The sequence below is a fragment of the Triticum urartu genome, chromosome 2 (genome assembly GCF_003073215.2).
Source record: "Triticum urartu cultivar G1812 chromosome 2, Tu2.1, whole genome shotgun sequence".
NCBI classification, from domain to species: Eukaryota; Viridiplantae; Streptophyta; class Magnoliopsida; order Poales; family Poaceae; genus Triticum; species Triticum urartu.
Window position 1 is genome coordinate 633,855,136 of NC_053023.1, and position 70,990 is coordinate 633,926,125.

The 70,990-nt window shown below is 45.8% G+C and overlaps 4 protein-coding genes across 4 annotated transcripts; 2 read left to right on the forward strand and 2 right to left on the reverse strand.

The window, feature by feature from the left end:
• The first annotated feature begins 8,541 nt into the window (after positions 1-8,541).
• LOC125539318 (probable pectin methyltransferase QUA3) lies at positions 8,542-12,698 on the forward strand. The gene is made up of 7 exons (XM_048702746.1): positions 8,542-9,078; positions 9,735-9,938; positions 10,021-10,231; positions 10,304-10,565; positions 10,686-11,057; positions 11,676-11,771; positions 12,200-12,698. Exons 1-7 carry the CDS (start codon positions 8,716-8,718, stop codon positions 12,408-12,410), a joined length of 1,719 nt encoding a protein of 572 aa, XP_048558703.1. The 5' UTR covers positions 8,542-8,715; the 3' UTR covers positions 12,411-12,698.
• Positions 12,699-12,924: 226 nt separating this feature from the next.
• On the reverse strand, positions 12,925-14,747 carry LOC125539319 (RHOMBOID-like protein 2). Its single transcript, XM_048702747.1, has 5 exons — positions 14,270-14,747; positions 13,998-14,161; positions 13,704-13,867; positions 13,366-13,607; positions 12,925-13,264 (listed from the first exon to the last, which is right to left on the reverse strand). Exons 1-5 carry the CDS (start codon positions 14,608-14,610, stop codon positions 13,153-13,155), a joined length of 1,023 nt encoding a protein of 340 aa, XP_048558704.1. The 5' UTR covers positions 14,611-14,747; the 3' UTR covers positions 12,925-13,152.
• Positions 14,748-54,276: 39,529 nt separating this feature from the next.
• Positions 54,277-60,330, forward strand: LOC125533829 (homeobox-leucine zipper protein ROC4-like). The gene is made up of 9 exons (XM_048697168.1): positions 54,277-54,515; positions 54,650-54,843; positions 54,935-55,052; positions 55,172-55,840; positions 55,935-56,036; positions 56,135-56,362; positions 57,633-57,795; positions 57,886-58,256; positions 59,455-60,330. The coding sequence occupies exons 1-9, from the start codon at positions 54,372-54,374 to the stop codon at positions 59,815-59,817; spliced, it is 2,352 nt and encodes a 783-aa protein (XP_048553125.1). The 5' UTR covers positions 54,277-54,371; the 3' UTR covers positions 59,818-60,330.
• A 466-nt stretch (positions 60,331-60,796) lies between these two features.
• Positions 60,797-64,752, reverse strand: LOC125539320 (replication factor C subunit 4). The gene is made up of 7 exons (XM_048702748.1): positions 64,514-64,752; positions 64,314-64,420; positions 64,127-64,228; positions 63,233-63,428; positions 61,625-61,753; positions 61,349-61,543; positions 60,797-61,268 (listed from the first exon to the last, which is right to left on the reverse strand). The coding sequence occupies exons 1-7, from the start codon at positions 64,676-64,678 to the stop codon at positions 61,161-61,163; spliced, it is 1,002 nt and encodes a 333-aa protein (XP_048558705.1). The 5' UTR covers positions 64,679-64,752; the 3' UTR covers positions 60,797-61,160.
• Positions 64,753-70,990: the final 6,238 nt, after the last annotated feature.

The following is a 70,990-nucleotide window of genomic DNA, read 5'->3' on the forward strand; positions in this document are numbered from 1 at the left end:
ATGCAATATGATAAAACCCCATCTTGTTATCCTCGATGGCAACGATACAATACGTGCCTTGCTGCCCCTTCTGTCACTGGGAAAGGACACCGCAAGATCGAACCCAAAGCTAAGCACTTCTCCCATGGCAAGAACAACCAATCTAGTAGGCCAAACCAAACTAATAATTCGAAGAGACTTGCAAAGATAACCAATCATACATAAAAGAATTCAGAGAAGATTCAAATATTATTCATATATAGACTTGATCATAAACCCACAATTCATCGGTCTCAACAAACACACCGCAAAAAGAAGATTACATCGAATAGATCTCCACGAGAGAGGGGGGGGACATTGTATTGAGATCCAAAAATAGAGAATAAGCCATCTAGATACTAACTATGGACCCGTAGGTCTGAAGTAAACTACTCACACTTCATCGGAGGGGCTTGGATGATGATGTAGAAGCCCTCCGTGATCGATGCCCCCTCTGGCGGAGCTCCGGAACAGGCCCCAAGATGGGATCTTGTGGATACAGAAAGTTGTGGCGGTGGAATTAGGTTTTTGGCTCCGTATCTGATCGTTTAGGGGTACATGGATATATATAGGAGGAAGAAGTACGTCGGTGGAGCAACAAGGGGCCCACGAGGGTGGAGGGCGCACCTGGGGGAGGCAGGCGCGCCCCCCTACCTCGTGGCCTCCTGTTAATTGGCTTGACGTAGGGTCCAAGTCTCCTGAGTTGTATTCGGTGAGAAAATCACGTTCGCGAAGGTTTCATTCCGTTTGGACTCCGTTTGATATTCCTTTTCTTCGGAACCCTAAAACAGGCAAAAAACAGCAATTCTGGGCTGGGCCTCCGGTTAATAGGTTAGTCCCAAAAATAATATAAAAGTGGATAATAAAGCTCAATATAGTCCAAAACAGTAGATAATATAGCATGGAGCAAAAAATTATAGATACGTTGGAGACGTATCACACGTATGGGGGGCTTGTTTCAAGCCATAAAGAGACTTACCAAGGAGACAAACATGATCCGGGTGAGAGTGGTCGAGGAAGCCGGATGGTTGGGCACAGTAGACAGTCTCCTTGAGCTCTCCATAAAGAAATGCGTTCTTGACATCGAGAGTATGGATCAGCCAAGAGCATGAGGTGGCAATGCTGAGGACTACACGGATCGTGGCCGCTTTCACCACCGGACTGAATGTCTCATCATAGTCCACGCCTTCCTTTTGAGTGAATCCACGAACGACCCACCGAGTTTTGTACCGTGCCAAGGAGCCATCAGGGTTGAATTTGTGACGATATATCCACTTGCGAGTGACCACATTAACACCTACAGGTTTGGGAACCAAAGACCAAGTCGAATTCTTGATTAAAGCAGTAAATTCATCTTGCATTGCATGTAGCCAATTTGGGTCTTTGAGCGCCGAGTGATAGGTAGCTGGGATGGGTGAGATAATGGACTCCGTGTTGGTAGTGAGAAAAGGTCGCTTGGGCTGGCAAAAACCCGATTTGGCACGGGTGCGCATTTTATGCGCGTTAACAGGAGGCTGAATCGATATTGCATGGGAAGGGCGACGTGGCGGAGTCTGGTAGGTGGAGGCGGAGTCGCTGGGACCGGGTGGGGGCACGGGATCCAGAGTAGATTCGGTCAGGGGGCAACGGACGAGGTGGATGCGTGATCCGAGGCAGATTGACTGGGCCCGCGGGAAAACGAATCGAAGGGAGTGCGTGGTGATCCCGCGGGTGGGGACGGCCCGGAAGACGAGGATGATTCGGGCGGGCTGGCGGAGCGTGTGGGAGTGGAACGCGTGGAGCGGGACGACTGGTGGGCCGATGGGTGGGGTGACGGGATTGGCGGAGCGCAGGTGGGTGCAGATGCGCACGAGCGGGTGGACCCAGGTGGTGCGTCGGGATCGGGACGGTGCAGCTGCAGCTGGATACGGTTGGTGGGATCGTTTGTGGCAAGAGGCTGGGTGGGCGACGGTGTGGGAGACACATACGGAAAATTTGATTCATCAAAAACGATGTGGCGAGAGACTGTGACGCGGCGTGAATCTAAGTCGTAGCAGCGGTAGCCTTTGTGCTCAAGTGGGTACCCTAGGAAAACGCACCTGGTAGATCGAGGGGCTAGTTTGTGAGGAGAGGTGGCGTATAAATTTGGGAAGCAGAGACACCCAAATACCCGAAGGTGATCGTAAGAGGGATGAACGCCGTGTAGACGAAAGTAAGGCATATGGCCATGAACGGCACGTGAGGGTCGACGATTGAGAAGGTATGTAGCTGTGTGGAAAGTCTCAACCCAAAATGGTGGAGTAAGTTTGGCTTGAAAAAGGGGTGTACGCACAACGTCATTTGTGGTGCGGATGAGGCGTTCGGCCTTGCCGTTTTGAGGGGAGGTGTGAGGACACGAAAAACGGTAGGAGATGCGGTGGGTGGACAAGAAGGAGCGTAGGGTTGAGTTTATGAACTAACCACCATTGTCACATTGGATGGATTTGATGACAACGTTGTATTGGGTGCGCGCATGAGCAAAGAAACGTTGTAAAGTGGTGGACGTGTCCGATTTGCGTCGTAAGGGAAAAGACCAAGAGAAGTGAGAGTAATCGTCGAGGACAACCAAATAATATTCATAGCCGGAAAAACTCACAACCGGCGAGGTCCATAAATCACAGTGAATAAGCTCAAATGGCGCATAAGTGCGGCTAGTAGAGGAGGAGAAGGGTAGTCTAGGTTGGTGCCCTAGTTCACATGCAGTACAAGGGCCATTTGTATGGCTTATTACATGGGAAGGGAAAAGTACTAGAAATGGAGTGGAAAGATTGATTGCTTGGGTGGCCGAGGCGACGGTGCCACACATCGCCGTCAGAGGTTGTAGCGGAGAGAGCAGTGCACCGCGTCGTGTTGTTGCCGAAGAATGGGTAGAGGTCGCCGGAGCTAGCGGAGATCAGGATTACCCTCCGTATGCGAAGATCCTTCACAAGAAAGCCAAATGGGTAAAATTCGATGGAACAAAATTATCTTTGGTAAACTGGCGAACGGAGATGAGGCTAGTGGTGACGGAGGAAGAGAAAAGAACGTTGCATAGTTGGAAATTGTGGGGAGGGAGCGAGGTGGAACCGGTGGCATGAATAGGGAGATGATGGCCATTGCCTACTACAATGCTAGAGAATTTACGTTGTAAAGAAGAATGCGAATGGTTGAGGTTACCAGGGTTGCCGGTGACGTGGTTGGAGGCGCCACTATCGAGGTACCACTCGTTGGAGGGGGCAGTGTTGTTGAAGCCCTGGTTATTGTAGGCGGCATGAAGGAGAGCCATGTGATCCCATGATGGCTGCTGGTACGGAGAGGGCGGTGCGTATGGCGAGTACTGCAACGGGTACGCCTGAGTATGAGACCCCAGACGAGGACCGAGGACACCGGATGCGTTCGTCAGCCAGGGCACGATGGAGGGATGGCCATGTCGTATGGAGCGAAGAACCCCATGTAATAGTTGAACAACGCGGAGGACGAGCCGCCACGACCTTGCTGTCCGTCGCGTCCACGGCCACGGTCGCGTCCGCATCCGCGGTCATCACCGCGAACACCACCGTCACCACGGGGGTTGTAGTCGTTCCCAGGAGCACGATCGTTGCCGCGGTCCTGAGAGAGATCCGCCCGATCGCCCGAGCGGGGAGTGGAGCCCCCGCTGCTGTTGGATCCGGAGGCGCCAGACGGGCCACCGAGCCTGTGAACGGCGAGGACAGTGGCCGGGGCCTCGGCGGTGCGCTGAGCGAGGTTCTCCTCTGCGAGCTTCAGGCGCGAGAAGACGGTTTCGAACGGGGCAAGGGAACCGTGTCCCCCAGCACGACCCGGATGGTGTCAAGACGGCCGTCGATGCCGTGGAGGAACTGCATGGTGAGATCCACCTTGGAGACCGCATGGTCGATGTCGGCGAGACCCGCGGTGAGCAGCTTCATGCGGCGCGCATATTCATCGACAGAGAGATCGCCCTGTTTGAGGTTGCGATATTGGCGATTAAGCATCATGTACTGAGCCGCATGATTGGCGAGGAAGTAATCCCGGATCCGAGTCTAGAGATCGAAAGTGGTGGTGGCGCCGATCACGTGGTCAACGAGCTGATCGGTGAGAGTGGCATACGTGGCGAGGGCGACATGGGTGTCGAGCTCAAGATAATGGCGGTCGGCATTGGGTGGAGGCGGGTGCTCGATCAGGTACTGGACGCCATAACGGATAAGGACCATAAGGAAGAATGATTTCCACTTGTGGTAATTCTGCTCGGCGGGGTTGAGAAGGAATTTGATGTGGTTGGTGATGTCTACGTTGAGGATAGGATGTTTGGCCGGAGGGGCCGGTGGCGGCACAGTGGAGTTAAAGAGGGGGGCGAACTAGGAGGAGGCAGGAGCAGTGGCGCTAGGGTTTGCCGAGAAGGTGCCGAAGATGAGCGGGGGAGAGGTGCATGTACCAGAGGTGGCCGAGGAGGGAGCCGCGGAGGAGAGAAAGGGCGATGAGGTGGAGGAGAGGATCGCCGCGGAGGAGAAAGAAGAGTGCTGCTCCGACATGGCGGCGCACTGGAGACTACGGATACCAAATTAGAGAGTAAACTTGCTCTCTTGATTGATTGATTCCACATACATCAGTGATACAAATATATACCCCATAAAGTGGGCACGCAGGTCCGAGGAAATTGGTTCAGATCCTATAATCTAGGATGCGTTATGCGCACTACATACACTGTGCAAATACATGTTAACAGACTAGACGTATTTCTGTTAGGTTTTTCCTTTTGAATAACAAAAAAAAAAGGTTTTTCCTTTTAAACTTACGTAGTATTCTTTAAAAAAGCTGAACTTATGTATCCATGTTACAATATCTAAATAGCTAGACACGTGAACCAACCTGTGGTTGGATGGTTAGAGGGACTGTGGTATCCCCAGCTCGTCAGGGTTCAAATCCTGGTGCTCGCATTTATTCCTGAATTTATTTCAGAATTTTCGGCGATGCACATTTTCATAAGGGTAGGGTATGCATGTGTGCGTTCATAAGGGTGAGTGTATGCACGTCTATATGAGCGATTGTGTCTGTACTGATGTTCAAAAAAATAGCTAGACCCTGCTACTAAATTTCATGCGTACTTCCACATCACCTTAATTATTTCTAGCCATCCGATTAAATTTGTGTGAGGGAGATGGAGCAACTTCTTGAACAGTCGTTGCTCCGCGGGTACAATGATGGCCCTTAGAGCATCTCCAACAGGCGCGCTAAACGGGCGTCGCGCCGCAAATATACTTAGTTTAGCGCGCGCGTAACCCGGCGGGTGGCTCCAGCGGGCGCGGTATAAGGAGTTGGGCGCGCGGCAGGAATCGCTATCTCGCGCGGTGTATTTGCGGCGCCCGCTTCCGCGCGCAGCACACTCGAGCGCTCGCGCTGCACGCTGTCTTCTCCGCCTCCAATGCCCCGCGAAGAAGTCTTGATCCAAAAAAAAGCCATGATTCGCGCAATGGGTGGCGGTGGCCTCGACCCAATGGATGGCGGTGGCATCGGCGCCATGGGTGGCATGAGTGGCTTCGGAGGTACCGTGGGCGGTGCAATGGGAGGCATGACTGGCTTTGGAGCACCCCCCGACGCTATGGCCACCATGGGAGGCATGAGTTTTCCTTCTCTCATGGGAGGCATGGGTGCACCTCCGGCCGTCATGGGCGGAATGTCTTTCGATGTGCCTCCTCGCACACATTCCCATGAAGATGTCGTTGAATATCTTGCCAACACCTTCGAAGCTTCACGTGATGCAATGCGCGATGAGGAGAGGGAGGAAGATTCATCTTCGGAGGCGGAAGAATCATCTTCCGAAGATCAAGACGAGGACGAAGACGAGGACGAGGAATGATGTGTCTTTCATTTGTGTATTGAACTTGATTTGCCTTTTGAACTTGGTTGGATAAACTTGTGGGTATGATTTTGAACTTGTGGGCATGAACTTTTTTCATCAACTTGTTTGTGTGAAATTTTATATGTCATGTTCATTGCATTTTGAATGTTTCATCAACTTCATTTTGTGTTTAAAATGGCATATGCAATGCACCGGCGAGTACCGGCGAGTCGCGCGCGCTGCATTTTTGCGCGCTGCTGGAGTGGCGCGCACGCTGCATTTTAGCGCGGCTGCTGGAGACAGCGCTGCGCGCCGCGCCAAACCAGGCGATGAGCGCACGATAAATTAGTTTTTTGCGCGCGGCGCGTTCGGCACCTGTTGGAGATGCTCTTAGGAGAGGGAGATGAGCAACTTCTTAAACGGTCGCTGCTCGGCGAGTACAGTGGTTTGCCTTTTAACTAATGATAACCTTTCAAAATTAAAGAAACCTTATCCCCTTACTTGTTGGACATGTCTAATTATTTTTAAAAGCAAATGGGACAAAATACAATTAATTGGGGTAGCGAGGGAAAACTTCTCTCATTTGAACATTTGCAACAGGCGCACGAGAGGAGAAGACGTCTGGTACGAGCACAAGCGCTAGTACCTGTTGTTGCCTCCATCTTATCTATACAAAGCCACTTTGTATAGGCGACTGAAGGAGAAGGACAGAGGAGAACACCGCACATCTCCATCAGAACTTAGGAGAGAGAGATTTTGAAGAGAAGGAGTTCACTTAGATCTATTCAAATAATCTCCGCATGACACCGCCCTTCATTCATCTTCATCGCCACCTTGAAAAGAGCAATTCCAACTCGTGAGCCTAGAGTTTGCAACTCTCATATGACTTTTCTTTATTTAATCTCTCTGTTTGTTAAATATTCCCCTTTTGTCCATGAGTAACCCCTGATAGACATGGGAGGTGGAGGGGAGTTGTGAGAATCATTTGTGCCTATCATCTTCACATCACACTGCTGCAAAGGCCACGTCGCCACACCGCCTGTGCGCTGACGTGCCTTCCCCGTTCCGCCTGACCTCTCCGGCTGCCCTCGACATGCTTCTCAACACCGTGTCATTAACTTGCGGACCTCATCTTCGTTTAACAGAAAATAGTGAAAAATACATGAAGATCTTTTACGGGAACCGAGAAAAATAAGTGTAAAACTTCCTCTAAATTATACTGTCATTCCATAAAAGTCGTTTCACGCGAAGATTTTTACAGAAGCTATTGGAGTTGCTAAGAGCATCTCCAATAGCGATTCAGATTCGCTGACTTGCCGTGGCAAAGGTAGCTAAGCTACAATACCACTACATTTGCCCAATCTCGTCTGTCGGATTAAAAAGCGTCGGCGCAGATCGTATGCTACAATATGGTCAACAGTTATTTGCGTGAACAGTGTTCCAGAACAGAGATTTGGCGAATCTCAGCCTTCAATTCTTGATCCCGCGGCAAAGTCAGCGGGGACTTGCTGTGGCTAAGTCCGCGAATCCGATTCCCTCCAATAGATGATGCAAATTTGGAAATGTAAAACAAGGTGTTGTATAGTTTACATCACCAAGAAATGCATTTTACATCTCTAAAAAAGAGGCAACTCCAACAGATGATGTATATTGGTGATGTAAAAGTCTAACTCCAATAGATGATGCGTATTGAAGATGTAAAAATTGTGTACAACCGGCACAACCACTATACAGCATTTGTACAGCCACTGGACAATTGCATTTCAACACGAAAGGGCAATATTTCTACAACCAGAGGAAAAATATTTTATTTACCTCTGGGACATTTCGTCGAGCACGTTGGAGACAGTGGCCGTGGGCGTGACCGCGTCTTCCTCCATGGCCGGCGGCGGAGGTGGAGGAAGGGTTCCTTGACCGGATGCGGTCACCACGGCCACCGGCATCGGCGAATCAGTTGACGCGGTCGCGACCAGCTTTGCCTTCTTGGCCACCCGACATGGGTTTGTTGTTGGGTTGCGCGCCGCCGACCGCTTATGCCTCCTTCGCGGGGTTTTGGCGGTCGGCTGTTTCTTCGATGGCGGCATAGCTGGCACGACGACCAGCCTGGGTGGGGCAAAGTCGGGGCGGCGGGTTGAGGACGGTGGCATGGCGGCAGAGGAGGGATCGGGGAAGGCGGTCGCGCCAGTAACGTGGGTTAGACCGACGTGGTTGCGGCGGAGGAGGCGGAGGGTCATCGGAGTCAACCATGGCCCAGGCGAAGGGTGGTGCGCAGAAGGGGGGGTGGAACAAAAATGAAGGCACTTGGGTGGTGCGCGTGTGATCGGTTGTTTTACATCACCTAAAGATGGAGGTGCTAAGGTGTTGTATTTTACTCCCCTGTTTTTAAATATAAATTCTTTTAAAGATTTCATTATGAACTACGTACAGAGTAAATGAATAGATCTATATTTTAAAATATGTCTACATACATTCGTATATTAGTATGGAATCTTAAAAAGAGTTATAGTTACTCACGCGGGGGAGGTGATGTAAATTATCATCTGTTGGAGATGGTGTTTGGGCCTCGAAGATGTATAAATTAGTTATTCTTGCATCAGATGCTCTAAGTATGGTGTTTTCGAATAAAACAGAGCTCCAATTAAGCCTAATCTCACCACTCATCTCTCCCCTCACACAGATCTCATCTCACGCCCACTTTTGCTCTTTGTCCCGCGACGGAACCGAGACGAGCACGCCGATACGCAAAGCACAAGCCCAACAACTAAAGCTCGGAATCCAAACCCCCCTCGCCCATGGCCTGATCCCATCGACCGATCGAACTAGCACGCCACACGCCCTCGCGGCCCCCGCCGCGCCACCGCCCGATGGGCCTCCTCAGCTCCCTGCGGCCGCACCGCCGCGGGAGCGGCGGCGGCGGCGCGCAGTGGCAGTGGTCGTTCCTCGACGCCGTCTGGGCGGTGTTCCTCGTGGCCGTGGTCGTCTTCCTCGCGCTCGTCTTCACGCCGCGCCGCGGGGACACCCTCGCTGCCGCGGTGGTGCCGCCCTGTGCCGCCTCGGAGGTGGACCTCCTCCCCTGCGAGGACCCCCGCCGAAGCTCCCGCCTCAGCCGCGAGATGAACTACTACCGCGAGCGCCACTGCCCCGCGCGGGGGGAGGCGCCCGCGTGCCTCGTCCCGCCGCCGCCCGGCTACCGCGTGCCCGTGCCCTGGCCCGAGAGCCTCCACAAGGTTCGTGCTGTTGCCACTGGCCGTTCCGCTCAAAATTAACCCCTGATTAACCGTTGCAATTGCAGGCGTCAGCTAGTGTCTTGGCAGAGTAATGCTTCTGTAGGACTGTTGCTTTGATTTGTTATGTACTAGCTTGCTAGTGTACGACCAGCTTTTGCATCTCATGCTCTGAGTGGTTAATATTTGCATGACTTTCTGAAATCTGAATCTATGCATTTTGGAAATGATGGAGTTATTAGAGTGAAAGTTACTGGATGATGTCTAGAGGTCTTGAATGCCAGACTGGTTCTGAGTTTGGGAAATACCAGTGATTAGGATGATTTTTCACGGATATGATTTTCGGATTAGGAGGTGAAATATGCGCTCACATTTTTAGCTAACAGGTCTGGTGGATAAGATAAGACTAAGCAAGCTACTAGGCACAAGTTTTGATGGCGTCTGAGCTAGCATGACCAAGGACTTAAAAAATTCAAGTCTAGCTCTTGCACCTTCAGCTATGGGTTTGTTACGTTGACCTTACCTGAGGAATGTACATTGGGACTGGAAATAACAAAACAGAGATAGTATATTGGTTTACTTCGTGTGTTGACAGGATGTAGATTACTTCTATTCCTCTTACACCGAGATTTACCGCTTGTTTATTGTTCTCTATGCAGATATGGCATGATAACATGCCTTATGGCAAGATTGCTGAAAGAAAAGGTCATCAAGGGTGGATGAAGCAGGAAGGCTCATACTTCCTTTTTCCTGGTGGCGGAACTATGTTTCCTGATGGTGCCGAACAATATATTGAAAAGCTTACCAAGTATGTTCCACTAAGAAGTGGTCTCCTGAGGACAGGTCTTGATATGGGTTGTGGGGTAATAATTTTTTCTTTAATATGGAGCTTCTATGTTTTGTTTTCCAAGTAAAATGGCTACAACTTTTTTCCATCCTTTGTAGGTTGCTAGCTTTGGTGGGTTTCTGCTCAAAGAGAATATCACGGCACTTTCCTTCGCCCCAAGAGATTCACATAAGTCGCAAATACAATTTGCGCTCGAGAGAGGAATTCCTGCATTTCTTTTGATGTTGGGCACACGCCGTCTTCCATTTCCAGCACAGTCCTTTGATTTCGTCCATTGCTCTCGATGTTTGATACCTTTTACTGCCTACAGTAAGTAATGTTTTCTTCTGCATTCAACATGCACGTCTGCCCTCCCTCTCTCTGACATGTAAAAAATGGCAGATGGCAGTTATTTGATTGAAGTTGACCGTCTACTTAGACCGGGAGGTTATCTGATTATATCCGGACCCCCTGTGCAGTGGAAGAAGCAGGAGAAGGAATGGGGTGAACTTCAAGCAATGGCACAGACTTTGTGTTACAATTTGGTTACTGTAGATGGCAACACGGCCATTTGGAAGAAACCTAATCAGGCGGCATGTCTTCCTAACCAAAATGAATTTGGCCTTGATTTGTGTAGTACTGATGATGATCCAGATGAAGCATGGTAACAATTTTCTGTGTTTTCTTGTGTGTCCTTGCAAATTGTGTTTCTAGCTTTTCAGTACGCCAGAAATGCATTTTGCATATTTCTGTTTGATCGATTATAGGGTTTTACTGTTTGCAGGTACTTCAAGTTGAAGAAATGCATAAGCAAAGTTTCTCTGTCGGAAGAAATAGCCGTTGGTTCCATTGATAAGTGGCCAAATAGGCTGTCTAAACCTTCTGCTAGGGCCTCCTTTATGGATGATGGTGTAAACTTGTTTGAAGCAGATACACTGAAGTGGTTCAAAAGAGTGTCATATTACAAGAGATCACTTGGTGTGAAGCTAGGTACTGCACTCATACGTAATGTCATGGACATGAATGCATTCTTTGGAGGATTGGCGGCTGCTGTAGCGTCTGATCCTGTGTGGGTTATGAATGTTGTTCCTGCTAAAAAACCATTGACACTTGGCGTAATATATGACAGGGGCCTGATTGGAGTTTATCATGATTGGTAAGTATGCAATACTTAATTTGTTTATCTCATACTCCCTCCGCCCTAAAATAAGTGTCTCAACTTTATTATAACTTTGTACTAAAGTTGAGACACTTATTTTGGATGGAGGGAGTACAAATTACGGACAATTTCAGCGCCTTGCATGCTCATGTGCTTCTTTTTCCTTGCTTGTTGTAGTTTTGCGCATACTAGAAAATTCAAATTTATAGGTTGTTCATCCACCTTTTCCAAGCTATCCATATATTTGTCAGCAAGTTCTCATCTGATGCTGGGGAATTGCTCGGGCCTGCTGCCTGCTCTAGCATTCATTCTGATTGATTACTGGGTATTGTTGATATATAATTTTACATTTAAAACTTGATCTCTTCTACTAGATCCCAAAATATATGGCTGCTGAAAAATAACATTATATGACCTCTATGTTTGTGCCTTGTGCAAGATTTGTTCGCTTACCAGTTACCGCACTAACTCTTTAGTCTTATTTGAATATCAAGTTTTATATGATGACCATTTCACCTAGTAAGTTAATGGATCAAGCCATTTACATGAATAGACTAATAATCAATGTTCTTGCTTGTTGTAGTTCTGAAATTGATTGTATAACTTTGGTTCCAGGTGTGAGCCTTTCTCAACATATCCTCGAACCTATGATCTGATTCATGCTGATGGAATCAATTCTTTGATAAGCAACCCAAAGTCCGGAAAGAACAGGTAGACCGACTGAACTTGAGATAGTATCACTAATCTGTTCTGGTTTTTCTGCAATTTTAGAGTTATCTAATTTATTCTTGAAATACTGTGTATAATTTCAGTGCAAACCAAGTAGCACCCAGAAATTATCAGTTCATCTACAGCCACTTTGAAACAGCAATATAAATATACAAGCATAATATGAATGCATGATTAGACAGGCTTTGCTTGTTGAATCTATAGGGATGAAACCACAAGAATTGCTCAAAACTGGTGTTACTTGGTAATTGTATATGTTTAACCCAGATGATAACCGCCATGGTAGAGTCCAAGCAAATACCCTATGCAAGTTTTTAACATTTATTTGATGGGATAAGCACCATCTACTAAATGGACGATACGAACTAAAAGAGCTACCTGATAACTGACCGCATTTCTACTTGTGGCAGATGTGACCTGTTTGATGTCATGTTGGAGATGGACCGCATATTGCGCCCAGAAGGAACTGCTGTCATACGGGACTCCCCAGATGTGATCAACAAGGCTGTACAGGTAGCTCGGTCGATTCGGTGGACTACTCAGGTACACGACAGTGAGCCTGAATCAAGCAGTGCTGAGAAAATACTTGTAGCGACGAAAACATTTTGGAAGCTACCTTAACATCGGGATAGGTTAGTTGTATCCCTGTTTATAACCCTTCCCCTGATTTTGAGTCTTTTGGGGATGGGTTGGAGGGATTAGCACTGATATCAGATTGATGCGGAAATAGCTTTATTTTCTACAACATCGTTGGATCTTTAGTAACCAGTTAGGTACGGCTTGCTGCGAGTCTGTGATTCTTTCTATGTGTTTTGTGGCCCTTACACCTCTTCCATTTGGAATCAAATTCCGGATTGATATTTGTTATAGGATGATTGCCCCTTTGTGAAAAGTGTGTATGGTTTGTTACACTTGTGGTTACTGCATCCATGTTCGATCTTGCAATATAAACCATTCTAGTTGCGTAGAAGATGACTGAAGTCCTAACATAATCGCATGCCAACGATACCATTTCATGTTTGTGCAAGCAGCCTAGCGCATATTGATCGCACCAGTTCATTCAGCGATGCAAAAGACGACGGTTCTTCAAGTATAACCTATTTTACTCTGAACATTGCAAGTGCGACTGGCTATGTAAAACCAAAGAATGAACAAACGCTTTAGGCACAAACAAAGCAGAGTGATTTACAGAGCTTCAATAACATATTCAAGCAGAATTGCTAGTCAACGCCTCTTGGACAACAAAGGAATGCAAAAGGTGCAAGTTCTATACAGCGCAAAAGTATAAAGAAAATGCCAAACTGAAGCAATTATCTGTATGGGCAGCACGTTTGTCTCCACAGCTGTTCTCCTCTTATTTTTATTAGTTGTCACACTTCCAGTGCGACGTCGGGACGCAGGTAAGGTAGTGGCACCAGCTGCAATGGTCGTTGCCGTTCACCCCGCGGAACACCATCAGCAACCCTACAGCAAGCCTGCGTACAAACAAGCATGGCTCCAGATTAACTACCACACATGACGCATATTCATTTTGTAGAATCTGAATGAAGACTTTGTATCTTGCACCGGCGCTTACCCTGCAATGGCTAGGAGGAGGGCGACGACCAGGAGGACGATCTGGCAGGCCGTGTACTTGGACTTTGTCTTGCCGCCGAAGGGCTGCTCCAGCCACCCGAACCGGGGCTGGATCAGCAGCACGAAGCCGAGGAGGAAGCCGGTGAGGAACCCGCCGATGTGCGCGAAGTTGTCGACGTGGGGCAGTATCCCCAGCGCCAGGTTGATGGCGGCGATGATGATCAGGTTCGCCATGGCCGCCAGCTGCAGACGGTGTTTACATTCGGATGTCAGAAGGTGTTCGACATGGACCGAAGCAAAATACAGTAGTGGCAGAGACGAGGGGGGACGCGCGCGTACCCTGTTGGTGTAGATGGTCCAGTTGGTGATGAGCTCCGACAGCATGGCCCCGAGGAGGCCGAAGAGCGCGCCGGAGGCGCCGACGGAGACGCCGTTCCTGATGAAGAGCACCGAGAGCACGCTCCCGCCCAGCCCCGAGAAGAGGTAGACCAGGCCGACCTTCCCTGCACGACGCGACGAGCGCGGCGAAGCCCGGTCAAAACAAGACAAAACAAAGCAACACAGCGTGCGCACGCTGTAAGCAAGACCTCGTCGCCGTTCTAGACGGAGTCGTCGGTCGGGCCGGGCGCTTACAGAATCCGAACTGCTGCTCCAGGCGGACGCCGACGAAGATGAGGCTGATCATGTTGGCGCCGAGGTGGATGAGGCCGGCGTGCAGCCAGGTGCTCGTCTCCAGCCGCCACCCCTGGCCCCCGTGCACCACCTTGTACCGGTCCAGCCCGCCGTACTTCCCCAGCCTGCAGCCATGATCCGCCGCCGATTTTCAGGTCACGAACCAGATGTGAATTACATACAAGAGAATCGAAAGATTTGAGCCGCTGGGGACTGCCGCCGACGATTCTTACGTGGCGGAGGAGGGGCCGAAGAGGGGGTTCTCCTTGAGCGGCTGGAAGGAGAAGCGGCGGAGGAAGCCGCCGCCGAGGCAGTCGGCGCCCCTGCCGTTGCGGGGGCAGTCGTTGTAGTACATGACCACGACGAACATGGCCACGTTGGCCAGCACCACCAGCGGCACCAGCCACGTGTGGTGCTGCCGCTCGCGCTCCGCCTCCTGGCCGTAGTAGAAGGGCGCCACCGGCGGGGCGTGCTGCTGCCCGTCGCCGCCCGCGTAGTACCTCCCCGGCGGCGGCTTGATCCCCGTCGTCGCCGCCCTCGCCGGGCCGGCGGCCTCCACGTCGGGGTTCGACATGGCCTCGGTCGATGAACCCACGCCCGCACCGCCCCGCTTCTTGGCTGCTGGCCTGCTCGGTGCAAACACAATCGTTTGCTGGTTGGCTTCCCGAGGAGACGACGACTGGAGACCCGGTGTTTGTTTGGAGCCTCTGTGGTGGTTTTATCCCGAGGGTTTTTAATCTATGCGTGTTTCTTGTTTTATTATTTCGTTTAAATAAATATGGACAAATATTGGCCGCCTATTATTGCAATCTGGTTGTTGGAGGGGAGGATTAGGAGTTGGCGGGAAGTTTTATATGCAAGAAAGAATGGAGGGTCTGTGGGTTCAAGGAGTCGAGATGATGATGGCGCGATTAGAAGTTGACCCCTTGGCTCACTTGATGCTACGCTCGAGCTGTATTCGGGCTCTCTCCGGCTAAATTATTAGTAGCTTATAATCAGCTTAATAAAGGTGAAATACTTTTACACGCGGGGATCAGCAGATCCTTTGTTTAGAATCAACCAACCAACTGGAAGCTCGCTGGCGACACTGATGTTTGCTACTGACAATTATTGTCCAGAATTCCAGATGCATGGTAGGATTGTCATTTTTGTAGGAGTTTTTTCTATAAACAAGGAAATGGAGTATCGTGTGTAGTATTTGGCATAGGATGTTTCCAGTAGACTCGATAGAAATTGTTGCATAATGGGACCCCACTCGCCGCCTTCTAAACTAATACTACAAGACAACTGCAAGAGCGTCTTCCCACACTCTAGCCCGTTTTACATTATAGAAAAAAGAGTATTAATCAATTAATCATTGTGTGATTCTGACTTGAATCATAGAAAAAAAAGAATCATAAACTATGAAATCGCCTAAGTAAAGTCCGGAGCTCTCCAAAATCGCTTAAAATGGTCCTTGCACTGGTATTAAAAATGGTTATTTATCTTATGTCTTCCATAAAATATGAAGAAAAAACATACAAACATGACTATCTTTTGCCGCCCAAAAAAGGTAATTTATTCATTTATTTGTTTTTCTATGAAACATAGATGATCATGAGATGTTTCTTGTTTTATTTTCCACTCCCTAGCTTTGACATGATTACTTACGGTGGTTCAAATCGTGTAGTTCTAGAAAATGGTTACTGATTGAAAACTAGCAAAATGAAATTATATCTTCTAAAAGAGCAAAAAAAATAACTTTATCTTTTGTACAAATAAGACAAAACAAATCTATTTATCTCTGGCAGTTTTCGCACATGACACGTGTTGTCAGACTATTTGTCCTACTGATGAATCTTGTGAACTACAAACGCTTGATTTTTACAACAATAAAACAAATATTTCTCCACATTATAATCCAACTGTTAGTGTATTGAAGTCAGTGTATAAAATGGACTTACCGTTTTCTTCCCCAATCTACTCGTAACCTAGGAGACAGAGCGGACCGAGGGTCCCCTCGCCCTTCGTCTGTTTCTCCCGTGACGGGAGGGGCGGGGACCCCAAGGCTTTGGTCGGATGGTGATAGGGTTGGCAATAAATTCAGGTTATGGCTTCGATCGACGGTGGCGAGATGATGACGCCTTGTGAGTGTGGAATAATGTCTTTTCACGTTGTCCTTGTTACGATGGTGCTTCTCGCATCGTCGAGAGGCATGTGGAGGATGTTGTGTCCACAAATTTAGTTCTCCGGATATGCCTTTATTCATCTGCGGTTTTATCTCGATGCCGTTGTCCTACGAACAATGTGCCCGTGCGTCTTGGTCCTCCGGCTTCAGTTTCGACCGACGAAGGTTGACCAGCCTTGGCTTTGTCAGGGAGTGTGTGAGATTTGTGTTCCCCGACATCGTTTGGTCGGACCTCGGGTGTTCTACAAGCCGTCAACGGCGGGTTTTTTCTCCGCAATGATGATTTGCTACGCAGATCGTGGCCATAGGAGTCTTTTGGTCTGCATCGATGTCTTCCTGGTTGCGACTTCTACAATTCTTCAGTTTTAACTAGTTTGCTCTGTTGAGATGGAGGCCTGGAGACGATTTGCTCATGGCACATCACTGATGGATGCAGGAAGATGATTTATGTAATGTTGTTTTAATAAGGACATGCGATCCTTAATATATGGCCTTTGGCCTTTTTTTGAAAAATGAAGTCAGTGCATAGAAAGAGGACTCCAAACGGTACAAACAGTAAGACTGTGACCAGTCCAACGATCAACGGCCGGAAGCTGATTTTGTTATCAATTCGCATGGAAATTTTGAACCGGTCGACAGATGTACCCAAACAGCCGCTAGTTTGCAGCTTGCGACGATGTTGACGGCCGCCTGGTTCAGCCAGATTCGAGATACAGTACCTGGGTGCCAAAGCGCGAATTCTTGTTTTGCTTTTGAACTTGGCAAAGCACAATTTGCCTGTAAACAAATACTCCCTTCGTAAGTTAACATAAGAGCGTTTAGAATACTAAAATAGTGATCTAAACATTCTTATATTAGTTTACACATGGAGTACTACTGAAATACCAACGGTATTGCAGACAGAGCCCGCACTTCGCGGCGGTCGAGCCAGGCGCACACGGCCCGTGTGTTCTTGCTCCGGTGCTTTGCTGCTGCTGCTGCGTCTTTTAGAAAAAACAGCACGCCCACACCGCATTCACCGCCGGTCCCTCCGTGCGATCTTCTATGCCCAGCCACAGTTGCCGTGGCGGATAAAATCATGCAGAGGTCAGCAGGGGCAGGTGGCAGGCACGCTTGCAGTTTGATACGATACCCGCCCGCTCAAACGGATCAATCATGCTAACGGAAGAGAGAATACTATACTAGTAGTAGTACGAGTAGTCCAGTAGGAATGTCTCATTGTTTTTTTTTTTTTGAAAAGGAATGTCTCATTGTTTTGCTTGCACGCTGATGATGAGCGTCCATCCCCGCTGAATTGTCTCCGTCGGCCAACGAACCTGCAGGCGAAATGTCCCGTGCGGTGCGTACTGACGTATGCGAGGGAGCGGGCCGTCGGGGCCGGCCGGGGTGCGTGCGTGCTCGGGAAGCGCCGCGCCGTACCCCGCACTCGGCGTTGCGGGTCAGTCGGGCCGGAGACGCCGTACGTGATTGGCACGACCACCACGACACGGGGCGCGCGGGGCAGAGAGAAACGCTGGTACTAGAGCGATCTGCGGGCACGTCGGGGGTACAGGTACAGGTACAGCCGGAGATGTGTACCGGGACCTTTCGCGCGTCGTCTCAACAATTGGCGCCTCAGGACATGTACAATGGTGCTATCTTAAAAGTGCCACCTAGGATAAATGATGAGGTGGAGGAGAAAGAACTCATAAAAAATGGCTTGTCTTCTCTTATTTAAGATAAGACAAGAGATGATCTCTTAGCACAATATGTCTCACCACATTTTTAGGAATTGCTAGTTATTGAAGATAAGGCTAAGAGATGACCATTGTAGACATTTGTCTTTGTCACCTCTAAATTACATGTAAAACTTAAGATAAGACTATCTTATCAACCATTATACATGCCCTCAGAGACATCCCTGTCCCGCCCCCGCGGGAGACGCGTCTGCACGGCTGCGCGCGATTCGCCTCCTCTTTCTTCTCCAGCTGACAGAATCTGGGGTCTGATCTTGCCGATCCAGGTCTGTTCTTCCGGGGAACCAATTTTTTTCCGAGGAAACTAAACTTGGTATTCGTTCATGACTTCCTAATTTTTTTCCTGGCTTCTTTTTTTATTCGAGAAACTCACAATCTATTCATTTTTAATCATGATAGTACAAAGAACAACAAAGGTAATAAAAATCATAGACAATATTTTGATAGCATATGAGTGTTTCCACACAATAAAATAGAAAAAAAAACGGGGAGGGAGGGGCTGTGTGCAATCAAGTTGGACATGCACAAAGCTTATGACCGAGTGGAATGGTCTTTTTTAAAAGCAATTTTGGTGAAGCTGGGCTTCAAGGAAAACTTGGTGAATTTGATTATGCAATATGTGTCCTCGGTGAAGTACAAGATTCGGGTTAATGCAGAGGAGACTGATAACTTCAAACCCACTAGAGGGCTAAGGCAGGGGGATCCCCTCTCATCCTAATTATTCTTGTTATGTACGGAGGGCCTGACTGCCCTTTTAGCAAATGCGGAGGAAAGAGGAAATATCTCCGGCATAAAGGTTAGTAGGGAAGCTCCCTCAGTTTCCAATCTATTATTTGCGAATGATTCATTGATCCTCATGCGAGCAAATGCAATGAATGCAGAGGTCCTTAGAGCGGTTCTGGACTCTTGCTGTGCCATCTCCGGGCAGATGGTGAGTGTCGAAAAATCCAGCATATTTTTTAGTCCCAATATAAAAGTGAAGGACAAAGCGCAAATCTATACAATTCTAAATATTATGACTGAGGCACTTAATGATAAATATTTGGAATTACCTGCCAATGCGGGCATGGACAAAAGTGATTGTTTTCAGTTCTTGATTGGTCGTATTATTATGAAGATTAGTGGATGGAAAGAAAAGTTGTTATCGGCCGGTGGAAAGGAAATTTTGCTTAAGTCTGTTGTTCAAGCTATCCCAACATATGCAATGTTCATAATTAAAATTCTTAAAAAGATTTGCAAAGGAATTATAGACGTGATGTCGCAATTTTGGTGGAGTGATGAGGACAATCAAAAAAGGATACACTGGATGGCATGGTGGAAAATGTGTGTTCCAAAAGAACAAGGAGGAATGGGTTTTCGTGATATACATTGCTTTAACCTGGCTTTATTAGCGAAGCAAGCATGGCGTCCCATGGATAATCCTGAATCATTATGTGCAACAATCCTAAGAGCCAAGTATTTCCCCGAAGGTGATTTGATGAACGCGGTATTAAAGAAGAGCTCTTCCTTTACTTGGCAAAGCATTATGGCGGGAGTGGACTCTCTCGAGAATGGCTATATATGGAGAATGGGAACAAGAGAAAATATTGACATATGGAGAGATGCATGGATCCCAAATTGTGCGGACAGAAAAATTATTACACCAAGAAGGGGGAATCTATTGACGAAAGTTTATGATCTTATTAACCCAGTCACTAATGGCTGGGGTGAAGATTTGGTGAGACAAACTCTGTGGCCAATTGATGCCCGTAGAGTCCTAGTGATCCAGATCCCTATGCATAATATGTCGGACTTTATTGCGTGGAGCTATACAACAAACGGTTTATTCACTGTACGATCAGCTTATGTGGAGGAATGGAATAAGCAACATGGGAGGAAGTTGGAATACTCGAATGGCATGGGTAAGGTCAATCCTATTTAGGTAAAATCTGGAAATTAGCTTGTCCAACGAAGGTTAAATTTCTTGTTTGGCAGACGCTTCACGAGACTCTACCATGTCGTGTTACATTGGCCAACGGACATATAAAAACTCAGCTAATATGCCCAGCATGTTTGGATGGGCCAGAGGACACGAAACATATATTATTTCTGTGCCAGAAGGCAAAAGAAGTGTGGGAATAGTTAGGGTTGTATGAAGTGGTAAAAATGCCTGCGTCGTTGATCGTGCAGGAGAGGCAGTCCTTGAATTCCTACTCCTTATGTCTGATCATGAACTACCCATCTTGGGCTCCCGGAATGCAGGGGAACTTATTGCTATAGCTGCTTGGTATTTATGGTGGAATAGCCGGAAACTAGTCCATGAGGGTAAGTCTCAAGAGGCGTCCCAAACCTCGATGGGGATTCGGGCTATAACATCGAACTATGTAAATGCCCACTCTACTAAAGCAAAGAGAAAGAATGAAGGATGGTGCAGACCTCCTAGGGGTTTCGTTAAATTGAATGTGGATGCTTCTTTTGATCTTGATAAGCTAAGAGGTACAGTAGGTGCTGTTATCAGAGATGACAAAGGAAACTTCATAATAGGTGGTAACTAGAGGATTCAGTACTATGCGGATGCCCTCACAGCAGAGGCGGTAGCATTCAGATTTGGTTTAATGTTGGTACAAAAGACGAGCTGCAATCGTCTAATCATCAATTCTGACAATATGAAGGTCATTGACACAGTGAAGAACGGAGGACTGTCTGCGGGAGCGGCTGCTGCAATTTTTGAGGATTGTTTTTTTATGGCTTGTGATTTTTCTCAAACCAGTTTTGAACATTGTAACAGGGAAGTGAATAAAGTAGCTCATGAGCTTGCTAGATTAGCAAAAGGTTTCATGTCTAATGATTGGATAGAGGAGCCCATGGAAAATCTTGTAACTCTCTTGATAGACGATGTAACAATTATTTCTAATTAATAAAGTTTCAAGTTGTTTTTCAAAAAAAGTAATAAAAATTATAATCTTGTTCGTGGACCACCTAGCGACGACTACAATCACTGGAGCAAGTCGAAGGCGCCCCGCCGTCATCTCCCCTCCTTTACCGGAGTCAGGCAAGTAAATCCAAGCAAACTTTTAATAAATCCAAGCAACCCTTTCGTAAATCGAAATCTTATTGTAGCAGACAGCCGGTAAGTCATCGTGCTAAGATCCCACAAAACCAATGCACCAGAGTAGTAATCATCGCCGATGAATAAAGAAAGTCGTAGATTAGAAAGATCAAATCTGTAAACATCCAAAAGAAGACGATTGAAGACTGGATTCAAATAGATCCACCGAAGACCAGTACCGACCGAATCTCATGGGATCCAACGGAGACACACCTTCACATGCCGACGATACTAGACGCATTATCCGGACAATGATAGAACGTGGGAGCATTCCTACTAAGGCACATCGCCGCCGTCACACAACCCTAACAAAGACGATGAACATAACGAGAACGAGAATGGGGTCCCTCCCGCCGTCAGGGAGGATGGGGGAAGGAGGAGCGAGATCCTGTGCACCTCCACGGCGTAGAGGCTGGGGTGAACTGGCGGTAGCGCCGACGGGAGAAGAAAAACTTTTCTTATGGAGAAGGAAAGAGTGGTGTTTTTCACTCGCTTTCTTTCTTAGGCTGCCACAACCACTGATAAACATATCCCCAGCATCTAAATCGCCACCCTGAGCCGTGATCTCTGCGCTGAGATTTGCAAAGTACGCAGCCTGCAACTGTCTGACGAAAAATGTTAGGCAAGAAAGAGAAACTTCAGTTTAAAGTCAAGCGCGAACTCATCCAGGATGAAAACCATCAAGCCCATACATCGTTGCGAGATTAAAACTCGCCCACATGGGCCAGGCCCGGTAGTGCAGTTTCTTTCCCTTTCTACTCTTTGTTATTCGTTTCATTTTTTCAAAGATCACTCCAACCTTTTTAGGTTACGACAAGTGGCGTGCGCAACTTGGAAGTTTTTTTTTTTTTCATAGATCCGTTTATTCAAAATGTTTTATCTCTTAAACCGTGCGTTCAAATCTCAAACCGCTTTCATCGTTGGATTTCTCGCGTCGAGATCTTCAAAACTAGATCCCATGCTGATAGGTTTTGATGAACTTTTTTTCATAAAAAAACAAGATAAAAAAACCGAACCGGAAGCACGGTTTTTTTCCTTTCTGAAAGAGGCACGCCCGTGCCTCTCATGAAATCACAACCGTGCCTCTCGTGGAAGCAAAACCGTGACTCTTGCGTTTTTTTGATCGAAAAGCTAAGGAAGACTGATGAAAAAGCAAAATGTCAAAACCCCCCAAAAAACCCGTTTAAAAAGCCAAAAACGCGTGCGGAAAAATAAAAAAATCCGAAGAAAGCGCCCAGAGTGGCTGAGTGCGACTGGCTGAGTGCGCATCAAGTGGCGCTGATCGTTGCGAGGCTCCTGAAGGAGGGCTCATTAACTAGTTGCTCTCTCATTTTTCTGTATTCTCGGGTAAAAATCCAACATTTTTTATGAGATACATATGTGCGCATTTTAGTCATGTGAACATTCTTTTCTTAGGTATTGAACATCTTTTCTGAGTTATATGAACACTTGTTTTTATAGAAAAGAACTTTTTATAAAATAGGTTGTTTTTATTACATACAAAAAAATCATTTTTATGTGCACGAACATTTTTCTTGCAACACATGAACAATTTATTCACATCTATTTTTTTTTGGAAAAATACATGAGCATTTTTTCGCAATACATGATCATAACCTTTTCATGTACAACTATATTTTAAAAATGCATGAACAATTTATTCAAAATACACATTAATTGTTATATGTGACATTTATTTATTTTCAACATGAACAAAATTTTATAAATATTTTATATGATATTATTAACAAAAAAGAAATCAACTGTACATGTTTTATGGGCTTCAATGGCGATGCTCACGGACGTCGCTACCTTATTGAGTGTGTCATTTGAGGCGCCATGCTCACTCTTTCGCCCTAGCAAGTCAGCATGGAGCTTATAAGATCACCCAGGGGTCAAGATAGTGGCACTTGTGGTTGTCTAATCATCATCACCAAAAAGACAGTTAAAGGTGGTTGTCTTGTGAGATTTACTGACCAATTTCCTAACAATAACCATAGGGAAATTATCTTCCCAACAACTAGACATGGGAGCTTTTCCAGGGTGGGTGAGAAAGCTTATTAGGCCAAGTATACTTGCCCCCACTAATAAGAATTTATAATATCATTGAATAAGTCAAAGGAATGATTCTAATGCATTTTCTTATTTTTCTCCCCACAATGTCTCAAAAAATTAAAATCTCCCATGAAATATAGGGGACATTCATGTTGCTATAAAAGGAGGTCAGTCCATGCAAAAACTATTCTTTACATTCCTCATGACCTGAGCCATAAACCACAAGTGGGCGCCCTTTTTCTAACATCCCACAAATTAATCTGCACCACATGTTTTTTCAGAGAACGGGATAAAAATTCCAGAGTTTCCTGTTTAATACCACACAGGATGCCATCACCTTTCCCAACAAATGGTGATCAGCTCCAAGAAAATATGTCATAGGGCCTGAATTCCGACAAATGGCTTGAGGCCATAAAATCTAAGATAGGATCTATGTATGAAAATAAAGTACGAAGTTTGGTGGACTTACCCATGACCGGCAGGCCATTGAGAACAAATGTATTTTTAAGAAGAAGACAGACGCTAATGGTAATATCACCATCTATAAAGCTCGACTTGGCGCAACGGGTTTCTGACAAGTTCAAGGGGTTGACTACGTTGAGACTTTCTCACCTGTAGTGATGCTGAAGTCTGTTAGAATTATGTTAGTAATTGCCACATATTTTGATTATGAGATCTAGGTAATGGACATTAAAACAACGTTCCGTAACGATTTCCTTAAGAAGAGTTGTATATAATGCAACCAGAAGGTTTATCGATCCTAAGGGTGCTAATAATGTATGTTGGCTCCAATGATCCATCTATGGACTCGTGCAAGCATCTTGGAGTTGGAATATACACTTTGATAAACTTTTAGTTTTATACAAACTTATGGAGAAGCTTTTATTTACTCCATCGTAATGTCGACGCTTCACACAGGTTTGCACGAGAGAACGATGCAGTGGGCCAGCCCAATTGCTAGTGAAGCATTTTTTTTCTGTACAATATTTTTATCGATTTTGGGAACCTTCTTCAAGGTTCGTGAACTGGGTTTTTTTTGTTGGTTTCTACTTCTTGGTTTTTTCAGTTTTTCCATTTTTTCGTTATTTGTTTAATTTTTTCCTTTTTTGTATTTTCAAATATTTCATAAAAAAGTTCAGACATTCATATTTTATTCAAAATTTCAAATTTTGTTCACTTTAAAAAAAATGTTCATGTTTTGTAAAAAAATTGGAATTTAATATTTTGCTTATATTTTTAAAATTGTATTCATGTTTTTCGAAAAATTATTCACATTTTAAAAAATGTTTAGAAATTTTAAATTTGTTCATGTCTTTCAAAAACTGTTCACGTTTTTTCATAGAAGTTAGAAAAAAATTCACATTTTCAAAAATTGTTCAAGTTTTTCAAAAAAACTGGTGTTTCTAAAAATTGTTCATAATTTCAATATCTTGTTGACATTTTAAGAAAAATGTTCACTTTTTAAAATATGGGAATATTGAAATTTTTTCACACTTTAAAAAAAATGTGCACGCTTCTGCTATAGAATTCTAGAATTTTGTTCATGTTTTTCACAGTTTCTTCACTTTTAAGAAATTGTTCGGTATTTTTATATTTTGTTCGTGTTTTTGAAAAATTGTTCACTTTTTCAAAAACTGTCCAGAATTTCTAAATTTGTTCATGTTTTTGTATATAAATTCACAATTTTGTTCACATGTTTAAAAAGTGTTCAAAAATTAAAAAAGAATGGAATTTCAAATATTTGTTCACGTTTTAGAAAATTGTTCATATTTTCTAAAATTGTTCGTGTTTGTCAAAAAATTCAGAATTTTTAAAAAAGTGTTTAATTATTTTGGAAAAATATTTGGATATATCATTGTAATTGTTTCTTAAAAGTTTGTGGTGCCCGTTAGTCACTAAAAGGCATCATGTGCGGCGGCTAGCTACATGCGTTATATAGCAAGGGGTTTTGAATCCGATCACTGGTACTGTGCGCTTTACAGTACCACCTAATTGGCTGGCCCACTTGCGCTACCCGCATGCGCGAACACCAATCTGCCGCAACAAGCGGCGGATAGGAGCCCTCCCGGCGGTTTTTTCCCTCTCGCTAGGGTTCTCGTCCTCTCGGCGGCGCTCTTGCCGCTGTTGAGATTTTCTCTTCCCTGATCCCGTCTCGTCTAGTCTCTCCCTGCTCGGATCGATCACGGGGCGATCTCTGCATCGCTACCTGATCTTGGCGGGGGAAGGCAGTCTGCGGGAGTACTAGGGTTAGGTCAAGGCCCGACGAGAAAGTTTCTTCGGGAAAGGGGTTAACGATGGTGACAAAACCTTCTGGGTCAGGAGATCAAGAGGATCTGGAGGCGATGATGAAGGAATTGGGTCTCTCGGAGGAGGACCTAGACGACGTGGTTGTAGAAAAAAACTCTACCGCCAAAAGCTACGAGATGGATGGCAATTGCTAGGGTTCACATGGAGAAAACCTATAGTCAATTTTGGTTCTATAAGAACATGAGATCAGCGTGGGATGTGGCGCAGAGGGTTAATATACGCCCACTCGAGGACAACCTCTACACTCTGCAATTCTCGTGCCTTGGAGATTGGGAAAGAGTGATGCTAGAAGGTCCATGGAACTTTCAGGGAGATGTTGTGATCCTGGCAGCGTACGATGGCTTCACTAAACCGTCATCCATCAAACTGGACTTGTTGGAGATCTGGGCACAGATACATGATTTTCCAGACGGCTATGTTTCGCAGATTCCTCCTTTGGCGGCGAAGTTGGGAGAGCTAGTCTATGCCGAGACTGCATCCCATGATTTTGAGGGAAACTTCTTCAGGGTCCGGGTAAAGGTGGATGTCACCAAGCCGCTAAAAACATCATTTCTCTTAAGATCGGTGAGAAGCGACTGATTTTTATGGTCAAATATGAAAGACTGCCCAACTGGTGTGTAGTTTGTGGAAGACTAGGTCATCAATTCAAGGAACATGGGGATGTCATTCACCCTTCTTCAGCGCTGGTTTTCAAAAACTTGAAGGCCATGTGGTTCAGAGGCGTAGGTCCGGGTCCGGGAGAGGCGAAGAGCAAAACCAAGCCAACTGGGCGTAAGGCTCCAACAAAGACCGTGCAGTTTTCTGGAGGCACCGACAGTAATGATGCTGACATGGAGGAGGCGGATGGAAACAGGAAGCGAACCCAAGCGGACCCAATCACAATGGCCAGCTCTCAGGTGACCAACACTGGTACTGGAGGTGGGGTTGGGGTGCTGGCCTTGCCTCCCCCGCGGGTACCGTTTAGTCCGCCGCCAAAACAGGACCCGAAGCGGACTAAGTTTGATCAGACAGTGGAGAAGTTTAATCAGGAAAAGGGCAACAGCATGAGGAACGGCAACACATCAGATGCAACATCGTGGACTCCCGAGTGGAGTACCGCCGGGCACAATAAGTATCCTTAGATGGAACTGACGCGGCGCGGGCAAAGCCGCGACAGTTTGGGAAATCCGCGAGCTAGTGCGGAAATTTGCCCCCACCCTTCTTTGTATTGTTGTAACTCAAATTGATAGAGTTAGGGTGGAAAACCTATCAAGTTCATTTGGTTATGATAAAGCTTTTACTCTAAGCAGTCAGGGCCGTAGTGGGGGGCCTTGGAATATTTTGGAATAATCCAATAAAAATTGAGATTTTGGGGTACTCTATGTATCGTATAGATTGTAAGATTGATGAGCTGGGGACTGATTCTTGGAGAGCCACCTGTTTTTACGGAGAAGCACAAACACACCTACGCCATCAGACGTGGGACACAATGAAGGGCATTGCTAGTTTGAGCGAGCTCCCTTGGGTATGCTTTGGGGATTTCAATGAGGTGCTACGTCCGGAAGAACAAGAAGGTATTGGAGAACGGAGTAATTCGCAAATCCAGGGTTTTCGCGAGGCGGTTGATGTCTGCATGCTGGAGGATTTGGGCTATCAAGGCAACTTTTGGACGTTTGAGAAAAAGGTCACAGGAGGGAGCTTCACTCGGGTCCGGCTGGACCAGGCATTAGCATATGTTGATTGGATCACGAGGTTTCCCTCTGTGTATGTTAAGCACCTAACAACTCCTACATCAGACCATGCTTCGATACTAATCAGTATGATGGAGGAGCAGGTGCGTCCGGCCCCAAAACCTTCGTTCAGATACGAGGTGATGTGGGAAACTCATGACTCGTGGAAGGAAACAATGCAACAATGTTGGGGAGGAGTTACACCGGCTCTGAGTCTTGTAGAACTACAAAAAAAACTCAAGAAGGTGGCATCCAATCTCGGTAAGTGGAACGGAGACACGTTTGACAGTGTTAGGAGGGAGATAAAGAGTTTCACGGCCGAACTTGAACGATTGCGAAGGAAACCAGGTAGAGCAAGTCCGTCATACCTGGAGATCAAGATTAATGATAAAACTGGTGGAGCTTTATCACCGAGAAGAGTTAATGTGGCACCAAAGATCGAGGATTGAGTGGCTGGCATCAGGAGACAAAAACACCAGATTTTTTCATTTGCGTGCAAGTATGAGAAGAAAAAAGAATATGATAAAAGCCTTATCAAACTCGATGGGAGTTCACGTTCAGGATCCGGCGGAATTGAGGGAGATGGTGAAAGGACATGCGGTGCCCCCATGTGTGGTTTGGGTAATTGATGACATTCTCTATGGACTAATGGTTGCATTGGGTTATATTTGAAGGATTTTTCCATAAGCATTTCTTGAAGTCCATGTGTTGGTTTCAAGGAGTTTATGGGTTGACCAAGGTGCTATTAAGGAATTATCCAAAGATTGGTCATGTGAGTGTTGAGCTTATTGCAAGCATGTCTTGAAGAAGAAGATTGTGTGATCATTCATGTTTACCTTCAAGACATCATCCAAACGAAGAGAGTTGGAAAGATTCAAGGTTGATCAATACTAACTCAAGAGTGAATCAAGTTGATCAACTCACAAAGAGTAGAAGATGTACCGAGAGGGATCAACTGATCCCATGGTATGGTAAGCATTGTCCATTGCACTTTGTGTACTAACCCATGGTCTATGTGAGAGTCTATGTGGGGTTAGGTACGTGTCCATGGGCTTGCGTCAAGAGGATGATATCATACAATCCATGGGAAGGATGACATCAAGTGGTGATCGTCATCAAGATTGCCGTGTGCAAGTGCAAGTGTATAATCACGAAGAGATCAAGTGCTTGAAGCTTGCCATCCATTGTGGTGTCAATGGACTTGTGAAGATGTGCCGAAGAGTGGCTCACCCATAGTGGAGTATGGGGGAGCAATCATCTAGTCTCCATTGACCCAACGCAATCAAGAAAGGTGGTCCATCTTGAGGAGGACAAGATCGTCATCATCTAGCTCAAGTGGATCGTGTGCAAGGCAAAGGTTTGCCCTTGATAGGTTTTCTATTTTACCGGTCTCATGCTGGTATTTGGGAGACCGGGATTATAGGATCAATAGCCGTACTATCAAGGGGGGCTCTCAAGTGAGTAGCTTGATCGTATCGTTCGTCGAGATCTCAAACCATTGCATCCTTGCATCATGTTTCTTGGTTCTTGTTTGGTTCTATTTGTGAGTCTTAGAGCTTATGGTCATCTTGATGACAAGCTTGAGTTCATCGAAAACGGAGTTTGCATGCGTCTTCTATGATGTTTTCGGTGTTGGAGGTTTTACCAGTCTTATCCGAGGAAGGGTTCTCACCATTTTCTTTTGGGCCTTTTCTCATTTCCTTCTTATTGGTATTTATATCAAGATTGTGTTAGCCCTTGTTGCTAGCTTTCCAACAAACTTGGTTTCGTTGAATTCGGAGTCCGTTTGCAGAAGTTATGGCTGTTTTTGTAAAGGCTCCAGCGGTACTACCGTGGCTAGAGCGGATGTAATTTTTTACTACTACTCCAGAGCAGTACTACCGCGGCTCCTGAGCGGTAGTACCGCTCCAGAGCAGTACTACCGCGGCTCCTAAGCGGTAGTACCGCTCCGGACCAAAATCTCGTGTTTTGCTCAGTGGAAGTAGGCACGGAAGTATTTTTTTAGTACCGCTCACAAGCAGTAGTACCGCTACCATTTGCGGTAGTACCGTGAGGACGAGCGGTAGTACCACTCCGGCGGTTCTACTGGCCTTTTGCCTCCTCGCTGTTGTTTTTCAAAGGGGTACTTCCGCCTAACGGTAGTACCGCTCTATGCGGGCTGTGAGCATAACAGCTGGATTTTTCCCCACCTATAAAAGGGGGTCTTCTTCCCCAATGAACCTTATCCTTTTTAGCTCGTGTTCTTCCACCATTGTTGACCTTCTTCGAGCTTGCTAACTCTCAATCCCTCCAATGATTCTTGCTAGTTCTTGAGGGAAAAGAGAGAGGAGATCTAGATCCACGTTTCCACCAATCACTTTCCCCTCTAAGTGAGGGGAACCCCTTGCATCTAGATCTTGGATTTCTTCGTGTTCTTCTTTCGTTCTTCCTCTCATTTTCCTCCCTAGAATTAGTTGCTTTGGTGGGATTTGGGAGAGAAGGACTTGGGCACTCCGTGTGCCCTTGCCATTGCATTTGGTGCATCGGTTTGAGTTCTCCACGGTGATACGTGGAAGTGAAGTTTGAGAAGCTTATTACTCTTGGGTGTTTGGTCACCCTAGAGCTTGTTCCTCTTGGGTGCCTTGGCGCCCTAGACGGTTGGTGGTGTTCGGAGCTTAATCATTGTGGTGTAAAGCTCCGGGCCAGCGTCAGGGTCTCCAATTAGGTTGTGGAGATCGCCCGAGCAATTTGACGGGTACCGGTGACCGCCCCCAAGGGTTACCAAAGTGTACGGGTTCGGTGACCGCCCCCAAGGGTTGCCATTTGTACGGGTTCGGTGACCGCCCTCAAGGGTCCCTTAGTGGGATCACGGCATCTTGCATTGTGCGAGGGCGTGAGGAGATTACGGTGGCCCTAGTGGCTTCTTGGGGAGCATTGTGCCTCCACACCGCTCCAAATGGAGATTAGCATCCGCAATGGTGTGAACTTCGGGATACATCGTCGTCTCCGCGTGCCTCGGTTATCTCTTACCCGAGCTCTTTACTTATGCACTTTACCTTGTGATAGCCATATTGGTTCTTGTCATATATCTTGCTATCACCTAGTAGTTTATCTTGCTTAGCATAAGTTGTTGGTGCTCATAGGTGAGCCTAGTTGTTGTAGGTTTTGTGCTTGACAAATTAACCGCTAGGTTTATTCTGCATTTGTTCAAGCCTAAACCGTAATTATTTTAAAAGCGCCTATTCACCCTCCCCCCCTCTAGGCGACATCCACGATCTTTCAATTGGTATCAAAGGCTCGTCTCTCTTTGTTAGGCTTAACCGCCTAGAGAGTAAAGATGTCGACTAGGGGATTAGGATTCTCTCACACTCTTAGTTTCGATGCCACAAATTTTGATGTTTGGGTAATTCGCATGCTTAATCTCTTTAGGGTCATGGACCCAAATTTAGAGCGAATTGTAGATATGGGTTTTTCTCCTCCAAAGGATCCCCAAAGATTATCTTTAGAGGATGAGAAAAACTCTTATCTCAATGCTCAACCTTCTAATGTGCTTTTCGATGCTTTGAGCAATGTAGTTATATTTCAACTCATGCCGTTCCGGAATGCTCATGAGTTGTGGATAAAGCTTCAAGATAAATATGGCGTGTCCAAGTTTTGTGGGGATGATTGTTCTCCCTCCACATCTGGCCGTATAGTCTTCTCAACTTCTTCTACTTCAACTACATGTGGCTTGCCACAAGGTAATGATATGGTGAGTAGTGTTGGTCATTGCAATGATGATAGTATGTTTATTGTGGATGATCCTTCATCGCTATCTTATTGCAATGCTCCTTCTTTGGGCTTTAACACTTCGAGCACTCCAAATGTTTCACATGCTTGTGTTGATAGTCCTTGCATATCATGTAGAAATTGCTTGACTAAATCTCATGATGATATGTTTACTATGTCTTGTTGCCATGATAAAAATGCATATATGTCCTCGAATTGTTGTGCTAACAATGTAGAGGAAACCCAACACCCCATGGAACAAGATGTGGTCTTGAATTGTGCTTCAACGGATCCTACATCATCATCTATTGCATTTTGCCTTATGGCCAAGGCTTCAAAGGTATCTCCCACTTTGAATCCCAATATATCTTGTGATGATGGCAAGAGTGATGATGATGTTGATTATGATGAAGAGAATGATAATGTTGCCTCCTTAAAAACTAAGGGGGAAATGATTTTTAAAGCTCTTCACAAAAATAAACTTGCTCGTTCCAACTTCATGGAAATCATGTCTCTTGCCATTGAAGGCAAGAAATACATTGAGGAGTTGGAATCTCATCTAGAGGAGCATGAGGTCACCATTGAGAAAATGGAAGCTCATGAGCGTGATTATGCAAATGAGATCGCGAAGCTATCTCAAGCTCTTGAACATGAACAAACCACATCCGAATCTCTTGAGGAGACCTTTGCTCTAGAATTATCTAGAATAAAGGAATCTCATGATAGAGCACTCGAGGTGGCCAATGATTTCAAAACTAAAAATGCTAAGCTTGAAGTTGCTCATGCTGGACTCATTGAGGATTTTGAGCACCTCGAAAATGGCTCAAGGGTCATCAAGGGTGAGCTCATCAAACTCACCGAGTCTCATGCTCAACTTAAAGCTTCATATTCAAAAGAGCTTGCCAAGTTGTCTTCTCCTCTTGTTGCTAATGATGCTGCTTGTGCTACTAACTCTATCTCTTGTGAAGCATCCATATTAAAGGAGAATGTTGAGCTAAGGGCTCAACTTGAGTTGCTATCTAGCAATTATGGGATGTTGGAAGAAAATCATGTAAACCTCACAAGCTCTCATGACGATCTTCTAGTATCCCATAATGTGCTAAAGATAGCTCATGAGGCCATGCTTGCTAAGGTAACATCTAGTGAGCCTCATGTGGATACTAGCACTACTTTTGGTCAAAATGCTATATTGCCTTGTGCTAGTCCTCGCGATTCATCCATGCATAACATTGGTACATCTTGTGATGAATTGCTTTCCTTGCCTTGTTGCTCTAACGATGAAGCTTATACTTCCTCTAGTACTTGTGTTGAGACTAACCATGCAGAGAAAATCAAAGAACTCAAGGCCCAAGTCACTTCTTTGAAGAAAGACTTGGAAAAGAGTCATGAAGGAAAATTCACACTCAACAATATCTTGACTGTGCAAAAATCCCCCAATGACAAAGGTGGACTTGGATTCAATTCCAACAAGAAGAAGAAGTCCAAAGTGAACAAAAAGAAGGGCCAAGAACAAGTCAAGAATTCAGCCAAGATTGTTTGCTTCAAGTGCACAGTAGAAGGGCATCATGTTAGATCTTGCCCATTGAAGAAGAAGGCCATTAGTGACAAGCAACAAGGGAAGCGGCCACAAGTTCGATCTCATGCTCAACCACAAGTTGAAGAAAGTCCTCTTCCCAAGAATCCTCAAGCTAATGCTTCTCAAGTTGAGAAATTAAGTGAGAAGAAAGTGAAGAGTAGACGTTGCTACTTATGTCGTGAGAAAGGTCACCTCGCCTCTTCATGCACTAGTGGTAACTTATCCAACCCAATTATTATTGATGATATCTATTCTCTTGGGAAGGATAAGGTTGGCAATGTGTTTGCCAAAGTTGTTGGTACTCAAAGTGGTGTCAAGAAGAGAGCCATTTGGGTAGCCAAGCCTATTGTGACTAACCTCTTAGGACCCAACTTGGTTGGGGACCAACAAGCTCAAACTTGATCAATAGGTATTGTTGGAGGGCACTGGAGACTTGGCTACTTTATGAAGAATTAAGGGGACTTCTGAAGGAAATATGCCCTAGAGGCAATAATAAAGTTATTATTTATTTTCTTATATCATGATAAATGTTTATTTTCATGCTAGAATTGTATTAACCGGAAACATAATACATGTGTGAATACATAGACAAACAAAGTGTCACTAGTATGCCTCTACTTGACTAGCTCGTTGATCAAAGATGGTTATGTTTCCTAGCCATAGACATAGACAAAGAGTTGTCATTTGATTAACGAGATCACATCATTAGGAGAATGATGTGATTGACTTGACCCATTCCGTTATCATAGCACTTGATCGTTTAGTTTGTTGCTATTGCTTTCTTCATGACTTATACATGTTCCTATGACTATGAGATTATGCAACTTCCGTTTACCGGAGGAACACTTTGTGTGCCACCAAACGTCACAACGTAACTAGGTGATTATAAAGGTGCTCTACAGGTGTCTCCAAAGGTACTTGTTGGGTTGGCGTATTTCGAGATTAGGATTTGTCACTCCGATTGTCGGAGAGGTATCTCTGGGCCCTCTCGGTAATGCACATCACTTAAGCCTTGCAAGCATTGCAACTAATGAGTTAGTTGTGGGATGATGTATTACGGAACGAGTAAAGAGACTTGCCGGTAACGAGATTGAACTAGGTATTGAGATACCGACGATCGAATCTCGGGCAAGTAACATACCGATGACAAAGGGAACAACGTATGTAGTTATGCGGTCTGACCGATAAAGATCTTCGTAGAATATGTGGGAGCCAATATGAGCATCCAGGTTCTGCTATTGGTTATTGACCGGAGACGTGTCTCGGTCATGTCTACATAGTTCTCAAACCCGTAGGGTCCGCACGCTTAAAGTTCGATGACGGTTATATTATGAGTTTATGTGTTTTGATGTACCGAAGGAGTTCGGAGTCCCGGATGAGATCGGGGACATGACGAGGAGTCTCGAAATGGTCGAGACGTAAAGATCGATATATTGTATGACTATATTCGGACATCGGAAAGGTTCTGAGTGATTCGAGTATTTTCGGGAGTACCGGGGAGTTACGGGAATTTGTATTGGGCCTTAATGGGCCATACGGGAAAGGAGAGAAATGCCTCAAAGGGTGGCCGCACCCCTCCCCATGGGCTGGTCCGAATTGGACTAGGGAGGGGGGCGCCCCCTTCCTTCCTTCTCCTTTTCCCTTCCCTTCCCTTCTCTCCTACTCCTACTACTTGGAAGGGATCCTAGTTCTACTAGGAAAGGGGGAATCCTACTCCGATTGTCGGAGAGGTATCTCTGGGCCCTTTCGGTAATGCACATCACTATAAGCCTTGCAAGCATTGCAACTAATGAGTTAGTTGCGGGATGATGTATTACGGAACGAGTAAAGAGACTTGCCGGTAACGAGATTGAACTAGGTATTGAGATACCGACGATCGAATCTCGGGCAAGTAACATACCGATGACAAAGGGAACAACGTATGTTGTTATGCGGTCTGACCGATATGGGCATCTAGGTCCCGCTATTGGTTATTGACAAGATAGGTGTCTCGGTCATGTCTACATAGTTCTCGAACCCGTAGGGTCCGCACGCTTAGCGTTCGTTGGCGATATAGTACTATGAGTTATGTATGTTGGTGACCGAATGTTGTTCGGAGTTTTGGATGAGAGCACAGATATGACGAGGAACTCCGGAATGGTCTGGAAGTAAAGATTGATATGTGGATAGTAGTGTTTGATCTCCGGAAGGGTTCCGGAATTCATCGGAAGGGGTTCCGGATGTTTCCTGAAATATTTGGGCACGAGAACACTTTATCTGGGCTAAAGGGGAAAGCCCACGAGGCTTTTGGAAAGTGCAAAAGGAAGTTTTGCGGAGACCAGAGGCTAGACGCCAGGAACCTTGGCGTCTAGGGGGTAGACGCCGGGAACCCTGGCGTCTAGCCCTGGAGTCCGAGAAGGACTCTTGCCTTTCGGGTGAAACCGACTTTGAGGAGGCTTTTACTCCAAGTTTCGACCCCAGGGCTCAACATATAAATAGAGGGGTAGGGCTAGCACCAAAGACACATCAAGAAACACCAAGCCGTGTGCCGGCAACCCCGTCCCCTCTAGTTTATCCTCCATCATAGTTTTCGTAGTGCTTAGGCGAAGCCCTGCGGAGATTGTTCTTCACCAGCACCGTCACCACGCCGTCGTGCTGTCGGAACTCATCTACTACTTCGCCCCTCTTGCTGGATCGAGAAGGCGAGGACGTCACCGAGCCGAACGTGTGCAGAACTCGGAGGTGCCGTGCTTTCGGTACTTGGATCGGTCGGACGTGAAGACGTACGACTACATCAACCGCGTTGATATAACGCTTCCGCGAATGGTCTATGAGGGTACGTAGACAACACTCTCCCCTCTCGTTGCTATGCATCACCATGATCTTGCGTGTGCGTAGGAATTTTTTTGAAATTACTACGTTCCCCAACAACTTCATCATTCTAATTGTCTCAATCCAAGTTATTTGAATTATCAAGTTTCTATCTTATATCCGATGTTTCTCCATGCGGTAACTCGTGCTTAAAGTGTTTACATTGATAGTTACTTACCCCTTTGCATGTTTGGTTTTGTTCCTTGCATGTGTTTGTATATGTTGTGCTTCCAACTTGATTATCTTGTGCAATAAAGTATGTGTGTGTTGGTTTGCACATCATGTACGTGTGTGTCATGCATTGAGCCTTTTGCATCTTGTTCTTTTCTTAGTTGGCTCTTGTGAGAGATTAATGGAATATCCCATTATGGGGGAGTGATGTGCTTTGTGCACCTCACAATCCTATATATGTGTGTACATGAGTAATACCATCTAGTATTGATATTTCAAGATTATCTAGTCGCTATGTGGTATGTCTTCTCATGAGAAATTCAAATTCTATATTGTCCATTAATTATCTCGTGTTGGATCGTTATTTTGCCTCTTGTTTATCTTTAATTGGTATCACATTATGGGGGAGTAATATGCTATGTGTATATTACTAGCCTAGAAAATGTGTACATTTGAGATATTGTCACCTAGAATTGATATTGTAAATTATCTTGTTCCTAGGTGGCATGTTAGCTCTACAAGTTGCAATTTGCTTTTTGTTTGGTGTGAAGATGATGTCGGATATCCTTGTTATCTACCACCAGGAATTATTTCCAATTACTTCTTGTCTTTTGACAATTGGTACTCACTTATGTGTGGTAGAAATTATTGATCATCTTTACATTGGCCTTTACTTTTATTTGCTTTATCTCTTGCCTAGGATTGTGTCAACTCCCATTGTATTCCATACCACTTGTGGATCTTGTTAATTTCTTGACCTTGTCCAGTGTTTTCTAGATATAGTGAAAGTGGTGATCCCACCTCGTGCATTTTGTATTCAAATGCAAATTCTCTATAATGCACTAGTCTTGGGGGAGCTATCCTATTCTCTATAAAACACTCATCTTGTGATCCTTATCAAGTGTGTGTTTGTGGAAGGCAAGCCGTTTCTTTTTGGTGCTTTGTGCCATCAAGAAACTTTGTAGAGGGCTTGGTCTGTTTGGAACCATTCTCTCTTTTGGGAGTTTGGCATCTTTCTTTTTGAGTGTATCAATGGATATCTCATTCCTTGATGTATCTTTTATGGATATCCTCCAAGTAATGATTTATTCATTTGGTATATTTTCTTCGCTTGGTATTTCTTTGTCTTTTGGTCTCGGTTCTTGAAAGTCTTGAGCATGCATATTTACTTCTTGTAGTTTCTTTGGCATGTTTTCTTTCTTTGACCCAATATATAGGGGGAACTCCACCAAGTCTCAAATTGGATGAGATGTGCATGAAATTCATTTTCATATCTATATGCACATATTTATGTGGAGTTTGTCCTATGTGTTGTTGGTTCTCTAACTCTTTGGTCCCAATGAGTTTGGGTACCATTTTGTTTGTGTTTTTGTTCTAGGAACAAGTGGAGATGCATTGGATGCTCGGCTCACTCACAAGGAAGGTGTTGTCACCATGTGCTTATTGGAGTCAAGCTAGGATGATCAATGAACTACTTTGTACCTTCAATTGGTATCTACTACATCCTTCCAATGTTATCTCGGTAACAAGTATCTTCATATACTTCATGCACACATTTCTTGCATCAACCTTGTGTAGGTTGTATCATGGCATGTTATCCATTCTTTCTTGTTATACCTGTTTCCTTTCTCAAAGCATCCCAACAATGATGTCTTGTTGCTAGTTGTGATGTCTTTGATGTTCGTGTGGTTGGAATTCATTTATATACAATAAGACCATATCTAGCCATGTGCTATGCTCTCAAGCAAATATCTTATTGGTATATGTATGACTTCCTTTTGGATATCTTGTTCCTTCATGTTGTAACTATTTCGGGTGTACATCCTTCTTTGTAGATATATATATATATATCATGATTTCGTCTACCTAGAATCTTATACACTTGAGAGAAGTTGCATATCTAGATGATATCCTTTCTTTCACGTCCACCTTGTCTTTCTTATGTTATTTCTTTTGTGGCTCCGTGAAAGCTTTTGCCTTGAGTGCGTGTCTTCTATCGTTGCATCTTGATGCGCTCTTGTGTGGTGAACATTATTTTCCTCATGCTTATCTTTACGAGGTTTTTGCCATCTTAATTGGCATCCCTCGTCTTGATGCGCCTTTCATCTTCTATCTTCACCGCGGGTTGTCACAAGCATAGGTTCTCTATATGCTTATTAGTAAGCTTGTGAACCCATTTGCTTGTTGTGTGTGGGAATGATAGGCCTTGCACTGTGTTGCCTCATTCTTTCAAGACTTTATTGATGCTTAATGCTCATCCGTACATTAGTCTTCTCAAGTGCATTTCCTTGACTCACACACATCATTTTGGTTGAGCCCATTCTTAAGTTGCCTCTTTCACTTATTGCTCAACCATGTGTTTGTTACATGTACTAGGCCTAGTTTCCTATATGCTCACTTGCACTTGTTGTAAGTTTCTATTGATTTTGGGGGAGCTGTGATCCTATTTTGTGCACTTTGTTTCCAAATTCAAATATTCTTATGTGCGCACAAATCATGGGGAGCCTCTCTAGTTTCTTTAGAACACTCCTTTGCTCATATCATAATATCTTTTATTCATGTAGCTCGTAGGATCATTGTCCTAGTTGATTCAATTGGTATCTTTTGATAGCTTGCTTCAATAGATATCTTTTGATTGCTTGATTGCTTGTTTCTCTCTTTGTTATGTCTTTGTGGCATATCTTCCTTTTGCAATCTTTGGGCCTCAATATAGTTTGTCTTCCTCCAAGTATTTACCGTTGGATGTGTGTATTGCATTCCGCTCTCTTGTTGAGAAATACACAATTTATGGAGGAACACAGGCCTTCTAAGCTTTTATCCCATTTTGGCAATCGATGCCAATGGGGGAGAAGTTTCAGAGAGTTTTGTGGAGAAGTTTAGAGAGTTGTCTCTTCTGGCTTTGGTTTGTTCCTAAGCATACGCATCTCCTACACATGCATTATTGGTTGTTGCATTGCATGGTGATGCATAATTCCTTATATAAACTCTCTTGAAAGTGATTGTCATCAATTACCAAAATGGGGGAGATTGAAAGGACATGCAATGCCCCCATGTGTGGTTTTGGTAATTGATGACATTCTCTATGGACTAATGGTTGCATTGAGTTATATTTGAAGGATTTTTCCATAAGCATTTCTTGAAGTCCATGTGTTGGTTTCAAGGAGTTTATGGGTTGACCAAGGTGCTATTAAGGAATTATCCAAAGATTGGTCATGTGAGTGTTGAGCTTATTGCAAGCATGTCTTGAAGAAGAAGATTGTGTGATCATTCATGTTTACCTTCAAGACATCATCCAAACAAAGAGAGTTGGAAAGATTCAAGGTTGATCAAGACTAAGTCAAGAGTGAATCAAGTTGATCAACTCACAAAGAGTAGAAGATGTACCGAGAGGGATCAACTGATCCCATGGTATGGTAAGCATTGTCCATTGCACTTTGTGTACTAACCCATGGTCTATATGAGAGTCTATGTGGGGTTAGGTACGTGTCCATGGGCTTGCGTCAAGAGGATGATATCATACAACCCATGGGAAGGATGACATCAAGTGGTGATCGTCATCAAGATTGCCGTGTGCAAGTTCAAGTGGATAATCACGAAGAGTGTTGGGTAACGTAGTAATTTCAAAATTTTCCTACGCACATGCAAGATCATGGTGATGCATAGCAACGAGAGGGGAGAGTATGATCTACGTACCCTTGTAGATCGCAACGGAAGCGTTGACACAACGTAGAGGAAGTAGTCGTACGTCTTCTTCCCGATCCGACCGATCCAAGCACCGTTACTCCGACACCTCCGAGTTCTTAGCACACGTACAGCTCGATGACGCTCCCCGGGCTCTGATCCAGCAAAGCTTCGGGGATGAGTTCCGTCAGCACGACGGCGTGGTGACGATGAAGATGTTCTACCGACGCAGGGCTTCGCCTAAGCACTGCAACGATATGACCGAGGTGGAATATGGTGGCAGGGGGCACCGCACACGGCTAAGGAACTATCACGTGGATCAACTTGTGTGTTCTAGGGTGCCCCCTGCCTCCGTATATAAAGGATCCAAGGGGGGGGTGCGGCCGGCCTAGAGGAGGGCGCAGGAGGAGTCCTACTCCTACTGGGAGTAGGACTCCCCTCCCGTTTCCTTGTCCAATTAGGAGAGAGGGGGGAGAGAGGGAAAGGGGGGGGCGCCGCCCCTCCCTCCTTGTCCAATTCGGACTAGGGGGAGAGGGAGCGCACGGCCTGCCCTGGCAGCCCCTTCCTCTTCTCCACTTTAGGCCCATGAGGCCCATTAACCCCCCGGGCGGTTCCGGTAACCCACCGGTGCTCCGGTTTTATCCGATACTTCTCCGGAACCCTTCCGGTGTCCGAATATAGTCATCCAATATATCAATCTTTATGTCTCGACCATTTCGAGACTCCTCGTCATGTCCATGATCACATCCGGGACTCCGAACTAACTTCGGTACATCAAAATGCATAAACTCATAATAACTGTCATCGTAACGTTAAGCGTGCGGACCCTACGGTTCGAGAACAATGTAGACATGACTGAGACAAATCTCCGGTCAATAACCAATAGCGGGACCTGGATGCCCATATTGTCTCCTACATGTTCTTCGAAGATCTTTATCGGTCAGACCGCATAACAACATACGTTGTTCCCTTTGTCATCGGTATGTTACTTGCCCGAGATTCGATCGTCGGTATCCAATACCTAGTTCAATCTCGTTACCGGCAAGTCTCTTTACTCGTTCCGTAATACATCATCTCACAACTAACATATTAGTTAATGCTTGCAAGGCTTATGTGATGTGCATTACCGAGAGGGCCCAGAGATACCTCTCCGACAATCGGAGTGACAAATCCTAATCTCGAAATACGCCAACCCAACATGTACCTTTGGAGACACCTGTAATGCTCCTTTATAATCACCCAGTTACGTTGTGACGTTTGGTAGCACACAAAGTGTTCCTCCGGCAAACGGGAGTTGCATAATCTCATAGTCATAGGAACATGTATAAGTCATGAAGAAAGCAATAGCAACATACTAAACGATTGGGTGCTAAGCTAATGGAATGGGTCATGTCAATCAGATCATTCAACTAATGATGTGAATCCCGTTAATCAAATAACAACTCTTTGTTCATGGTTAGGAAACATAACCATCTTTGATTAACGAGCTAGTCAAGTAGAGGCATACTAGTGACACTGTTTTGTCTATGTATTCACACATGTATTATGTTTCCGGTTAATACAATTCTAGCATGAATAATAAACATTTATCATGAAATAAGGAAATAAATAATAACTTTATTATTGCCTCTAGGGCATATTTCCTTCAGTCTCCCACTTGCACTAGAGTCAATAATCTAGATTACACAAGTAATGATTCTAACACCCATGGAGTCTTGGTGCTGATCATGTTTTGCTCGTGAGAGAGGCTTAGTCAACGGGTCTGCAACATTCAGATCCGTATGTATCTTGCAAATCTCTATGTCTCCCTCCTTGACTTGATCGCCGGATGGAATTGAAGCGTCTCTTGATGTGCTTGGTTCTCTTGTGAAATCTGGATTCCTTTGCCAAGGCAATTGCACCAGTATTGTCACAAAAGATTTTCATTGGACCCGATGCACTAGGTATGACACCTAGATCGGATATGAACTCCTTCATCCAGACTCCTTCATTTGCTGCTTCCGAAGCAGCTATGTACTCCGCTTCACATGTAGATCCCGCTACGACGCTTTGTTTAGAACTGCACCAACTGACAGCTCCACCGTTTAATGTAAACACGTATCCGGTTTGCGATTTAGAATCGTCCGGATCAGTGTCAAAGCTTGCATCAACGTAACCTGTTACGATGAGCTCTTTGTCACCTCCATATACGAGAAACATATCCTTAGTCCTTTTCAGGTACTTCAGGATGTTCTTGACCGCTGTCTAGTGATCCATTCCTGGATTACTTTGGTACCTCCCTGCTAAACTTATAGCAAGGCACACATCAGGTCTGGTACACAGCATTGCATACATGATAGAGCCTATGGCTGAAGCATAGGGAACATCTTTCATTTTCTCTCTATCTTCTGCAGTGGTCGGGCATTGAGTCTTACTCAACTTCACACCTTGCAATACAGGCAAGAACCCTTTCTTTGCTTGATCCATTTTGAAATTTTTCAAAACTTTGTCAAGGTATGTGCTTTGTGAAAGTCCAATTAGGCGTCTTGATCTATCTCTATAGATCTTAATGCCTAATATGTAAGCAGCTTCACCGAGGTCTTTCATTGAAAAACTCTTATTCAAGTATCCCTTTATGCTATCCAGAAATTCTATATCATTTCCAATCAGTAATATGTCATCTACATATAATATCAGAAATGCTACAGAGCTCCCACTCACTTTCTTGTAAATACAGGCTTCTCCAAAAGTCTGTATAAAACCAAATGCTTTGATGACACTATCAAAATATTTATTCCAACTCCGAGAGGCTTGCACCAGTCCATAAATGGATCACTGGAGCTTGCACACTTTGTTAGCTCCCTTTGGATCGACAAAACCTTCTGGTTGCATCATACAGCTCTTCTTCTAGAAATCCATTCAGGAATGCAGTTTTGACATCCATCTGCCAAATTTCATAATCATAAAATGCGGCAATTGCTAACATGATTCGGACAGACTTAAGCATCGCTACGGGTGAGAAGGTCTCATCATAGTCAATCCCTTGAACTTGTCGAAAACCTTTTGCGACAAGTCGAGCTTTGTAGACAGTAATATTACCGTCAGCGTCAGTCTTCTTCTTGAAGATCCATTTATTCTCAATTGCTTGCCGATCATCGGGCAAGTCAACCAAAGTCCATACTTTGTTCTCATACATGGATCCCATCTCAGATTTCATGGCTTCAAGCCATTTTGCGGAATCTGGGCTCACCATCGCTTCTTCATAGTTCGTAGATTCATCATGATCTAGTAGCATGACTTCCAGAACAGGATTACCGTACCACTCTGGTGCGGATCTCACTCTGGTTGATCTACGAGGTTCAGTAGTATCTTGATCTAAAGTTTCATGATCATCATCATTAGCTTCCTCACTAATTGGTGTAGGTGTCACTGAAACAGTTTTCTGTGATGTACTACTTTCCAATAAGGGAGTAGCTACAGTTACCTCGTCAAGTTCTACTTTCCTCCCACTCACTTCTTTCGAGAGAAACTCCTTCTCCAGAAAGTTTCCGAATTTAGCAACAAAAGTCCTGCCTTCGGATCTGTGATAGAAGGTGTATCCAATAGTTTCCTTTGAATATCCTATGAAGACACATTTCTCCGATTTGGGTTCGAGCTTATCAGGTTGAAGCTTTTTCACATAAGCATCGCAGCCCCAAACTTTCAGAAACGACAACTTTGGTTTCTTGCCAAACCATAGTTCATAAGGCGTCGTCTCAACGGATTTTGATGGTGCCCTATTTAACGTGAATGCGGCCGTCTCTAGAGCATATCCCCAAAACGATAGCGGTAAATCAGTAAGAGACATCATAGATCGCACCATATCTAGTAAAGTACGATTACGACGTTCGGACACACCATTACGCTGTGGTGTTCCGGGTGGCGTGAGCTGCGAAACTATTCCACATTGTTTCAAATGTACACCAAACTCGTAACTCAAATATTCTCCTCCATGATCAGATCGTAGAAACTTTATTTTCTTGTTACGATGATTTTCCACTTCACTCTGAAATTCTTTGAACTTTTCAAATGTTTTAGACTTATGTTTCATTAAGTAGATATACCCGTATCTGCTTAAATCATCTGTGAAGGTGAGAAAATAACGATATCCGCCACGAGCTTCAATATTCATCGGACCACATACATCTGTATGTATGATTTCCAACAAATCTGTTGCTCTCTCCATAGTACCGGAGAACGGTGTTTTAGTCATCTTGCCCATGAGGCACGGTTCGCAAGTACCAAGCGATTCATAATCAAGTGGTTCCAAAAGCCCATCAGTATGGAGTTTCTTCATGCGCTTTACACCGATATGACCTAAACGGCAGTGCCACAAATAAGTTGCACTATCATTATCAACTCTGCATCTTTTGGCTTCAACATTATGAATATGTGTATCACTACTATCGAGATCCATCAAAAATAGACCACTCTTCAAGGGTGCATGACCATAAAAGATATTACTCATATAAATAGAACAACCATTATTCTCTGATTTAAATGAATAACCGTCTCGCATTAAACAAGATCCAGATATAATGTTCATGCTCAACGCTGGCACCAAATAACAATTATTTAGGTCTAATACTAATCCCGAAGGTAGATGTAGAGGTAGCATGCCGACCGCGATCACATCGACTTTGGAACCGTTTCCCACGCGCATCGTCACCTCGTCCTTAGCCAATCTTCGCTTAATCCGTAGTCCCTGTTTTGAGTTGCAAATATTAGCAACAGAACCAGTATCAAATACCCAGGTGCTACTGCGAGCATTGGTAAGGTACACATCAATAACATGTATATCACATATACCTTTGTTCACCTTGCCATCCTTCTTATCCGCCAAATACTTGGGGCAGTTCCGCTTCCAGTGACCAGTCTGCTTGCAGTAGAAGCACTCAGTTTCAGGCTTAGGTCCAGACTTGGGTTTCTTCTCTTGAGCAGCAACTTGCTTGCCGTTCTTCTTGAAGTTCCCCTTCTTCTTCCCTTTGCCCTTTTTCTTGAAACTAGTGGTTTTATTGACCATCAACACTTGATGCTCCTTCTTGATTTCTACCTCCGCAGCTTTCAGCATTGCGAAGAGCTCGGGAATAGTCTTGTTCATCCCTTGCATATTATAGTTCATCACGAAGCTCTTGTAGCTTGGTGGCAGTGATTGGAGAATTCTGTCAATGACGCAATCATATGGAAGATTAACTCCCAATTGAATCAAGTGATTATTATACCCAGACATTTTGAGTATATGCTCACTGACAGAACTGTTCTCCTCCATCTTGCAGCTATAGAACTTTATTGGAGACTTCATATCTCTCAATCCGGGCATTTGCTTGAAATATTAACTTCAACTCCTGGAACATCTCATATGCTCCATGACGTTCAAAACGTCGTTGAAGTCCCGATTCTAAGCCGTAAAGCATGGCACAATGAACTATCGAGTAGTCATCAGCTTTGCTCTGCCAGACGTTCATAACATCTGGTGTTGCTCCAGCAGCAGGCCTGGCACCCAGCGGTACTTCCAGGACGTAATTCTTCTGTGCAGCAATGAGGATAATCCTCAAGTTACGGACCCAGTCCGTGTAATTGCTACCATCATCTTTCAACTTTGCTTTCTCAAGAAACACATTAAAATTCAACGGAACAACAGCACGAGCCATCTATCTACAATCAACATAAACAAGCAAGATACTATCAGGGACTAAGTTCATGATAAATTTAAGTTCAATTAATCATATTACTTAAGAACTCCCACTTAGATAGACATCCCTCTAATCCTCTAAGTGATCACGTGATCCAAATCAACTAAACCATGTCCGATCATCACATGAGATGGAGTAGTTTCATTGGTGAACATCACTATGTTGATCATATCTACTATATGATTCACGCTCGACCTTTCGGTCTCCGTGTTCCGAGGCCATATCTGTATATGCTTGGCTCGTCAAGTATAACCTGAGTATTCCGCGTGTGCAACTGTTTTGCACCCGTTGTATTTGAACGTAGAGCCTATCACATCCGATCATCACGTGGTGTCTCAGCACGAAGAACTTTCGCAACGGTGCATACTCAGGGAGAACACTTCTTTATAATTTAGTGAGAGATCATCTTATAATGCTACCGTCAATCAAAGCAAGATAAGATGCATAAAAGATAAACATCACATGCAATCAATATAAGTGATATGATATGGCCATCATCATCTTGTGCCTGTGATCTCCATCTCCGAAGCACCGTCATGATCACCATCGTCACCGGCGCGACACCTTGATCTCCATCGTAGCATCGTTGTCGTCTCGCCAATCTTATGCTTCCACGACTATCACTACCGCTTAGTAATAAAGTAAAGCATTACATCGCGATTGCATTGCATACAATAAAGCGACAACCATATGGCTCCTGCCAGTTGCCGATAACTCGGTTACAAAACATGATCATCTCATACAACAAAATTTAGCATCATGTCTTGGCCATATCACATCAGAACATGCTCTCCAAAAACAAGTTAGACGTCCTCTACTTTGTTGTTGCAAGTTTTACGTGGCTGCTACGGGCTTAAGTAAGAACCAATCTCACCTACGCATCAAAACCACAACGATAGTTTGTCAATTTGACTCCGTTTTAACCTTCGCAAGGACCGGGCGTAGCCACACTTGGTTCAACTAAAGTTGGAGAGACTGTCGCCCGCAAGCCACCTATGTGCAAAGCACGTCGGGAGAACCGGTCTCGCGTAAGCGTACGCGTAATGTCGGTCCGGGTTGTCTCGTCCAACAATACCGTCGAACCAAAGTATGACATGCTGGTAGGCAGTATGACTTATATCGCCCACAACTCACTTGTGTTCTACTCGTGCATATAATATCAAACCATAAAACCTAGGCTCGGATGCCACTGTTGGGTAACGTAGTAATTTCAAAATTTTCCTACGCACACGCAAGATCATGGTGATGCATAGCAATGAGAGGGGAGAGTATGATCTATGTACCCTTGTAGATCGCAACGGAAGCGTTGACACAACGTAGAGGAAGTAGTCGTACATCTTCTTCCCGATCCGACCGATCCAAGCACCGTTACTCCGGCACCTCCGAGTTCTTAGCACACGTACAGCTCGATGACGCTCCCCGGGCTCCGATCCAGCAAAGCTTCGGGGATGAGTTCCGTCAGCACGACGGCATGGTGACGATGAAGATGTTCTACCGACGCAGGGCTTCGCCTAAGCACTGCAACGATATGACCGAGGTGGAATACGGTGGCAGGGGGCACCGCACACGGCTAAGGAACGATCACGTGGATCAACTTGTGTGTTCTAGGGTGCCCCCTGCCTCCGTATATAAAGGATCCAAGGGGGGGTGCGGCCGGCCTAGAGGAGGGCGCAGGAGGAGTCCTACTCCTACCGGGAGTAGGACTCACCTCCCGTTTCCTTGTCCAATTAGGAGAGAGGGGGGGAGAGGGAAAGGGGGGGCGCCGCCCCTCCCTCCTTGTCCAATTCGGACTAGGGGGAGAGGGAGCGCACGGCCTGCCCTGGCAGCCCCTTCCTCTTCTCCACTTTAGGCCCATGAGGCCCATTAACCCCCCGGGGGATTCCGGTAACCCACCGGTGCTCCGGTTTTATCTGATACTTCTCCGGAACCCTTCCGGTGTCCGAATATAGTCATCCAATATATCAATCTTTATGTCTCGACCATTTCGAGACTCCTCGTCATGTCCGTGATCACATCCGGGACTCCGAACTAACTTCGGTACATCAAAATGCATAAACTCATAATAACTGTCATCGTAACGTTAAGCGTGCGGACCCTACGGTTCGAGAACAATGTAGACATGACCGAGACACATCTCCGGTCAATAACCAATAGCGGGACCTGGATGCCCATATTGGCTCCTACATATTCTACGAAGATCTTTATCGGTCAGACCGCATAACAACATACGTTGTTCCTTTTGTCATCGGTATGTTACTTGCCCGAGATTCGATCGTCGGTATCCAATACCTAGTTCAATCTCGTTACCGGCAAGTCTCTTTACTCGTTCCATAATACATCATCTCACAACTGACATATTAGTTGTAATGCTTGCAAGGCTTATGTGATGTGCATTACCGAGAGGGCCCAGAGATACCTCTCCGACAATCGGAGTGACAAATCCTAATCTCGAAATACGCCAACCCAACATGTACCTTTGGAGACACTTGTAATGCTCCTTTATAATCACCCAGTTACGTTGTGACGTTTGGTAGCACCCAAAGTGTTCCTCCGGGCAAACGGGAGTTGCATAATCTCATAGTCATAGGAACATGTATAAGTCATGAAGAAAGCAATAGCAACATACTAAACGATCGGGTGCTAAGCTAATGGAATGGGTCATGTCAATCAGATCATTCAACTAATGATGTGATCCCGTTAATCAAATAACAACTATTTGTTCATGGTTAGGAAACATAACCATCTTTGATTAACGAGCTAGTCAAGTAGAGGCATACTAGTGACACTCTGTTTGTCTATGTATTCACACATGTATTATGTTTCCGGTTAATACAATTCTAGCATGAATAATAAACATTTACCATGAAATAAGGAAATAAATAATAACTTTATTATTGCCTCTAGGGCATATTTCCTTCAAAGAGATCAAGTGCTTGAAGCTTGCCATCCATTGTGGTGTCAATGGACTTGTGAAGATGTGCCGAAGAGTGGCTCACCCATAGTGGAGTATGGGGGAGCAATCATCTAGTCTCCATTGACCCAACGCAATCAAGAAAGGTGGTCCATCTTGAGGAGGACAAGATCATCATCATCTAGCTCAAGTGGATCATGTGCAAGGCAAAGGTTTGCCCTTGATAGGTTTTCTATTTTACCGGTCTCATGCTGGTAGTTGGGAGACCGGGTTATAGGATCGATAGCCGTACTATCAAGGGGGGCTCTCAAGTGAGTAGCTTGATCGTATCGTTCGTCGAGAACTCAAACCATTGCATCCTTGCATCATGTTTCTTGGTTCTTGTTTGGTTCTCTTTGTGAGTCTTCGAGCTTATGGTCATCTTGATGACAAGCTTGAGTTCATCGAAAATGGAGTTTGCATGCGTCTTCTATGATGTTTTCGGTGTTGGAGGTTTTACCGGTCTTATCCGAGGAAGGGTTCTCACCATTTTCTTTTGGGTCTTTTCTCATTTGCTTCTTATTGGTATTTCTATCAAGATCGTGTTAGACCTTGTCACTAGCTTGCCAACAAACTTGGTTTCGTTGAATTCGGAGTCCGTTTACAGAAGTTATGGATGTTTTTGTAAAGGCTGCAGCGGTACTACCGTGGCTAGAGCGGATGTAATTTTTTACTACCGCTCCAGAGCAGTACTACCGCGGCTCCTAAGCAGTAGTACCGCTGCAGACCAAAATCTCGTGTTTTGCTCAGCGGAAGTAGGCACGGAAGTATTTTTTTGTACCGCTCGCAAGCAGTAGTACCGCTACCATTTGCGGTAGTACCGTGAGGTCGAGCGGTAGTACCGTGAGGACGAGCGGTAGTACCGCTCTGGCGGTTCTACTGGCCTTTTGCCTTCTCGCTGTTGTTTTTCAAAGGGGTACTTCCGCCCTAGCGGTTGTACCGCTCCTTGGAGCGGCAGTACCGCTCTGTGCGGGCTGTGAGCATAATGGTTGGATTTTTCCCCACCTATAAAAGGGGGTCTTCTTCCCCAATGAACCTTATCCTTTTTAGCTCGTGTTCTTCCCCCATTGTTGACCTTCTTCGAGCTTGCTAACTCTCAATCCCTCCAATGATTCTTGCTAGTTCTTGAGGGAAAAGAGAGAGGAGATCTAGATCCACATTTTCACCAATCACTTTCTCCTCTAAGTGAGGGGAACCCCTTGGATCTAGATCTTGGAGTTCTTCGTGTTCTTCTTTCGTTCTTCCTCTCATTTCCCCCCTAGCATTAGTTGCTTTGGTGGGATTTGGAAGAGAAGGACTTGGGCACTCCGTGTGCCCTTGCCATTGCATTTGGTGCATCGGTTTGAGTTCTCCACGGTGATACGTGGAAGTGAAGTTTGAGTAGCTTATTACTCTTGGGTGTTTGGTCACCCTAGAGCTTGTTCCTCTTGGGTGCCTTGGCGCCCTAGACGGTTGGTGGTGTTCGGAGCTCAATCATTGTGGTGTAAAGCTCCGGGCCAGCGTCAGGGTCTCCAATTAGGTTGTGGAGATCGCCCCGAGCAATTTGACGGGTACCGGTGACCGCCCCCAAGGGTTACCAAAGTGTACGGGTTCGGTGACCGCCCCCAAGGGTTGCCATTTGTACGGGTTCGGTGACCGCCCTCAAGGGTCCCTTAGTGGAATCACGGCATCTTGCATTGTGCGAGGGCGTGAGGAGATTACGGTGGCCCTAGTGGCTTCTTGGGGAGCATTGTGCCTCCACACCGCTCCAAACGGAGATTAGCATCCGCAAGGGTGTGAACTTCGGGATACATCGTCGTCTCCGCGTGCCTCGATTATCTCTTACCCGAGCTCTTTACTTATGCACTTTACCTTGTGATAGCGATATTGGTTCTTGTCATATATCTTGCTATCACCTAGTAGTTTATCTTGCTTATCATAAGTTGTTGGTGCTCATAGGTGAGCCTAGTTGTTGTAGGTTTTGTGCTTGACAAATTAATCGCTAGGTTTATTCCGCATTTGTTCAAGCCTAAACCGTACTTATTTTAAAAGCGCCTATTCACCCCCCCCTCTAGGCGACATCCACGATCTTTCAGATGGTTACTGCTTTTTATAGAGATTTGTATACGACAGAGGGGGTGTCAGATATGGAACATGTGCTTCAACATGTCCCCAGGAAAGTAACGCCTCAGATGAATGAGATGCTAACGGCTCCATATACAACAGAGGAGGTGAAGAAGGCGCTTTTCCAGATGGGCCCTACAAAGTCACCGGGGCCGGATGGCTTCCCAGTTCACTTTTACCAGAGGCACTGGGATATATGTGGTGATGAAGTGACGGAAGCAGTTTTCGTATAATTAGTGGGGAGGAGAGTGCAACGTGTGTTAATGATACATTATTGGTGCTTATCCCCAAGGTGATGAACCCCACTCTCCTTACCCAATTCCGGCCCATCAGTTTATGCAATGTCATATACAAGATTGCTTCCAAGGTTGTTGCAAATAGGTTAAAAACTATCTTGCCCGACATCTTATCAGAGGAGCATTCCGCTTTTATTCCAGGCCAGCTTATAACTGATAATATTATTTGTGCTTACGAGTGCTTACATTTTATGAAGAGGAGTAGGTCCAGGTCAAACAGCCATTGCGCACTGAAGTTGGACATGATGAAAGCATATGACAAAGTGGAATGGTCGTATCTCAAGGCAATGATGATCAAGTTTGGCTTTGCACATCAGTGGGTAGACATCATCATGAGTATGATTAATTCAGTCTCTTTCTCAGTGTCATTTAATGGAGAGAAACTTGAGTCTTTTACACCATCACGAGGTATTCGACAGGGAGATCCGATATCCCCCTACCTCTTCTTGATCGCAGTAGAGGGCCTTACGTGCCTACTTAAAACCAGTTCTCGGTCATCTGTGTTGGGTGGGATCAAGGTGGCAACTACAACTCCGGTTCTAAATCACCTCCTATTTGCGGAATAGCCTGTTGTTGTTCAAGCCGAGTAATGAGGGGGCAGTAGCGGTTTCAAACCTATTGGATGTTTATTGTAAGGCATCGGGGCAGAAAATCAGCCATGATGAATCATCAATATTTTTTAGTAAGAGATGTCCACAACAACTGAGAGATAGCATCAAGGCAACTCTAAATGTTCAGAACGAATCTCTAAATGAGCGTTACTTGGGCATGCCCACTGATGTTGGCCAGTCAAAGATGGACACATTCAAATACCTGAGAGATCGGGTGTGGGAGAAGGCGAAAGGATGGATGGAGAAGCTTTTGTTGGCAGGGGAAAGGAGGTGCTCATCAAGGCAGTGGCTCAAGCACTGCTAGTTTATTCCATGGCATGTTTCAGGATTCCGAGGGGACTCTGTGAGAACATAACCTCCATCATTCGCCAGTTTTGGTGGGGGAGTAAGGCCGGCAAACGAAAACCAGCATGGGTGGCATGGGATACTATGACACGGCCGAAGCACCTAGGGGGGCTCGGTTTCAGGGATATGGAGATTTTTAACCTAGCCTTACTCGCAAGACAGGCCTGGAGAGTTTTGACAGAAGCAACATCGCTGAGTGCGCGAATTTTGAAGGCCTCGTATTTCCCCCAGACTTCCATTCTGGAGGCGGAGCTTGGGGGCAAACCCTCGCAAATCTGGCGAGCAATTCTGGACGGAAGGGATATGCTAAAGTTGGGTATAGTCCGGCGAATTAGCAACGGGCAAACGACTGAAGTTTGGACACAAAAATGGATTCCGAGACCGGGAATGATGAGACCGGTGTCACCGTTAACACAAAATCCGCCGCGCTTGGTATCGGAGTTTATCATTGTCTATGAGGCCACTTGGAATGAGCAACTTGTCCGGTCTGTCTTTTTACCTATCTATGCAGAAGCAATACTGTCTATCCCTCTATGTACTCGCGACATGGAAGATTTCTGGGCATGGAGTGGAGAAAAGAAGGGTAATTTTTCTGTAAAATCGGCCTATAGACTGGTTGTGCAAGCAAGGTTGGCGAGAGATCAGGGAAGTGGAGATAACACATCAGCATCTGGCAACACGGGTAATGAATGGACTAAGTTATGGAGGACGGACGTGCCATCGAAGGTGAGGCTGTTCCTATGGCGGTTTGCACGCTGCTCCATTCCAACAGCGGAACTACTCCACCATAGAAACATGTCGACTACATCTACATGTGTGTTTTGTGGTGCCAGGGATTCATGGAGGCATGCTTTGCTTGAGTGTCCGATGGCAAGCAGTGTGTGGGCTCTATCTGACGATGCTCTTGTCGAACATATGAGTCAGCATGATGGTGAAAATGCGAGGGAATGAATTTTTGCTTTGAAGGATGCCCTCTCGCATGAACGTTTTGTACGTATGACGATTACCTTGTGGGCAGTTGGGCAGCCAGGAGGAAAGCTATATATGAGGATATATTCTAGAGTCCTTCCACAACACACTCTTTCATTAATTCATTCCTGAGTGATCTTCATGTGATCAAGAACCTGAGCGACAAAGTGGTGCAGGCCAGAATGGCGTGACCAACTCAGTGGTTGTAGCTGCCATTGGGTACATCCAAAAAAAATGTTGATGCAGCTTGCACGGGAAGTTCAAACGTTGGTGCGGTAGCGGCGATGTGCAGGAGCAGGGAATGGCTCTTTCTTGGTGCATCCACCGTCGTGGTCAAGGGTATCTCCGACCCTACGACACTAGAAGCCATGGCACCCAGGGAATCGACGGCACTAGCAGAAGATCTTCATTTGCAGGCGATTCACGTGGCGACTGATTGCATGGACGTGGTGAACGATATTAAGTAGAAGAGTAGCCCGAGCTATGGGGCTATCATACATGAGATCATAGAGTACTCTAGTAGCTTTGATTTATGTACTTTTGTTCACGAGTTTAGGAGTTTGAATTTCGAAACTCACAATCTAGCGAAGCATGCTCTGGGACTGGGGATAGGTCGCCATATTTGGTTAGGCCACCCCGGTGATCTTATTTTCGTCCTTGTAAACAGTGTGACTGTTTAATAAAAGCTACACATGATTGTCAAAAGAAAAAAGATAGGAGCCCTCCCCCTCCTCGGCACCATCTTTTTGTTAAGGAGGCAATAGCATGACTTTGGAGGATTCCTCACAAGAATTTCCTTAAATTGATATCGAAAATTATAACAGTGACATTTCAAGACACCTTCAACATTAGCAGGAAGTCATCAAATCAGGACTAGCAGGACAGAGCGACAGCGATTGTTTGATTACACCGGTGTGAAGACGACTCCAACGTGGATCGCCAAAACGGACGTCATCAAATGTTTGTGAACACGTTCACACAAGTAGAGGGCAACTCCAACGCGGATCACCAAAATGTCGCGCGAAAGATAGGGACACGAGGCACGCCAATGGTTAGAATGGCAATATGGTTTTCGCTACAAGATGGCAACCGAAATAATCAAAATCAGTAGTATGTGCTGGAGTAGCATACTGCTCGTACTGATTTGTGTGGATGGATCTACCTTCGAAACAGTTTGGAAGAAAAGGAAAACTCGAGCTCTCTTGTGGTGGGGCAGGCCAGCAGCACCCCATCCCATCAAGCCATCAGGCGTGACAGACAGGAGCACGTCGCGCGCGCCTCGCCGGCTGATCCGACGGGTCAGCCCCGTCGTCGCCCGTCTCGCAAGTCGCAAGGCTGTCCTCACCCCGCAGGCCTGCAGCGCCTCGGTTCCTGCCCACCCCGGCATCCACGAGATCCGGGCTTTCGTTGCGCTTGGGTACGCGCACCACCTACGGGCAGTAGCATCGTGCGGGGAAGCGTCGCCGCCGTGGCAGGGGCCACGCACATCGTCACGCCTTCCCGTTCTCCGAAACGACTGGCATGCGTCCGCCGGATCATGCATGCTCTCGCGGTCGCTGTGACGCCACGGACAGGCGGTTACGGTGGCAGGCAGGCAGGCACCGACACGGCACCGGCAGAGCTCGCCTTTTGACCTCACCGCGGCAGCCGGCAGGGTCCACGCCTCTCCGTGCGGGAAAAGGAGGAGGGGGCAGACGGACGAGCCAGCCCAGCAGCAGATCGGCGGGCGGGCGAGCGAGCAAGAGAGACAACGGCAGAAAGGCGGGGATACGATGCGGTAACAAGCGGACAAAGCAGCAAGGAAAAGCCTCGGCGCTCAAAGCAGAAGGTTTTGCCATTGCCATGCAAGAGAGCTCAGAGAGAGAGAGAGAGAGAGAAACCCCAGAAGCGAACAAAACCCCGACCCACTTCCGTTTCACCGCCCCGTCCGTCCGCTCGCTCGCCCACGCCGCTCCACCTTCTTTCTTTCTTCCCCTGCTCTCCCACGCACGCACGCACGCGACGAGGCGGGCACTGCTCCGGTCCACGGGGTGCTCCGCCTGCCGATCAGTCCCATCGCGGCGCATCGTCTTGTCTTCGCGGCCAAGCTTTCTTTCGGCCCCGGCCTGGTCTGGTCCTATATTTTAACGGAAGGCGTGAGGGAGTGGTTGAAGAAAACTGGTTGACGCCAGACGCAGCGTCGCGCCCGAGAAGCACGCACTTCACTGCGCTGCCGCAGGCTTTGCCCTGCCTTCTTGCCTCTCTCTCTCGCTTCTCCTCCCAGATGCCGAGGGAAAAGGGAATGGCCTTTTGGGGTTTCTTCGACGGCGGACCTGCGCCCGGCATGAACGAGTTCCCCTACTACGCCGCCGCCGGCCCGGGCGCCCTCGCCTCCTCCTCCCTCTCGCCGCCGTCCTCCCTCGCGCCGGTACGCGCACTCTTACTCCACGTGCTGTAGTAGCAACTACTCGGGGTTTCTTCTTCTTTGCGTGCTCCGGTCCGGCGATCGCGAAAGGCGTGCCTTTTTCTTTTCTTTAATCCCTTTCCCGTGGCTAACCGCAGGCCGGCGACGGCCGCGGCTTCGTGAAGGTGGAGGACGGCAGCCGGTCGATGACAGACCACCTCCACGCCGTCTCCGGAGGCGATGCCGGCGGCGGCGAGGACGGCGAGGCCGCGCCAGAGCTCGACCACCGCGGCAAGCGCAAGAGGCCCGCCAACGCGCGCCACACCCCTCGGCAGATCCATGAGCTCCAAGCGTACGCGCACGCACCCATACATTAAAAAAGGAAATTCCGCTCATGTCGTGTCCACTTCTTTGATCATGCATGCCGCTGTTCATCGGCGCAGGTTGTTCGAGCAATGCCCCCACCCGGACGAGAAGCAGCGGGCGGCGCTGGGCAAGAGGGTCCGCCTCCAGCCGAGTCAGGTCAAGTTCTGGTTCCAGAACCGCCGCACGCAGTTGAAGGTAGTGATTCTTAACCAATCTAGTCTTATCGACCGCTCCAACACTCTCGATCCTTCTTCACTGGTGCACTTCTTGACACGGCTCGGCTGATTCCTCTCTGTGGTGGTTCATCTTGCAAGAGGGAATCTCTGCTGCACGAGAACCAGCAGTTGATGGCGGAGAACGGCAAGCTGCGCGCCGAGAACCTGTCCCTCAGGGTGGCAATGGCGCATCCAGTGTGTGGCGGCTGTGGCGGCCCGGTCCCAGCGATGCTTGACGAGTCGCCGTCCCTGGAGGAGGAGGACCTGCGCGTCCAGAACGCCACGCTCAAGAACGAGCTCAGCCGACTCTGCGCTCTCGCTTCCGTGTTCCTTGGCAGGTCCATTTCCTACGTGGCGGCGCCACCAACGCCAGGCTCGCCAGCGGAGCGCATTGGTTCAGTGCCGGCGACCACCGTGGCCAACTCGACGGTCACCGAGTTCACGGGCAGTCCCTCCAGCCAAACAGCGGGAATGGCGATCACGGCCATGGCGAAGGCTGGCATCGACAGGTCCGTGTTCTTGGAGCTTGCGACGAGTGCAATGGATGAGCTCGTCAAGATGGCGCAGATGGACGAGCCGTTGTGGATTCCAAATGTTCCCTTGCCTGGTTCCCTTGCCAAGGAGACGCTCAACCATGAAGTGTACTTGAGGACCTTCTCGCCAGCCATAGGGGTGAAGCCTCCGGGGTTTGTATCCGAGGCCTCTAGGGAGTCCGGCATTGTAAGCAGTGATGGCAGCGTCGAGCTTGTGGAGACTCTGTTGGATGAGGTTGCCCATCGTCGTCTCACTGTGCCCCCTGCCTTCTCGTTGCTACTCCTTGTATGTCTGAACTTACATTGCCTGTTTTGAAATCTTGCTGCAGAGACGTTGGTCCCGTTTTTTCTCGTGCATAATTGCCGAATCATCGACGATCGAGGAGATCTCTACTGGAGCTGCAGGAAGTAGAGATGGTGCATTGCTGCTTGTGAGTGTTCGTGTTGATCAGTATCCAGTGTCCATAAGCACGCCTTATAGGCACTTAATTGTACTAGCATCTAAGTGTTTCGTCTATCATTGCAACAGATGCAGGCAAAGCTGCAGGTTCTTTCGCCTCTTGTCCCTATTAGGGAGGTGACCTTTCTCAGATTCTGCAAAAAGTTGGGTGAGGGTTTCTGGGCTGTAGTGGATGTTTCCATGGATGAGTTGGTGATGGAGCAAGGCCTTGCCGTGGCATCCACCACTGCAAATATGAAGTGCCGGAGGCTGCCTTCTGGCTGTGTGGTGCAAGATACCCCCAATGGCTTCTGCAAGGTACACCATCCTCTCTACATTCACTTGGTTACATCATGTTCTTAGATTGACAATAGACAGCAATGTTAGCACGCCTGAAACTCGTCTGCCTCTGTATCCATTGATTAGTAATAGTTATGTTACTTATTTGGCTACCACCAAAATCAACCGTGCTAGTTCCACTGGTTTGCTGCTCTATGCATATGATGATCATCAGCTGGCTTGTTGCGAAATGCAAGTTTGTTCCGGTTCTCAATGACCACATGAGAATGTTCTTTTCAGAGTGTTTTTTAGTTGGTTTAGTGTGTTATTGACTGATCACCGTGCTATATAGTATTCACAAAGCCAAAAGGGTAGGCTCAGTTTTTCAATAGATTAAGTATCTGTGGTTGCAAGCCCTCCACCGCGAGTTAGGTAATCACTTGTCAGCAGAGAGAGGGTAAACAAGTGATTTGTGAATAATTAACTGGATTTATAATCCAGTATTTCTTCCAAAGCATGTGCCTTTTCTTAGTTTAATCTCGAGTCGAATTCTTGAAGCAAAAATTCTATACTAACTGCCCACAATATCATCAATTTGTCTCATTGTCGAGAATTAAAGATCTTGACCACTAAGTCTATTGTTTGTCTTCATGGAAAGTACTTTTAGTCTTTGAAAGAGGAAGGTTCAGTTATTTTTTGCACATCTAATTCACGTACTATCAGCTTTTTTTGGTGCTATCTGTCCATAAGTTGACAAGGGGTTATGTCTGCCGTTTGTGTGGCTTGTCACAAAGGCCGTGCGTGTGAAAAACGATCAACTGTTTGTATATCAGTCATGTGAAAAAGGCCGTGCTATTTAGTTGGTTTCCTGTTTATCTTCTCTTCATCAACTCATCGTTTGTTGATTAAATGCAATCAACAGTGTGGGAAAATGTGTCAAATTATAGTTTTATTGGAATGTAATCATTCAGTACATGTTACTCCCTCTAAAGAAATATAAGAGTGTTTAGATCACTAAAGTAGTGATCTAAACACTCTTATATTTCTTTACGGAGGGAGTACAATGTAGGAGTTCATAATAGGTTAGTATCTTGAGATAGGATTAGTCTAAATTATTCTCTGCTCTTCTTCATATTAAAAAACTTGGTCAAAATATTTCAGCAAAATGTAAAAATATGATTTGCTAGCACTATACACTTACACTGTGTACCTGACACTAGTAGAATTGCACTGCAGAGCTTGAGATTGCGTTTTGGGCATGCATTCATGCACTTACGTGCTAACAGATGCACTTGAATTTGCACTGCAGGTTACATGGGTTGAACATACAGTATATGATGAATCCTCCGTGCACCAGCTCTACCGGCCTCTCCTGCGGTCTGGCCTTGCCCTTGGTGCAGGGCGGTGGCTTGCGACGCTACAGCGCCAGTATGACTGCTTGGACGTTCTCATGCCGAAGCAAGACTCGTCAGGTACAGAAATATGATAATGTGCAACATCTATGTGGCATGCTTTGCATACTTCCTTGGAATTAAAATGGCAATGTACCACATTTTTCACAGATGCCATGTTGGAAGGATCACGGAGCTTGCTGAGGTTGGCAGAGAGGATGATGGACAACTTCTGTGCGGGGGTGAGCGCATCTTCTGCTGAATGGAGCAAACTGGAGGACGTCACGGGGAGCATTGGGGAGGATGTGCGTATCATGGCATGTAGGAGTGTGGATGAACCTGGGGTGCCAGCTGGTGTGGTGCTGTGTGCTGCCACATCGGTGTGGATGCTTGTAACACCCAAACGGCTTTTCAACTTCCTGTGCAATGAGAGAACGCGGGCTGAATGGGACATCCTAAGCAAGGGTGGCCCTATGCAGGAGGTGACAAAAATCTACAAGGGGCAACAGAATGGCAACGCCGTATCTCTACTGAAGGCCACTGTGAGTATTATCTATAGCTTCGCCTAGTTAGTTGTTGCTCCTTCTATGCTTACTAGAAACATTGCATGTTTAACTGACTAGTAGTCGGGAGGCTTTTCAGTGATCTAGAAGCTGAGCTCATTCGGTGCTTTAGTCTTGGGAACAATCATCACTTTTAAGCTTTTCGGAAGAAGAAAAAACACATATACCTAAAACTTGTTTCTGTTCTCTGAATGTTTGTTCAGAAGGTGTAACATGTGTAGATATGGGTCAGGCATAGTTAATAGTACTGAGCATTGGCTGTGTGCATCGCAATGACGTAGAGGCTGGGCACGATCCTCCTTTTCAAAAAAAAAGTTAATACTGAGCATGATGACGAATGAAGCGTGTGAAATTGGGAGTTATATTCTTGAGGAAGAACATAAAGATGTTTTCACCAGCCTTGTACCACTTCTATTCCAAAACTAAATTAGACGGTACTTTTAGGATTCATGCAGTCAAGCTTGAATTACTACAGTTGTACACAAAATCATGAAATTTACTAGTATGTTTATCAATGGAAGTACACACATAAGTGTCTTTTATAATGTTAACTAGCATAGAACTTGAAAAGGTAATGGTCAGATGTATTTACTGGAGGAGAAATATGAAACAGCAATTATTATTTTCTTGGGCACGCATCCAAATGTGTCATTTTGTAATAGAAGAAAACAGCAAGAGACTGAAGGTTGGAAGTAAATTAGGATGTGTGTTGTATCGAAGTTAAACCAAATTAGATGTACTTTTACGATTCATGCAGTCAAAGCTTGAATTACTGCAGTTGTACACAAAATCATGAAATTTACTAGTATGTTATCAATGGAAGTGCTCGAAATCAAACGTCTAAATGATGATGCTCGGACATGTTTTTTTAATAAGCCTACCCCAACTTGTTTGGGACTAAAGGCTTTGTTGTTGTTGTTGTTGTTGTTGTTGCATGCAGTCAAGTGGACACATATATGAAAACAGCAAGTTTTTTGTTCTAAATCTGTGTGAACTTCCATCTAGTTTCTGTGAACATGTACTGTGCCATTTTGGCAGAAAATGTCATCGTGTTGTTTGATTGTTTCTGGCTTCAGGATGTTAATCATGCATGATTTGTGTGACTATCTATTCTTCCTGTCCTCCCTTTCTTTTATTTACCTCGACCCTAAATATTGTCTCACATCACATGGTACAGGCCCCAAACACCCAGCAGGACAGCAGCATCCTGATCCTACAGGAGACGTGCACAGATGCATCCAGCTCAATGGTGGTGTACACCCCAGTGGACATCCCAGCAATGCGCCGTGTCATGGGCGGGGAAGGTGACCCGGCATCGATCATGCTCTTGCCATCCGGTTTCGCCATTCTGCCCGGCGGGCCGAGCATATCTGGCGACGACGGGCACAAGACATGCGGCTCGCTGCTCACCGTGGCGTTCCAGATACTCGGGAACAGGCAGCCCACCGGGAAGCTCACCGTGGAGTCGGTGCAGACCGTGGACAGCCTCATCTCCTGCACCATCAACAGGATCAAGACGGCGCTGCGGTGCGACGCCTGAGCGAGCTTGGGGACGGGGGAACCCTTTTGGCCTAGGAGCGAGCGAGCAGACGGTGAAGGGTCTTGGAGTCAAGAACGAACCGCGAAAATAGGAGTGTGGCCTTTGCTGGGTGGTAAGGACCGGGCTGGGCTGGGCAGGTCCTTAGCACAGAGCAATGGTGGTGGTTCGGGTATTGACTCGGCCTTCTCCCGGCTGTTCTCTCTCGTGACATTTGCATTTTGGACAGACAGTTGGAGGCTAGTCTTCTTAAGCTTTTGTTTGCATTTTGGCCCGGACTTGGTAGCGTTGGTGATAGCAAGATGTGATGCTTTCTGTAGGAACTCGCTCTGAATGGCAATGTTCCGTTGGCCAGATGTTCGGTTCTTTTGAGGCAGCCTTGGGTTCCAAGAATGGTATCCAGCAAGCAATCAGTCATCTAGAAAGAATGAACTTTGTTAATTGTTATGTTAGGAGTATTTGTGCTCCCTCTGTTTCAAAATAAGTGTCATGGTTTTAGTTGCACAACATTCATTTTGGAACGTAGGGAGTAACATTCAACGTCATGGTGCATGGGCACTGAAATGTGAACACAAAGTAGCTGCAAACTCTGGGACATGGAGTTTCTACACTTAATTTTCCGCACACATGCAAATTTTCATGAAGAAAAAACATCCTGAATACTCTGGCTAAAAGAAACAAAATCAATGCTAAAAGAACTGTTTTTGAAAGCATTTTCGAGTGTTGATTTTGTTAATTTTTTACCAGACCTCTACAAATGCGATTTCATCACAGAAATTTGCACGCAGGCAGAGAAGCCCATGCAATGTTTGTTGTAAAAAAACAGTAAATTTTGAAAAAAAAATTCTGTTTTCTTTCAGATTTCACTATCCATATCAAGAGCATTTGAGCTCAGGATTAGAAGACCACTTTCGTAAACTCTGCTCATAAGTTCAGACAGTTGGACTGTAAAATTCAGACCAAAAATAAAAATGCAAGGAAATGATGAATCCATTTTCTGCCAATCCATAATTGATATGCAGTTGACTTGGATAACTGACGGTTCCTTCATGATGCTGGTACGACAGCTCAATAGACTACAAAATGACCCGAAAAATACCCAGATTAGTTCCGAAATACAGCAGCGCGTGAACCAAGGATGGCTGGGCTAAAAGCACTCGAACTAAGAGGACTCAGTCTCCTCACTAGTCACTACAGGCTACAACTATATCTCCGATGCTAAACAAGCATAAATAGTTCACTTCAGCGAAGAACTATCTTACACACTGAGATACCACGACAGAGTAGCGATAAAACAGGCTATGCATGACAACACTGTTAACTGATGTCAGAGCAGCTGCACAGCGTTAGGCCTTTGCTGTTTCTCTCACCAGAGCAAACTTGGCCAGAAGGCCAGAAAGCTGAAGGAATGACCCGACGCCGTCACAGATCCTCATGTGCGCAAATCCGGTTTCCTGTGCGAACATACAAACATGAAATTTTAGTTGACGGGATAAATCACAAGACACGAGAGCATAAACAAGACAGGGTTTACCTTCAGCAACTCCAGCTTCAGAAATTCAGCCATGTCATAGTTCTTGATGACACGGAAGAGAGTAGTGATTATGTCGGTAGGAGAGTAGCCCAAATCATAGAGTTGCTTTAGGCCAGAGCAGGCCTCATCAAACTTCCCATCTAGTACATTTTTCACCATACTCTTGACATGCAAGGGATGTGGTTGATCGCAAACCTAGAACAAGTTCATCGTTACTGTTAATTGAAAAAGTATTGGAGAATTCAGATGATGCAAAATGAGATAACTCGTGCCAACCTTGAACACATTTTCTTGATTAACAAAACGGAACCCACTGACTGTAGCTTGCAAATTGTTCAAAGCTTGTCTCATGTCACCATCAGCAGTAAAAATGATGGCTTCAAGACCTTCTGGCACATAAGGGACCTTCATTGAACAAGAATAGAAAGATACGGTTAAAAAAGGGCACCCCAGAACTAACAAACAGAACATATAGGGGTGTTAGGATCACACCCTAATTCAAGGATTAACCAACATACAGGCAATAAGAACAATATAGTGGTATCAACATGATCAAATGGATTTCAACACTACAAAATAAAAATAAAAACAACTGGAAGTTGCCTGTTTGCAGTTTTGCGGGTAGGTAAGCTCCTGGAGGTTTCATATTAGCCATCCTTGTTACCAAAATGCAAAATACTCCCTCTTAACTTGCGAAAACATCTTATGTTGTGGGACGGAGGGAGTAATAAGTTTCTAGATCCAACAACTCAGTCTGTTCAACAGTTTAGGATGACCAATAGGATATGCACCTCTTGACTCAGACCAGTGAGCCTTGAAGTACATTCAGTAAAGTAGTTGCGCAGGTACTTGCTAAGGCCAAACTGACTTATCCTCATGGGATAGGCAAAGTGCATGCTTTTCTTTAACTATATAATTACAGGATTATTATCAGTTCAAAGTAACATCCACTCCACATGCAGTAGTTGCCGTACAATCTTAATTAATTGGTTCAGAAAATAACAACCTCTTCAGCAAGAACACTAAAGTAGCATTAAAATATTTATCTGACCCCATTACTTGTGATATTAGGATCGGAAGCATTCACGGTTAAATACCATATCGGCAGCAAAGCATCTACATGTTTAGGTAAGAATTAAGACCAGTAGTCAAGCAACCAAATTGTGTAATGACACCAGCAAGACGCATATCTCAATTGCTGCTCACGGTGGTTGGAATCAGTACCCTGAATTACAGCTACTTATCAGCACTCCAAATTAGCTCTCCAAGTAGGAGATACTTCTTCATAATACCAAATTAAGCTTCTTGGTTATTTATTAAGGTACCCTGTAATTCTTATACAGTTGCAGTTCTGCCTTTCCCGCTGGTAAAGAGAAAGGCTAATTTCATTTTCCTTAACTGCAGAACAGGACTGTCATCTGAGTGCTCTTATATAATTATTAGTAATATTAATATATGTATTACAATCATTATGCTCAGATGACAAGCAGGGTGAAAGGTCAAAAGTAAACGGCAGACGATATTATAAATAAATAAGAACAATTAATACATGCAAACATATCCTCAATGTTTAAAAAAATAACAAAACATATGTAGGATCATGTATCAGAAAGGGGTTCTCTTAATCTTCAATTAGTGACAAAGCACCTTAAATTGATAATAATTCAAGGTGGTTGGAAAATTATGCGTATGAGTAAGGGTTTCAGCAGTTCTCATGCATAAAACATCCAGGAGTCCACATTGGGTAAATATTTTGGACAGTTATGGCTGTATGAATGAACAGTTAAGTACCAGCTTTATCTTCTAGCTAAGACAACAAAGACACTACCCTCCAACAGCTAAGTCCTTGCAAAGTAGGCAACTACCAGAGCTACTAAACATTACCTTCTCAGCAGCAACCACGATCATAAGGCGGCCAAGGATCTCCTGATCTGAAAGCCTCGAGAACCGGACAATAGCGCAGCGACTTTGGATGGGTTCAATGATTTTAGATGAAGTATTGCAGGCAAGAGCAAATCTTGTGGTGTTGGAATAAATCTCCATGGTTCTTCTCAGTGCTTGCTGTGCCCCTGTTGTCATGCTGCACGTAGCAAGTGTGAGGCACAAACAGAAACTAAAAACATACTCCCTCTGTAAAGAAATATAAGAGGGTTTAGACACTATGATGATAAACATTCTGGTGCGATATTCATGGCAGAGTGTCTGGTTTTTAGAGCAATGCCCATTGACATGTCCATTTGTATTCTGTTTAGGGGCAATTGACAGGTCCGTGTTTATTCAGTAAGCTCTGATGAGTGGGCCCGCCATGTCAGATTTTGCTATCAAATGTGAGGTTTGGGTGCTGTGTGAATAGTTAGAGCGAGACTTGTTGTTCCATGAAAAAATGCTCAAAAGGTGTGATGAATTGTTAAAATCTCTGCTGAAGTTCTGGTTCCATGAAAAAAGACTCAAAAGGTGTGAAAAGACTCAAAAGGTGTGATAAATTGTTAAAATTTCTGCTGCAGTTGTGGTCCTAAGTAATTCATTATTATGTTTTAATATATACATGTAGGGTTTCCCTGCATATTTTCATAGAAAAATATGATAACCCCTATCTAGTTCATTATAATGATGACCTGTCATTGGTGCATAATCTAGAACAAATCATGACATTCTGAGTGTGAAACCAAACGATGATGAGCTAGAAACAAGGTAACTAACATGTCTTTTTGTTTCTCGGGCTATCAGCTTATCACCGACATCACACAGGTCTGAATCCCACTCTGGGGATGGCATTACCTGTCAGCCTCGTCCAGTATGACGATCTTGTGCCGTCCGGGCGGCAGTGTGACCTTCTTCTGCGCGAACATCTTGATCTTGTTCCTCACCACATCAAGCCCCCTGCAAAAGCACGGATCGACCATCAGACAACCAATCCATACAGCCACGAGACGCAAGTACAAAATCAAGTCAAGGCGGCAGCAACCTGTCGTCCGAGGCGTTGAGCTCGAGCACTCCCTCGCGGTAGCTGGGCCCGAGCATCTCGTGGGCCAGCGCCAGGATGCTCGTCGTCTTCCCGGTCCCCGGAGGCCCCTGGCGAAAAAAGGCATGGGAGGAGAGGAGACGGGGTGAGTTTTCCATGTTGCGAGAGTGCGCGCGCAAGGTGTTCGGGGAAATGGCGCTTACGGAGAGGATGAGGTTGGGCATGTTGCCGTCGCGGGCGATGACCTCGAGGCGGCTGACGGCGTCGGCGTTGCCGACGACATCGGCGACGCGGCTGGGGCGGTACTTCTCCACCCACGGGATGTCGTACGTGTCGGCGGGGGCGGCGGCGGAGGAGGAGGCGGCCATGGCGCTGGGGTGGGGTTGAGCGGAGGGAAGGAGGGAAAACCTTTCGGTTGTGGAGGGAAAAGTGGGGAAATTGCCGGGCCAGCGGCGCGAGGGTTTTCATTTCGGCCCTCGGTCGCTTTCAAGACGACGGCTGCGATCGACCACACGAATCTGGAGGATTTTCATTAAAAATGAACGTATCTCGCCAACATTTTCCTATAGGTCTTTCTGCTGTCTCTTTCATTTTTACATCTCTTTCCCACCCTTATTTTGGAGCCAAATTCGGTTTGGCTTGTGCAGCACGGGAAATGCTTGTGGAAATGCAATACACAAAGATTTAGAAGAAAAGAACATAAGGATACTCATCTCCGCTCACGGGTTACGAATAACACACTGCTAATGATGGTGTCAGCTAACCGCTTGAAGTTGACAAGACAATCAGTAGTTTGTTGAAGATCCACGTGCATACGATGAAGACGACGAACTCTATACCTATGTGTGAATAAACATGGTCATTTAAGGCAACTTATCATCTATTAGTTTTCTTAATCTTGCAAATTGAAAGCTCACTGGATTATAGGTCCTTGCGGAATTTAAACTGTCAAGAAACTATTTTGTGTTGGAAATCTCACTGGGTAGAGGTATTAAACTTCTATGACATTGTCTAAACTTATATTGTCGTGCGGGGAAGAAGTTAACAACCTTTGGGTCCATTAGAAATCAAATTATTAATAATTGGGTCTGGATGAGTCACATGTTTTTCGCGGTTGTCTGTTCTTTTGATGTTTCACTCCATCTTAGAAGACCGACGTGACTTCGAGTTTACTTTCCACTCCATAAAACATTGCATCATATGGATGATGTAGCAAAAGCCATGACGATTTTTATGGACTGTGTCTGAACTACTAAAGATTGTCCAAAAAAAATCAAGAAGCACCCCTAGCCACTCTCTAAGTTAAACGCACAGGTTAAGTCATTTTGCATATTTTTTCACGCCTACATTAAAATGCCTCAAATACGTTAATCAAACCATCTGCACCAACACTAATATAAAAATGAAATACATCGTGGTCTCTAGGGATGATCGTCTTCTTCCACCCCACCAACCCGATAGAGCGTCGCGCTCTCTTTGTCGCTGTAGCCAACCGGCCGTCATTGATCGTGGAAGGGTTCATCAGAGCAATAGTCCTTCCAAACCAACGCCCTGTACAGGAACCAACCGAGAGTCGTTGCCTTGAGAGATCCACATATTCAAGATCCTGATACGTTTCCAATGTATCTATAATTTTTGAGTGTTTCATGCTGTTATATTATCAATCGTGGATGTTTTATAATTATTGTATAGTCATTTTATATCATTTTTGGTACTAACCTATTGACATAGTGCCAAGTGCCAGTTGTTGTTCTTTGCATGTTTTTTACATCGCAGATAATCAATACCAAACGGAGTCCAAACGCAGCGAAACTTTTTGTAGATTTCTTTTGGACCAGAAGACAACCAATGGGCTGAAGAAGCACCTGCGGGCTGCTCCAAGGGGAGCACAACCCACCAGGGCGCGCCTGGGCCCACCTCGGGTGCCCCCTGGACCGCCTCTTTACTCTATAAATACCCCAATATTCCAGAAACCCTAGGGGAGTCGACGAAAAACAATTCCAGCCGCCGCAAAGTCCAGAACCATCAAATCCAATCTAAACACCATTACGGAGGGGTTCACCACTTCCATTGGTGCCTCTCCGATGTTGCGTGAGTAGTTCTTTGTAGACCTTCGGGTCTGTAGTTAGTAGCTAGATGGCTTCCTCTTTCTCGTTTGATTCTCAATACAATGGTCTCTTGGAGATCCATATGATGTAACTCTTTTTGCGGTGTGTTTGTTGGGATCCGATGAACTTTGAGTTTATGATCAGATCTATCTCTTTTTATCCATAAAACTTTTTTGAGTTTCTTTGATCTCTTATATGCATGGTTGATTATAACCTCGTATTTCTTCTCTGATATTTGGGTTTTGTTTGGCCAACTTGATCTATTTATCTTGCAATGGGAAGAGGTGCTTTGTAGTGGGTTCGATCTTACGGTGCTTGATCCCAATGACAGAAGGGGAACCGACACTTATGTATCGTTGCTACTAAGGATAAAATGATGGGGTCTATTCCTACATAAATAGATCTTGTCTACATCATATCATCATTCTTATTGCATTACTATGTTTCTCGGTGAACATAATACACTAGATGTATGCTGGATAGTGGTTGATGTGTGGTGTAATAGTAGTAGATGCAGGCAGGAGTCGGTCTACTAATCTTGGACGTGATGCCTATATAATGATCATTGCCTGGATATCGTCATGATTATTTGAAGTTCTATCAATTGCCCAACAGTAATTCATTTACCCACCGTTTGCTATTTTTCTCAAGAGAAACCACTAGTGAAACCTACGGCCCCCGTGCCTCTTTCTCATATTATTTGCCTTTGCGATCTATTTTATTTGCCTTTTATTTTTAGATCTATTAAACCAAAAATACAAAATACCTTATTGTAATTTATTTTATTTGGCGTCCGATCTATCAATCTATTACAATTTATTCACGTTCGTCTGCCAATTTCTGGCGTCGTTACTCGAAAGGGATTGACAACCCTTTTAATACCCGAGTCGCGAGTATTTGTTATTTGTGTGCAGGTGTCGTTTACATGTTGTTGCTTGGTTCTCCTACTGGTTTGATAACCTTGGTTTCATATATGAGGAAAATACCTACCGTCATTGTGCTGCATCATCCCTTTCCTCTTTGGGGAAATACCGACGTAGCTTCAAGCCGCATCAGATCCCAACCTCCAAAAGTCTCATAAGTTTACATGGAAAACGAGGTTGCGCCAAATTGGCATAGAGGAGTTCGGAGGACCAAACTACAGAGGGAAGTCATCACCGGCACGCCGACAAACCCTACAAACAGTAACCTTGCATGCCAGAAAGACCTCATCCCCTGCTAGACAGCAGAAGCTTCCTCATAAGATCCAAAAAGGAGCCTTCCCGAGACATCATTGCTCACCTTGAGCATTGACACTAGCGAAGGGGGACCGATCCAAGCCATTGCACTGGCACCACCACCTGCACCATCCCCCGTGCTCCACGCTGCTGATAAGAGGGGCAACACCAAGAGTAAGATATGCCCCCCGGCAGCTGCTGGTAGAGATAACCCCTCGCTACTGACCACACCTTTCGCTCACCATCTTCCTGCAGCCCTGCAACCTCCGCCACCAATGTCGCTGTCGACCCTCAAGCAACTGCACAAAAGCAGCCTGGCGCTCGAATGCCCCACGCCCCGACAACCCGTGTCTGCCGCCCTCGTCAGCGACCCGCACCGCCGCCACACACACATGCACACGCACGAGAACCACATCTTGCCACCTCGCGCCAGCCAGTGAGTTACCCCGCTACCATCATCCTTGGATCTAGGCGAACTTTGCCTGCCGGAGCCTATGGTTGCGATGCAAGGAGGGAGGGGCTGGGTTGAAGGGTGGCGCGCTAGGTTTTTCACCTTTGAGTCAGCAGGGGAGGGCGACACAAGGAGGGGGGCTCAAGCAATGCTTGATTTACCTTGTAAAATCACATTGCCACTGTTTTTTTGAATGGCCGCCGGGGGTGGGGGGTAAATCCCCACCTGAATATATTCAATTGAATTTTCCTAGAAGCCTTGCGGCTCCATACAGATGGGTTCAAGTGAACCGGAGTGCACAGGGAAGAACAACAAAGAAGAAACACAACAACAAAAAAACCATACAGACAGCCAAACCCCGGAAGGACCGCCAAAGAAGAGCACACGGGGGGAAGAAGGCCGCTCAACAACACCAAGCGGTATTGTTGCTGTTGGAAATATGCCCTAGAGGCAATAATAAAGTGGTTATTATTATATTTCCGTGTTCATGATAATTGTCTATTGTTCATGCTATAATTGTATTAACCGAAAACTGTAATACATGTGTGAATACATAGATCGTAATATGTCCCTCGTAAGCCTCTAGTTGACTAGCTCGTTGATCAATAGATGGTCATGGTTTCCTGACCATGGACATTGGATGTCATTGATAACGGGATCACATCATTAGGAGAATGATGTGATGGACAAGACCCAATCCTAAGCGTAGCACAAGATCGTGTAGTTCGTTTGCTAAAGCTTTTATATATCAAGTATCATTTCCTTAGACCATGAGATTGTGCAACTTCCGGATACCGTAGGAATGCTTTGGGTGTACCAAATGTCACAACATAACTCGGTGGCTATAAAGGTGCACTACAGGTATCTTCGGAAGTATCTGTTGGGTTGGCACGAATCGAGACTGGGATTTGTCACTCCGTATGACGGAGAGGTATCTCTGGGCCCACTCGGTAATGCATCATCATAACGAGCTCAATGTGACTAAGGAGTTAGCCATGGGATCATGTGTTACAAAACGAGTAAAGAGACTTGTCGGTAACGAGATTGAACGAGGTATAGAGATACCGAGGATCGAATATCGGGCAAGTAACATACTGATGGACATAGGGAATTGTATACGGGATTGATTGAATCCCCGACATCGTGGTTCATCCGATGAGATCATCGTGGAACATGTGGGAGCCAACATGGGTATCCAGATCTCGCTATTGGTTATTGGCCGGAGAGATGTCTCGGTCATGTCTGCATGGTTCCCGAACCCGTAGGGTCTACACACTTAAGGTTCAGTGACGCTAGAGTTGTTATGGGAAATAGTATGTGGCTACCGAAGGTTTTTCAGAGTCTCGGATGAGATCCCGGATGTCACAAGGAGTTCTGGAATGGTCCGGAGATGAAGATTTATATATGGGAAGTCCTGTTTCAGTCGCTGGAATGGTTCCGGGGGTTATCGGTATTGTACCGGGACCACCGGAAGGTGTCCGAGGGTCCATCGGGTGGGCCACCTACCCCGGTGGGCCTAGTGGGCTGAACAAGGGAGGGAACCAGCCCGTGGTGGGCTGGTGCGCCCCCCCAAGGGGCCCAAGGTGCCTAGGGTTGGAAATCCTAGGGGTGGGGGCGCCTCCCACATGCTTGGGGGGCAAGTTACCCCCCCTTGGCCGCCGCCCCCCTTGTAGATGGGATCTGGGGGGCGGCCCCCTCTCCCCTTCCCCTATAAATAGTGAGGGGTGGGAGGGCTGCCACACCCTTCCCCTGGCGCAGCCCTCCCCCTCTCCAACACCCCTCCTCCTCCGTCACGCTTGGCGAAGCTCTGCCGGAGAACCATGAGCTCCATCACCACCATGCCGTTGTGATGTCGGAGTTCTCCATCAACTTCTCTCCCCTTGCTGGATCAAGAAGGAGGAGACGTCGCCGGGCTGCACGTGTGTTGAACGCGGAGGCGCCGTTGTTCGGCGTTTAGATTGGAATCGACCGCGATCTGAATCGCTGCGTGTACGGCTCCACCAACCGCGTTCTTGCAACGCTTCCGCTTAGCGATCTTCAGGGGTATGAAGATGCACTCCCTCTCTCTCATTGCTAGCATCTCCTAGATTGATCTTGGTGACACGTAGGAATTTTTCTAAATTATTGCTACGTTCCCCAACAGTGGCATCATGAGCTAGGTCTATGCGTAGACTCTATGCACGAGTATAACACAAAGCAGTTGTGGGCGATGATTTGTTCAATTTACTTACCGTTACTAGTCTTATCTTGATTCGGCGGCATTGTGGGATGAAGCGGCCCGGACCGACCTTACACGTATGCTTGCGTGAGACTGGTTCCACCGATTGACATGCACTTGATGCATAAGGTGGCTAGCGGGTGTCTGTCTCTCCCATTTTAGTCGGATCAGATTCAATGAAAAGGGTCCTTATGAAGGGTAAATAGCAATTGGCATATCACTGTTGTGGTGTTGCGTAGGTAAGAAACGTTCTTTCTAGAAACCCATAGTAGCCACGTAAAACATGCAACAACAATTAGAGGACATCTAACTTGTTTTTGCAGGGTATGCTATGTGATGTGATATGGCCAAAAGGATGTGATGAATGATATATGTGATGTATGAGATTGATCATGTTCTTGTAATAGGAATCACGACTTGCATGTTGATGAGTATGACAACCGGCAGGAGCCATAGGAGTTGTCTTAATTTATTTATGACCTGCGTGTCAATGAAAACGCCATGTAATTACTTTACTTTATTGCTAACCGTTAGTCATAGTAGTAGAAGTAATAGTTGGCGAGGCAACTTCATGAAGACACAATGATGGAGATCATGATGATGGAGATCATGGTGTCATGCCGGTGACGATGGTGTTCATGCCGTGCCTCGAAGATGGAGATCAAAGGCACAAGATGATATTGGCC

Coding starts and splice junctions, on each gene's coding strand:
- LOC125539319 (XM_048702747.1), bottom strand. CDS start 14,610: ATGTCGAACCCCGACGTGGAGGCCGCCGGCCCGGCGAGGGCGGCGACG. Junction 13,868..13,997: donor GGAGCAGCAGTTCGGATTCT/GTAAGCGCCCGG, acceptor CGCGTCGTGCAG/GGAAGGTCGGCCTGGTCTAC. Junction 13,265..13,365: donor CTCCTCCTAGCCATTGCAGG/GTAAGCGCCGGT, acceptor GTTTGTACGCAG/GCTTGCTGTAGGGTTGCTGA.
- LOC125533829 (XM_048697168.1), top strand. CDS start 54,372: ATGCCGAGGGAAAAGGGAATGGCCTTTTGGGGTTTCTTCGACGGCGGA. Junction 54,844..54,934: donor CAGATCCATGAGCTCCAAGC/GTACGCGCACGC, acceptor TCATCGGCGCAG/GTTGTTCGAGCAATGCCCCC. Junction 57,796..57,885: donor GCCGAAGCAAGACTCGTCAG/GTACAGAAATAT, acceptor CATTTTTCACAG/ATGCCATGTTGGAAGGATCA.
- LOC125539320 (XM_048702748.1), bottom strand. CDS start 64,678: ATGGCCGCCTCCTCCTCCGCCGCCGCCCCCGCCGACACGTACGACATC. Junction 64,421..64,513: donor TGCCCAACCTCATCCTCTCC/GTAAGCGCCATT, acceptor TTTTTTCGCCAG/GGGCCTCCGGGGACCGGGAA. Junction 61,754..63,232: donor TCGTGGTTGCTGCTGAGAAG/GTAATGTTTAGT, acceptor TGTTCAATGAAG/GTCCCTTATGTGCCAGAAGG.
- LOC125539318 (XM_048702746.1), top strand. CDS start 8,716: ATGGGCCTCCTCAGCTCCCTGCGGCCGCACCGCCGCGGGAGCGGCGGC. Junction 9,079..9,734: donor GGCCCGAGAGCCTCCACAAG/GTTCGTGCTGTT, acceptor TTCTCTATGCAG/ATATGGCATGATAACATGCC. Junction 9,939..10,020: donor GTCTTGATATGGGTTGTGGG/GTAATAATTTTT, acceptor CATCCTTTGTAG/GTTGCTAGCTTTGGTGGGTT.